The sequence below is a fragment of the Xenopus laevis genome, chromosome 9_10S (assembly GCF_017654675.1).
Source record: "Xenopus laevis strain J_2021 chromosome 9_10S, Xenopus_laevis_v10.1, whole genome shotgun sequence".
Taxonomy (NCBI): domain Eukaryota; kingdom Metazoa; phylum Chordata; class Amphibia; order Anura; family Pipidae; genus Xenopus; species Xenopus laevis.
In genome coordinates, this window is record NC_054388.1 from 39,061,333 (window position 1) to 39,130,887 (window position 69,555).

At 41.0% G+C, this 69,555-nt stretch overlaps 2 protein-coding genes, 1 long non-coding RNA gene and 1 pseudogene across 3 annotated transcripts; 3 read left to right on the forward strand and 1 right to left on the reverse strand.

Annotated features, from left to right (window-relative positions):
- The first annotated feature begins 2,496 nt into the window (after positions 1 to 2,496).
- On the forward strand, positions 2,497 to 9,066 carry LOC108702214 (proton channel OTOP2). Its single transcript, XM_041578697.1, has 6 exons — positions 2,497 to 3,217; positions 3,883 to 4,019; positions 4,941 to 4,999; positions 6,523 to 6,665; positions 7,261 to 8,105; positions 8,565 to 9,066. The coding sequence occupies exons 1-6, from the start codon at positions 2,596 to 2,598 to the stop codon at positions 8,733 to 8,735; spliced, it is 1,977 nt and encodes a 658-aa protein (XP_041434631.1). The 5' UTR covers positions 2,497 to 2,595; the 3' UTR covers positions 8,736 to 9,066.
- Positions 9,067 to 21,407: 12,341 nt separating this feature from the next.
- LOC108702215 lies at positions 21,408 to 33,383 on the forward strand (annotated as a pseudogene).
- A 2,678-nt stretch (positions 33,384 to 36,061) lies between these two features.
- Positions 36,062 to 45,603, forward strand: otop2.S (otopetrin 2 S homeolog). The gene is made up of 7 exons (XM_018238504.2): positions 36,062 to 36,167; positions 38,254 to 38,626; positions 39,853 to 39,989; positions 41,482 to 41,540; positions 43,135 to 43,268; positions 43,812 to 44,677; positions 45,433 to 45,603. The coding sequence occupies exons 2-7, from the start codon at positions 38,263 to 38,265 to the stop codon at positions 45,601 to 45,603; spliced, it is 1,731 nt and encodes a 576-aa protein (XP_018093993.1). The 5' UTR covers positions 36,062 to 36,167; positions 38,254 to 38,262.
- Positions 37,651 to 52,771, reverse strand: LOC121398975. The gene is made up of 2 exons (XR_005964668.1): positions 52,259 to 52,771; positions 37,651 to 38,556 (listed from the first exon to the last, which is right to left on the reverse strand). It is a non-coding gene; the product is annotated as an uncharacterized LOC121398975 (long non-coding RNA).
- Between the last annotated feature and the right edge of the window lie 16,784 nt (positions 52,772 to 69,555).

Consider the following 69,555-nt stretch of genomic DNA (forward strand, 5'->3'; position numbering starts at 1 on the left):
TGTGGAATACCTGACATCGTGCAGGATCGCGATGGCCTGGGTGGGCTGGACTGTGTGACGTGTGTCTGTCTCTGACTGCCCCATTTTCGCACTGGCGGCTGGCGCACCACATGGATGGAGAGGTCTCGTCAAGGCAGCACCACAACCTAACAGCCAGCCACACCGTCACCACCAGCCCAGGGCCAGGCACCAGCAGCCATTCTCCCGGGCACCACTGTGGCTGTAACTTGTGCAGCGCTCGGCTCACACAGATCTGCACAGTCAGTGCACATCTGCCACAGCCCACATTCAAGGCAGCACGGCACGCCACAACCTTGAAAAAAAAGCCAGTGACACAGTCAGTCACCACACACCCTAAGGAACACTGCAGACAGACATCCCCGCGGTTCAGGTGCGGGTAGCAGGAACATGCGGGTCGAATTGCGTGTTGTGGGTCCGGGTCCAGGAAGCAAGTATGCGGCTTGGGTGCAGGTAGCGGTTCCGTGTGGGTCAAATTGCGGGTTGCGGGTACGGGTCCCAAAAAATGGACCCGCGCAGGACTCTACCTCTTGCAGACCAAACCCTTCTGATGGATTAATGATGAAATCCTCTTCAGTCAAGGATGGAATAATCATGAAAATGAGCCATTGATTAGGCTGAACATTTAGTGATCACAGTTTCATTTCAAAATAAATATTTTTATTCTATTATTTTAATTGTGGGTAGGGACTTAATTTAAATAATTCCATATCTCACCAGGTTTCCTTCATATCAAAAAAAAGCATGCAGCTTTAGTTTTTCTCCTTGGTTGATTGCAGGTCTTGATTATTTCTATCATCTATGTCGATGACACTAAAGGCAGGGCTTTGTTTATTCTTATGATCATCCTCCTATTACCACTTGAGAAGCTGCAGAACTGGATAAAAGCTAATTAAAGATGGCCAAATGGTCAGACGCGATTCATCTTGTAGCACTGTGCACATATGGGTCCATAAGGCTGGGTTAAACATGTATATAAAGGGTATGGCAATAGGTGATGCATTTGAAGTCTCCTCCATACAGTTCTAAAGCGAATATCTCAGGAAAGCTATGAGTGATTGGCCCAGATTGAATCCAAGCCTAATTTATAACCCAAAATGTTGCAATGCAACAAAAAGAAAACACATTTTCTGTAAAATGGACCCTATATGTTATTTTAAGGAAATTAGAGATGATAAATGACTGAATGTGGAAGGTGAGGACTCTCTAACAGACCCTGGGACTGTTCAGCTTGAAGGGAAAGGCTACTGAAAGAGAGTTCCACGTTCTGAATCTTAAAAGCAATCAATAAAGCTGCCAGTTCAGACCTGTGACCTTTCAGATTCTGCAGGGGATTTATTGAACATATTTGCATTTAAATGAGACAGTTTGGACTATTTTTAATTAAAAGAGCTCCTGCTGCTCCTGTAATATTAACCCTTTATTTCCCCCACACACACACAGACACACATTGGGCGCATTCCACTGCACGGTCTGTCAATAAGAAACATAACAAGATTACAGAAAAACCCATTAAAAAGACAGAGTTAATCTGAGAGAAATTTCTTTGTGACGTCACAGTCCCAGCAGCTGAAATATAAAGCTCAGCGCTATAATGGCAAGTGCCATAAATCAACAGTTTCCAACTCCAGAGACAAGGAATGTTCCATATACAGCTCTCCTTAGGGATCAAGAACTAAAGCTTCAGCCACTGCCCTAAACCTATAACCCTTAGCTCCACATATAATCATCAACATACCATTCATTCAGGCTATCCTAAATGGGTAACGTTAGACCCATATTGGCAGCTACCAAGATGTAATAGATGCTTCCCAGGGCTTTATCATGACACAATAGGTGCATTTAATTGCCAATATGACCCTTTCAAGTTTATACAGAACTAGGCACGGACCTGGTCATTTGGCTCGTGTTGCCAGCTTTATTCTTATAATTCTGCTAAGGATACCCTGAAGAATCCGGGCCGGATTTACATAGCGGGCGCCCCTAGGCCCACTGTCGTCCGTGTCCCCTCCCCTTTATTTATGCAAATTTTCATCATTGGGACCGGAGTAATGGGGATTGGAGTACTCAGAATTTAAGAAATGATTGTATCTCCAGCGCATCCCCAGTGTTTTTGAAACAATGTGGGTGTGGTTGAGCAACATGCCGCCCCCCTAAAATCCTGCCGCCCTAGGCCCGGGCCTAGGTGGCCTTTACACAAATCCGGGCCTGCTAATGTTGTGGAACTTTTCTTTGTTTTTCTCATTTGTCACTTGAATTTCCAAAAAAAGTTTGAGACCATACCGTATTTTACAAAACACCATGGCAAAGTAGAGCTGTATTACAGTATTTCTAGAGTATTAGAACTAAACACATGTCACAATCCAAACATCCCGCCACTCATGCGTAGAGGTTGGTGGGGCCTGGGTTCAAGTGTCAATGTAGACAGTAGAAATATATAACAGCACCCGGCAATTTGATAGATGGGAGGTGAGTGCCTGTACCTATATTTTGTATATATGCACCATATATAGCTATATATACTAAACAAAGTCCATTCTTTCTGTAGCTAGGAACTGCCACTGGTAGTTAGAGAAAATGTACAACACAGAAACAGACCATGAAGACCTGAAGGTACCATATTCTCCCAGTGAAGTCTTGGAGATGCCCCAGATCAGCAAGCAAGATCTGAATGCTTCCCATGCCACCAATGATGAACGGGAAGCCCCTAATATGTCCGACAGAGACCAAGAAATGCCTAAAATTGCCTCTGAAAGCTTGGTGATGCCTCCACCATCCAAAGAATGTATGAATGTTCCTCAGGTTACAGACAAAGATTTGGACATGTCTCATCCTCCCTCTGAAGATGCAATGCCTTCTCCACCTGCTCAAGTTCTGAATCCGGAGAGTTCAGTGGCCCAGATGGACTTAAGCCTTCAGAATCAAGTGATGACCACCCCATCAGGACATTCTGAGGTTTGGAAGAAGGGAGGCCGTCTGCTGTCTGCGCTTATGGCCATTAACATTGGTCTGTTTGGCAGTGTCCTTGTGAGCAGCGGGTCACTGGAACATGTGATTGTACAGGATAAGGAAGTGTTGGCTTTCCTTGTTGTTCTTATGCTGCTTTCCGTTTTCTGGATGATTTTCCAGTTCTACTTCTCCTGCCAAAAAAATGCTGTCCTGTATAAAGATTCACATGCGGGACCAGTGTGGCTCAGAGGTAAGGGGACAATGTTCTGCTCTTCTAACTAGAGCTGTACCATTTTTATTACTAACTATAAAAGGCAGGATTGCTGCTTACAATGGGTATCAGATAGGATCTGTGTCACTGTGACAGAATGATCTGTTATAAAGATAGCTAGAACCTCAGCCATAAAGCAGGACAGGACTGCTGCTCACAATGGGTATCAGATAGGATCTATGTCACTGTGACAGAATGATCTGTTTTAAAGATAGCTAGAATCTCAGCCATAAAGCAAGACAGGACTGCTTCCACTGTGACAAATGCTGCTTTGTGAGAGAGGGGAAGAATATTTAATTTAGATTTAATGCATTGATGGCAAAGGTTTGCATGCTGCTTAGTTAAAATCTTATTGCTCAGTCAAGCCAATGAAACTTTCTGACATTTTTATGGTAATTTAGCCTTTGGAATCACAGCATTATGGTGATATTTCATTTTCAGCTTTGTAGAGGGAATAGGTGCAGATCCCGTTCAAAATCATTTAAATTATATACAAATAAGCCAATCTGCACAGATTTATATACCATCATATAATATACAGTATGTTTTATAAAACATTTACATTCTATTTATACATAGGGTCTATTTCCTAGTATACTCTGCTATATTAGTGACTGCATCATTTTGCCTCCTCATTTCCCCAGGAGGTCTGGTGTTTTTTGGTATCTGCAGTCTGGTTATGGATGTGTTCAAGATTGGATATTACATCAGTTACATTGATTGTGAGTCCCCAATTAAACTCATTCACCCCATGGTACAGAGTGCATTTATCATCATGCAGGTAAGGTTTCTCCTTTATTCTATACATTCAGTTCTCTCTCTGTCACTAACCCTGTCTTTTGCCCATTCTTCAATTGTTCACTATGTGCCATAAGGGATTATTTTTTAAAAACAGGGTACAAAGAACCAAAAACAGGTACAACCTGCCATTTTGTTGGTGCTTTTCGTCCTACCCTGAACCATGAACATTTGCAGCAGGTATCTGAGCTCCAAAACAAGGCACAGAGACCTACATCCCACCCATGAGTACAGTGCTGCCTGAGTCTGGGAAGACTGTATCCCCAGATAAATCTGTATTAATGAGGGGTAAGCAGAGGCCCATTGATGGGAATCTGTGGGTTCTGGCAAATGCCAGAGGTGCTGCTATAAGGTGCCATAGAAAATCAGTATTTAGTTGGCTGGTGGGTGCTGTTTGGGCCTCTGTGTGGGCTGACTGGGCCTCTGTGTACCTAAAATGCCAGGGTCTCTTTTAATTCTCAGTCTGGACCTGATGTCCCCCCTCCAGCCCTCTAACTTGTGCATCATTCAGACACTCAAGTTAGTGAGTGCCAGATGACAAAGATCACAGAGGAGCCCTGTACATAGAATGTCTTTAGTGCTTGCACTTGCTTCTGGGGGTCTCTGTAAACGAGTCATGAATATTTATAGCTCTGAACTGATAGCCTATCGTTTTCTTTTTTGTTTTTCTTTGTCTAAAAGAACACATGGCTTTGTCGGGAAGCTGTTTTTTGAGAAAAATGGCCCCAGGACTTATTACTTGCAGGAAATCTGTGCCTTATATATTGTCCCAAAGAAGCTCTAAGAAAAAGTTGGTGTCAGGGGATATGGGTGTAATTGAGGGATAATGTCCAGAGCACAGTAAGATGGGGCCAGTAACACTCTTAACACTAGAAGATCCTTAGTCTGTATTTCTCCTTTTCAGACTTATTTCCTCTGGGTCTCCAGCAAACACTGCGTGCAGATTCACAAAAATATTTCAAGGTTAGTTTTTTTTTTCCTTTGCTTGTTGTCCTAGGCTTTATCTAAATATGTCCATACGTGTAAAGGTTCACTTCAGACATTTAGGTCTCAGACTTTGTACAAAGGCCGTCCAATGTGGCTTTTAGCCAACCTAATTTTCTCCACATCTGAAAAAGCCCAATAAGATATCATACTGGAAATGCAATAGTTTTGTTCCTGTATCTGGATGTAATGGTTGCTGCCTTATCAGCAGGCATATGTCTAGGCGCAACCTTCCCCCTTACTGGCGGGGGAGTAACAAAAGGGGGAGCAGACCCTACAGTGCCTCGCAGTGCCATATTGGTAATATAACCCCTCAGCTCACCCTCTAATGTATCTGTCTGACAAATGCCCATTCCTACCCCCTGCATTTAAACAGATCACTGGTGCATTGGGGTAGTAGAGAAGGATCCAGTGGGAGTGTGGGCAGAGATCCCAAAGTATGCTTCTGCTTACAAGTAAAGGTTTTGGATAATGTGAGATGGGAAGTACCCTGATCATACAAAACCATGTATTTTATGAGCTATTATGTCTGTGGGCTACTGTGGTAGGAAGAAGTAGTTGGTAGTCAGAATATTGGAACCTTTATTGAACAGTAGAGGGAACAGAGGACACCATCTGCCAGGAGAAGAAAGATACAACCTGAGGACTGTCACTGATATTGTGTTTGCACCAGTGGATTTCCAATATCAGTAGTGGTGGGCCTATGTGACCTGTTTCATTTTGCAAAAAAATTGCCAAATACATTGAAGTCAATGGACATTTTTTCGTGTGACATTTTTCAAACGTGTCTTCATTCAAAACCGAGCAACATTTTTCTTGCTATACATTAGAGTCTATGGGTGTTTTTTTCGCAGCGAAACTGGGCGAAATATTTCACTCTAAAAATCCCTAAATATCACTAATAAAAATATGCTGACATGCAAATAAAAAGCTACTATCAATTGAACTGCAGCACAAAACGAGCTGAGACACTTAAATACACCACCCTATTTCCAGCCAACATCAGTTGCGAATCTTAGCTCAGTAAATGGTCACTGAGGTCCACCCCATTATTAGCAGATGAGCTCACCTGTGGATAAACGATTTTCTCTGTTATTAATAAAAACAGTATGTGTTAGACAAGAGAACACTGAAAGGCACCTCCTTCTGTTGAACCCCTACTTTATTTAATGGGACTTATTTAACATGGTCAGTCAAATAAACCTTATAGGGAAGAGCTTTTGATATGAAACATAACAAAAGTGGTGTAAAGGTGATACCTTTATTGGCTAACTAAGATGATAATCACAGCAAGCTTTCAGAACATTGCAGTTCCTTCTTCAAAGCTGATCAGTGATTATGATCTTATTTAGCCAATAAAGGTATCACCTTTACACCACTTTTGTTATGTTTCATATCAAAAGCTCTTCCCTATAACTTTCTCAACGGGCTAACACGGTGCAAAAAACTTTACCTGGAACCTCAAATAAACCTTTAAAACACAATATCTCTCTCCCCCCCAGGTATGGCCTCATGCTGATACTTATCACCAACCTCAGCATCTGGATGGCAGCTGTAACAGATGAGTCTGTCCACCAAACCAGAGACCTTGAGGATGACCATAAAATTGTCCACAGCAACCCAGCTGGGTCCCATGACCACAAAGGTACAAGTCTAAGATGGTGTTTTGGCTGATATCACCTAGTCAGAGTGATCAAAATCCCAGGTAGTTTCAGACTGGGTTCAAGTTTGTCATCTTCCAGACCATGGCTAAAACAGAGTTATATGTAACGTGTGTAGAAGACTAGAGAGTATTAAAGTGATGCTGACACTAAAAATCTACTATTCAAAATATTAATGTCCATTAAAAGTTACCTATGGGTCACGTTGATTTTCTTGGCTAGGGCTGCTTTTGTAATTGTTACTTGAAGTTCCTAAACCTGACTGTTTTGGCACCCTGACTGTCCCTTCTCAGCCTGTCAGTTAGAGATTCTAATGCTAACAGACTACTGCTGCACAAATATGGCAGCCCCCTCATAGAGGAACATGGGAATGAGATGGGCAATGTAACTGCATTGGGCAAATATTTTTATGGAAAAATTATAAATAATATGAAAATACAATGTTATGATAGATGTAAAAAAGGGGTTTATTTCTGGTGTCAGTATCTCTTTAAAGGCCATCACAAATTAGTCTTTGGTATAACTCACTAGTTCTACTGCAGTGCCACCAAACTTTAATTTCATTTGTATTCCTTGCAGAAGTGATAGGAGCACACAAACACACTTGCCAATGCAGCAACCACCTGTGCCACATCTTCCAGACAGGATATTACTACCTATACCCATTTAACATCGAGTACAGTCTGTTCGCCTCAGCTATGACATATGTTATGTGGAAGAACGTTGGCCGTGAAATGGATGACCAAGTGGCTCATCACAGTCGCCTCAGCCTTTGCTTTTGCTTTAAGAACATGTTTGCTGGGTTCCTATTCGGAGGGGCAGTCTTACTGTGCGGTGTTGTTGTCCTTGTCATCTACAAGGTCAAGATCAATTTACCGAATAAGCTCTACAGGGCACACATCTTATTCTATTCATTCAATATCGTGGCTCTTGCACTCATGTCGCTGGGTTCCTTGGCTGGATCCATTATATACAGGTTTGACAAGAGGCATATGGACGCTCATAAGAATCCTACTCGGACTCTGGACGTTACCTTGCTCCTAGGAGCAGCCTTGGGTCAGTACTGCATCTCTTACTATTCCATTGTAGCCATGGTGGCCACTTCTCCTGGGGAACTGATCAATGCCCTAAATTTGCTCTACTCTATTCTCATGATCGTGCAACTTACTCTTCAGAATACCTTCATCATAGAAGGGCTTCACAGAGAACCTTTTCAAGATGCTGCCCCACAGCCAGAGAAGGGGCTTATCTTTGCCAATGAGACTGTGGCTCCTTCCCTATCTCATAATGAAACCCCAGGATTCTCAGCACCAGCTCCTGATTTCCCAGTCAAGCCCAAACAGAGTATAGCTGAACCCCCATGGAATCTTAAGCGTAGGCTGGTTCAGGAGATATCCCTCTTTCTGCTGCTTTGTAACATCATTGTAAGTATTTGGTATTCTAGACTTCACAAATATTATATTTGCAACCAATATTTTCTGTTGTGATGTACAATGCATTGGTGGGTATGTGTTTGTGGAACATCTAGGGTTGCCACCTTCTCTGGAAAAAAATACCAGCCTTCCTATATATTCATCTTTTTTCCCTATTAATAACAATTTGATCAACCATCATTTTTACCGGCCAGGCCGGTAAAATAACGGACAGGTGGCAACCCTAGGAACATAATAAGCAAAACTGAGCAAATAGAATGTACACATGGAAACGAAGTTGAAACAACAGTGCCATCTACTGGTTATTTTGGCCGACTGACTAGACAGCTGAAAATTGAAGTTCCTCAGAAAAGGAAAAAGACTTTGAGCAAAGGCAAGGTCTATAAGTAATGTTGCCCCTTTGTGAATCACATATCTTACTTTCCCTTTCATGTTGTTTCTTCTTGGCAGCTCTGGCTAATGCCAGCATTTGGCGCTCGCCCACAACTGAAGAATAATCTGGAACTGAACTTCTATGGACTGTATGTGTGGACTATAATCACCAACATCTGCTTGCCCTTTGGCATCTTCTACCGCATGCATGCAGCCGCCAGCCTACTGGAAGTCTTTCGAATGTCATAGGCAGGACAAAGGTCTGTAACTGAGTCAGAGGGGACGGCGCCAAAGAGAAGGTGGACAAAGAAATCTCAGGGATAATTTTTCCTGGATTCTGTGCCTTAACATGTGGGGAGCATTTTTATCATTTGAGCGCCCCGACATGTCAGCTGTGTGACTGTCTTGCACCCTCATTTCACATAATCAATGAAATAATGAAACCACTTTAAGAATTTTGGACAAAATATGTTAAACCAGAAGATACAAGAGTTGTACCAAATCTCAGAATTCCCCGGGTTTCAAAATCATGCAAATAAGGTTTATATTCATGTCAGATGAAAGTATTTCTTAGACTCAGTTTCCCTTTAATCCAAGTGGTACCTCTCTCTCCATACAATTCTTGTGCAAAGGACTGGTAATGGGCCCAAATACTATTACTGATCAGGTCCAGTCCAATGATATGGAAAAAGGAGACATTTTCTACATGTTGAAAAGGCTTGTGTGGGGTATATTTTGTATTTATATAGGAGATCTAGATTGCTGTTTGTGTACAAATGTATTGAAAGGTGATTCTGCAATATTTCATATTTAAAGAAATATATTGTATACTGTATTATATTGTATTATATATGTATATAATACACAAAAGCCATGAATATCTCGTAAATTATATCCTTATAAACAGTGAGTTCCGATGTCATCAGTTATAAACAGTGAGTTCTGATGTCATTTCTGTCACATGACTCACTGAAACTTGCGTATTATAATAAATAAAGTACCCCCGGTTGCAAAATATGAGGATATTAGAAGTTACCTCGGAGTTCCATGACCTGTATAAAAACACTCGGCCTTCGGCCTCATGTTTTTATATGGTCATGAAACTCCTCGGTAACTTATAATATCCTTATATTTTACAAAAGGGGGTACTTTATTCACTATATTATATTTCTGTAGTGATGGGTACCAGGATAGGACTGCACTGCAACAGTTAAGAAACATGGGGAGATAAAAAGCAATATATACAAGAAACCATGCCAATAATAAATGGATTACTGATGTAAACCTGCCCAGTGTGCATATAATGGGACCATATATGATCCACTCTGTTGAATCATGATACCCTAGAGACAGCAAATAAAAGTCCTGGCTGGCACAAAGTTTGCTTGACATATGCATATACATCTCTGCTTTACTGACAAAAATGGACGCTCTATAGATCAGATATATAAATATAGATATCACCAGTAATGCCCTGATCTTTTGCACACAGAGATGCTGAACTAAAGCTTTAAAATGCCTGTAGCCCTTGAATACAAAAATAAGGGCATGTCGCCATCTAGTCTTCATACGTATATCTGCAACCACAGCCCAATTCACAATATCAGGAAAAGGACCCCCCCCCCCGATTTTCTTGTCCCACACTTATTTCTTGAGGTGCTGAGGTGCTGTTTGGGGCTTTGGGGGTAAGACTAGTGTCTATTGATAGAGTTCTCTGTAAAGACCACCAAGAAATCCAATTTTTATTAACAAGGGGTATAACAAGTGGATCACCTGATCACACTATTCTATAAGGCAGGGCTGGATTTAGGGTAGAGCATTTTTTCCAAGTGTCAGAGAAGAGTCCAGTGTCAGAAGAGCCCCCAGAGTTAGAGGGGTTACAAACATAGGTAAATAAAGGACATACTATATTGTGTAACAGTTCTGTAACAGATAGGTTTAGTGGTGAGGCAATGGTTGTCTAGAAACCAGCAGGACCTAGATAGCCAGTATAGGTTGCTAACACATGAATGTCTCGTTACATAATTAAGTTGGGTTGAAAAAAGACTAAATTCCATCAAGTTCAACCCCTCCAATGAAACCCAGCAGTTGAAAACTCAAAAATGAGTACCTAAGCTGTATGGAAATATTAGTTATAAAGAATAGGTTGATATTATTCTTGTCCATTAAATCATCCAAGCCATTCTTAAACACATTAACAGAATCAGCCATCATAACATCACCCGGCAGTGCATTCCACAACCTCACTGTCCTGACTGTGAAGAACCCTCTACGTTGCTTCAGATGAAAGTTCTTTTCTTCTAGTCTAAAGGGGTGGCCTCTGGTACGGTGATCCACTTTTATAGGAAAAAACATCCCCTCCCATCTGTTTATAATGCTCTCTAATGTACTTGTAAAGAGTATGTCCCCTACATGGCTACAGTCGCATTTTTATGGGGGATTTTAATCCCCATAAACACTTCAAGAACATGCTATTCCCCACCCACCCAAAACAATACAATAGTAACAGTTAGAAGTTTGTGAATTTTGTAATATTTTTGCATAAATATGACTTTCAATGTGATCTATTTTTCACCCTAAAGTTCTAAAACTAAATAATGAGAACCCAATTAAACAAATGAATCAAAAGCATTATGATTGTTCATTTATTTATTGAAAAAAATAATATGTTTCATTTTTGTGTGTGCGGCAAAAGTGTGTCTGGTGGGATCCTCCACTTAGACAGCAATAACTGTCCTGCACATTGGCCTGTAGTTGGACATTTTAGCTCATTCTGCCTTGTAGAATAGCTGCAACTCAGGGATGTGGGTGGGCTCAGCAGTATACCATCATCATACCAGGTCTCCCTGCAAAAAACCTTAGAGGGGCCCAGCACGTGGAGTAACCTACCTGCTAGTGTGTAGAGGTCGGCCTGAAGCCTGCAGGACCCGCGGACGGGTTTGGGTTGACTTCCACACAACATCCTTGGGTCGTGGCCTTCTACTGCCCCACTTCCACTTCTGTGCGCAACTTTTTATATACTCGTGCCCCGCCCCACAGGGTCCTTTTCTTTATAGTTACACTACTGAGTGGGCCTCCTCACATGCACCTTGACTATTAATGTAATGCCAGTTCCATGTATTATACCCTAGAATACATTGCAGAATAAACAAATAGTAACATAGTAAGTTAGGTTGAAAAAAGACACACGTCCTTCAAGTTCAACCTTTTTACTTTTTTGAACCTGCCTATCTGCCAGTTGATCCAGAGGAAGGCAAAAAAAAACCCATCTGAAGCCTCTCCAATTTGCCCCAAAGGGGGAAAAATTCCTTCCTGACTTCAAAATGGTAATCGAATTAGTCCCTGGATCAACTTGTACTATGAGCTTTCTCCCATAACCCTGTATTCCCTCACTTGCTAAAAAGCCATCCAACTCCTTCTTAAAGTTATCTAAAGTATCAGCCTGTACCACTGATTCAGGGAGAGAATTCCACATCTTCACAGCTCTCACTGTAAAAAAAACCCTTCCGAATATTTAGGCGGAACCTCTTTTCTTCTAATCGGAATGGGTGACCTTGTGTCAACTGGGAAGACCTACTGGTAAATGAAGCATTAGAGAGATTATTATATGATCCCCTTAAGCGCCTCTTCTCCAGCGTGAACATCACCAATTTGGTCAGTCTTTCCTCATAGCTAAGATTTTCCATACCTTTTACCAGCTTAGTTGCCCTTCTCTGTACCCTCTCTAATACAATAATGTCCTATTTGAGTGATGGAGACCAAAACTGTATGGCATATTCTAGATGGGGCCTTACCAGTGCTCTATAAAGTGGAAGAATGATTCCTTCCTCCCGTGAATCTATGCCCATTTTAATACAGCTCAAGACCTTATTACAATGTCACATATTGTATCCCAGAACACAGCAGGATGGGCTTTTTCTATGTAGAAAGAGCACACAAATGTGTTGTTGAACTACACCTCCATCCTGCCAAAAATAATAGAAATGGGATGCCAGGGTTCTTTGCAAACAAAAACAAAAACAGGCTTTATTCAATATAAAGCTCTACAGGGTTGTATAACTCACACAATGAGGCAGTATATAAATGGCAGGTACAGCACAGGTGTAGCAGACACAGACAGAATGGCACCACTGAAGGAATAGTAAGGGGAGTTGAAGTTTGCACCTTCCAGGTTGTCAGTACCTCATGTGGTCCGGATCATAGAGAAAGGCAAAAAAAAAACCCACAACCCCTACAGTAGAAGTGGACCATGGATAGAACAATAACCTAATTCCATTGTCATTACTGCGGTCCCTTCACTACAGACAAGCAGAGCCTGGGGGAGAGCTATTCCCTTCTATCCTCCTTGTTGGAGCTCAAATGCTGATTTTGCTAACTAATGCTCTCTTGCTTCTTCTAGAGAGTGCTATAACAGTTTCTATCCTGTACACTAGCTAATCTTGTTCACAGGGCCCTGTTCCCTGACTTCTCTAAAGGGGTTGTTTTTTATAGGGTCTAACACTTCTGGGGTCTTGTTGTCTCCATGCTTAAAAGACCATCCACCCAGATCAACTGCTGCAGGCAGTTCAAGAAGAAGGTCCTCCACTTGCCAAGCACTATGTTACAGTGAGGCAGGAAATGGTCAACAACCTACATGCCAATTAACTGGGTATGTAAATTAAGTAGAAATGGTTACATGGGTTTTAACCCAGCAACAAGGAAATGAGGTACTGGTAGGGAATGAAGCCATAGGGGCCATGATCATATGGGTCCCTATAATAATATGCTTGTTCCAGTTATTATACCCATGGCAGGATATATTCATTGCCAACATCATGTATAATAGCTCCATCCTGTATATAGGACATTCACTGGTGCTGGTATGGGAAGGCTTCACCTTTCTAACCCTTCATTAAATCCACATATAGGTCCTTTTGCAGTTGCTAAAATACTCTAGTGACTGAGGGTGCATTATAGTGTGAGCTGGACACAATAAGGATTATTTTCCCCTGCTCTGCCACTCTCTTGACTCTGCATGCCTCTTGATATTTTCGTGGTGGCGGTGGCAGCATCGTGCATTCATGAGGGGGCCGTTGAAATTTATTTTGCTAGGGGGGTAATGGGCAAACCCCCATAAGCCACTTTTACTGGGTGCTACTTGGTGGATTTGGAATAAATACAAGTGTTTACTCTCTGTACAAATATTTCTGGTGACAGGTGCTCCGAAGAAGATTGCAGAGCAAGAATTCCCAAGAAAATGACTGTTAATTAGTGAAATACTTGATAATGGAGCCATCTTGCAGGTGGCACTGAGTACAGCACAGCAGGAAGATGTCAGAAGTTTTTACCAGCTAGTGTGGAGTTTTATTTGATTGGATAATAGAGAGATCCTTTGTACAGCTTTGGTTAAAGGGATACTGTCATCGGAAAACATGTTTTTTTCAAAACGCATCCGTTAATAGTGCTACTCCAGCAGAACTCTGCACTGAAATCCATTTCTCAAAAGAGCAAACAGATTTTTTTATATTCAATTTTGAGATATGACATGGGGCTAGACATTTTGTCAATTTCCCAGCTGCCCCCAGTCATGTAACTGAATGTATCTCAGTGGGACATGGGTTTTTACTATTGAGTGCTGTTCTTAGGAGGGGTTGAACTTGATGGACTTTGTCTTTTTTCAACCCAATTTAACTATGTAACAGACATTTATAGTTTTGGGGGGAATGTGCAAAATTAAAGTAGTTACTGGCAGTTACACTAAAGCCCCAGCCCTTGTTTCCCATTGTGCTGATGGATTCAGGAGTTTAAAGGCAGCTTCGTTATTCATTACAAATACCCCACACTCACTCATCCAAGGTTGCCTCTCTTCCACTCGGAGGCGAAATGTCTTCTATTTACTTACAATGAATTTCATGATTATTTTATAGAACAAGAGTGAAATAAAGATAATTACAAGGTCAATTATTAATCCAATTACAATGCAGACAAAGCCATGATTACCATGCAGGGGAGAAATAGGAGATCGTATAACAGAGGATCAGAGTAGAAAAGCCTCTAACTATAAAATGTACTATAGGACTATGTCTATAGACCCATGAAGCATAGTCCTTCCAAACATCTGCAATCAATAGCCCCATGTAGCATACTTCTTCCATATATCTGTAATCAATAGCCTCATGTAGTTCTTCCATACATCTGCAATCTCTAGCCCAATGTAGTATAGACCTTCCATACATCTGCAATCTATAGCCTTGTTTAGTATAGTTCTTCCATACATCTTCAGTCTGTAGCCTGTGTAGAATAGTCCTTTCAATACATCTGCACAGAATAAGTGGTATGAATCTTGTTGTGATTGAAAGGTATATGACTGCATAAAAAGGCTGCAGTGACTCGAACAGAGGCCTATTGTTCTCAGGCCTGGCGCCGGTCACCATCTCAGAGCTAAGTATTCAACGGCAGGTTCCCTCCCTCCCCTAGCTGGGGGGCAGGTGCGAAAGGGGGGTTCAGAGGGGGTTAAAAGGAGCAGCCAGGGCAGGGGTCGGCAGATAACATTTCTTTTTCTGTGCTTTTTCCCAACTCCCAACCCCCTTGTTTAAGCTGTTTTTCAGGTGGTGTTGCTGTGGAGATGGACTTGGTTGTCGAAAGAATTCTAAGGTGAAGGTGATCAAGAACATCGGAATGGAATGCGGCACATCAGAGAAATTTCCAGAGGGTGGGACTATGCTCAGTTTAGCAGGCTGCTTCAGGCTTGCGTGGAAACCCATTGTATAGACCCCCATGGGGCACGCAGAGAAGAGAGAAACCAGGGAGGTCAGGGGATCCTGGCTCCTCCTTGGTGATACTCTTGAGGAAAAAATGGTGTGGTGCTGCATTTTTGATTGAGAGGACTGAATGGCAGTTAATAAAGCTGTGACCTCTGGTCCCTTTAAATTTTCCAAAAAATTGATGTGTCAGTCTGTTTTGTTCAATAATGTATATCATATGGCAATTCAGGGGTAAGACAGATGGCCATGGAACATTTAGGCATCATGCGGCAATTAGACTGTCGGAGAAGCACTCTAAAGCACTTCTTATACATTCCATTCACAAACCGTGTGCCATCAACCTCTACAAAGGAAAAGCAGCAAAGAGAGGATCAAGTTTTTATTAATCCCCATGGTTTAGGAATAGGATGTTTGAGGAAAAGGTGCACAAAGGTGGCCATGGATCCACTCAAGTCATCAAGTGAGGAGATCTTTGCCCAGTGTGGCTGATCAAGTAGTGAACCAGGCCAGGCTGATTTAGATTTCACCCCTGTGTTAATAATTTCTAAAATACACCATTGGTTAATTAAGAGAGATGTTGTATTAAAGGTTAATCCACTGCACACCTCAATTCCCGTGGCGGCGCACTCAAGGGTCCAAAGAATCGCTCAATTCAAAGGTTTTTCTTTGGGTAAAAAAAGTTACTTTATTAAATACATCTTGATACTAAGAACAGCGTTCGAGGTTAATCCGACACAAATCCACTGAATGGATCTCTGATATATGGTGTGTTGTTTGCTTTGATCACTGACCAGGAGGAAAAAGTGACTTTACCGTTTCCCTACATTACATTACATGCTGCTGTTTTCAGGTACACATTTTATTCTGACAGATACAAAATTTATTCTGACAGATACACATTTTATTCTGACAGATACACAATTTATTCTGACAGATACACATTTTATTCTGACAACACCAGCCGCTTAATCACATTTTCCTCCTATTTAACTGCCTAAAGAATACCTCCCTGCTTAACTTGATCCCTAGCTCCAGTTCTCTAACAGCAACTAGGAAAAAAGTGAAGCGTGTCCCACTATACCTCCCACTAATCCTACAGGGGAAAATGTTCCATGGAGATGTTCTACTGAATGTAATGCACAGATAACACCTCTTACGTACACATATGTAACCACCCTAGCTAGGTTCAGCACATTAGAATTCATTGTTGCAATAGCAGATATCTGAAAATGCATTTCTTTCTAGAAGATATGTTCTGCTATAAAAAGCTACACATCGTCATTAAATATAAGTGGGCTCATTGCTAGGCTTTTATTGCACTTGGCATCAATACACCCATTGCACTTATTTTACATGTGTTGTAGACCAGGTGTTACGTTCAATTGGAGGCCATGTTAAAGTATCCACCCACCTACATGACTCCCATCATAATATGGATGCAACTAGGGCACCAGTACAAGTAGCAGTTTTGTGTCTAGTATAGTTTACACAAAGCAAAACCTACAGTGATGCTAATGTTACCACTTGTTTTTCTTTGATCCAGTATTAACACAGGCTGTCTTGTTCAGAACATAACTTTGTTGATAGGAGGCCCTAAATGCACCAATCACTGCCCATTACTGTCCTTCTCCCTTACATCATCATCTTTCACTCTCATGTCATCACCTGACATATCTGCATTATTGGCCACTGTCCAGTCCATCAAGAAGTTAAAGGTGTCATTGTCTATAAATGCTGAGAGTAGGCCCAGGGTTCCTGGTCCCCTTGTGGACCTTGATATACAAAAAAACCACATGAGCTGTCAGCCTCTATCTGCATTACCAGCTTATTATGGTCTTCAGATGATGGTCGCCTTCATTTACTTACAGTGAGAGAGAGAGATAAGAAGAAGGTCGCTTAGGTGAAAACACCTTGTTATTTTTACTTGTAACCTAGAGGCCCTCCTAGAATTCATCTTCTTGATGGAAGATGGGCACTTTGGAACATTATGGTGATTATGGTTTTATCACCATAATAACCCACAAGTGCTGGGGAATCTCAGTGTTCATTCAGATTAATGTCACAGCTCCATTTCCCCTGTTTAGATAATTAAAACCAATATTTGCACCAGCTCAGACAATTCTGGGATAATTTCAGTAACAGATCCAATGTCAGGTCTCAGGGGGCAATGCCTGGATCAGGAAAGACTAGTATCTCTAAAGAAGGACAGGTCATTCACAATACACAAATCACTAGTGGCTTTACCTTTAGTCAACATGGCCTATGTGTGAATCCTGGAGAAAGTAACCCAGATATAAAGATCAGCACTGATATCAGCCAGCAGGGACTGAGCCAAGGTAAGAACCTATCCTCAGGGGCATCATCTTACCAGGGGCAACACAAACTCATCCACAGGTATCATTAAGAGTCAAATAAAGCCTAAAAATAAATATGTTGTATTTTATATACTGAATTTACTGTACTGAGCTGAGGCTCATCAGTCTTATAACTGTATTGATTCAGCCTTCAAAGTTGTCCACTGGAGCTTCCCATTTTAGATAATTAGACATTGCACATGTTCAGTGTGCTCTGGACTGCTGCTGAGAAGCTAAGCATGTAGTAGGTCCCTGCACAGTAAATTTCATAACAGCAAATCTAGTTAAGGAATAATGGATTTTATAGCTGTGTAGGCAAAGGGTAGGCAGTTTTTCTCCCACAAAAGCAATCAGCAAAATAAACAAGGAGGGATTGGAGGGATATGAGTACCAATTATTCCCTGTGCAGTTTATGACAACCAGGTTGAAATACCTTCACAAGCCTTGGTTCTTAGTTTAAGGCAGTATACACAGGTGTTTTGCCACTTTTTGTCCAGGGCAATACCGGCCAGGAGGGGCTGGGCGATGATGTAAGGGTAGGGGTGAGGCGTGGAGGGCGGGAAAGGAGGGTTAGAAGGAAAAGTTATAGAACTATTGTGGGGTATAGGAGTATAGAGCTGAAGAGCTGTTGTAGGAAACTAGTCTTATAGAGCTGTTTTGGGGGATACAATTACAGAGCTGTTGTGGGGGAGAGGGTTATAGAGCTATTTTGGGGGATATAGTTATAGAAATATTTTGGTAACTTGATGGGGTCTGTCTCATAGGTAAACCTTCTACCACCCAATTACAGTGCAGATTTTGTCAGAAGCTCCAAATGTGTTTTTCAGGAGCTTGTTGTCAGACTTTTTCAGTTTAAAACTGGCCATATATGATCAGATTGTATTAATCGTACAACGGATGTATTGTTCACTTTAAAGGGGTGTATCACCTTTCTGTTAACTTTTAGTATGTTATAAAATGACTAATTTGAAGTAACTCTTTAATTGGTCTTCATTATTTATTTTTTAATTACTTGCCTTCTTCTTCTGACTCAAATAGGGGTCACTGATCCCATCTAAAAAGCAAATGATCTGGGGGGCACACCATTTGGCTATGAGCACACAGGCTGAAGGCTCCGGCTGTTTGTTTTTTTTTTGCAGGTTGAGAAAAGCGGATCTGCTCCCTGTTGATTTGAATCAGATCAGCCTGTGTGTGCAGAGCAAAGTCGAGGTCAGCCCAGAGATGCCACCTTTCTCGTATTTGGGTTGACCTCAGCTTGAGCACTCAGGCTGATCAGATTCAAATCAATGGAGCAGAAACACTGAGCAGATCTACTCCCCTCAGCCTGCAAAAAGACCTGCGACCTGTTAAGGTGGCGATACACTATAAGATCTGCTCGTTTGGCAAGGTTGCCAAACGAGCGGATCTTAACTGATATGCCCACTAACGCCTGGGCATTATCGGATAAATCCAAACAATTACAATACTACGAATGGGCTCCGACGGGTCGCAGGACCGCATCAACTAGCCGATGCGGTCCTGGATCGTACAAAAGATCAAACTTGACCATCGATATCTGCCCGATTTTTGGCCTGATATCGATTGGCAGGACCCATTGGGAGCCCCCGCACATGGGAAGATAAGCTGCCCAATCGGTCTTAGGGACCGATATCGGCAGCTTTAATCTGCCCGTGCATGATCAACTTTAGACACTTCCTCTGATTCACAGTGTAACATAGAATTATCTGCCATAAAGCAAGACAGGATTGTTGGCTTCTAAAGGATTAGCAAGGAGAAGCAACGAAGAGCTAGGTGTGCAACTGAATAAACATGGCTGCATTTAGAGAGGAGATCAGCAATCAATGCAATAAAAGCAACAACATTGGAATTCCTGGTCAATACAAATGAAGCAAGCTTGGGGGGGGAGGCACAGCACTTATTCAGCATGGTGGTTCAGTGGTTAGTATTTCTGCTATGAATACCAATATTTTTTTATTAACATGTGGGAACCATAGCACCAATGTTTGCTTTTTTTTAGTGTGTGGTGGACCTGTGGGGTGGGGAAGGCGGACCTGTAGGTGGGGCTTGTGGTGGGCGCAGCCCAGGGGGCCCAGGAAATTTTTTCGTATGGGGCCCTGCGATTTCTGATGGTGGCCCTGTCTATATGTGTATGGTGGACCTCCAAATCCAACTGATATCTATCTACTTTGGTTATTGATCCGTTTGGGAATTGGATAGCTATGAACATTTCATCTATCAATGCACCATGTTGCCAGTGCATACAAATGCAGTGTGCAAAGTGCAAATCTGAACACAAATCTGTATTTTTTTTGTTTCCCATGATGCATTTTTTTCCCCTATAATTCCAACATATTTGTGGCCACACTGTCAGTAGCAATTACACCCAATGTGTCAAAACGGACACAATTCTTCTTGCTTTCTCACAAAAACCCGTTGTGTCTGGCATTTTCAGAGCAGGGGCTGCATCCATTTTGATGGGCACAAGGCTGGTGGGCCTATTGTGGGAACCTCACTACTACCACCAGGTTCAGGGTGGCAGTAGTACCAGGGTTTGTAGTTGCAATTCATTCATCAGAAGAGGCAAGAAAAACAAATTGGGAATGAATTGGAAGTGCAGGAGTGTGTTTGGAAACAAGAACATTATTGAGTCAATATACAGTACACACTCCAATGTCTGCTTTACAGCACTAGGTCAAAAATGACACCTCATGTGTTGCTGACCCCTGTCTCAATCGAACATTTGAAATATAAGCTCCACTGGCCTGAGGGGCAACTTCAGTTCCCCTCCATGTAGTGTACAATCAACAATCCAGATGAAAGGATGGCAGCTCTAATCTCAGCTCTTTGTTGTTCACATACGCCAGCATAGGAATTCTTTGTAATTATGTATGTGTAATCAGATCTCTGGTTTCAGATGCTATTAGACTAGTAAACCCAAACACCCCACAAAGTTTAGTCACTAGTGGGGTAGATACTGTCTGGTCTTAAACTGGCCATACACAGGCCGATAAAAGCTGCAGACAGACCAAGTCAGCAGCTTATTGGCCATGTGTGGGGCCAGTCGGATCATGGCCGCATCTGGTTGTTGATGCAGTCACGTGATCCGACCATACGCAGTACATACATTATGATCTGATATCGCCCCCACCTCAATGTGGGCATATCAGGGAGAGATCTTCTCAACGAGCGGATCTCTTCGTGTATTGTCACCTTGAGGGATTGTCCCTAAAACTGGTAAACGAAAGGCAAGGAAAGACATGGTTGGGTGCCAAGCAGCCTCTGGGGATAAACTATTGTAGTGTAGTGGAATTAAAAAACAGTTTAAGTTTAAAGTGGCTCTTAGTGTCCCTTATTGGGAAATGTTTCCTAACCTGCCACTCCCTCCTGTTGCTGACTTATCCATCTTTAGCTGCTGCTATTTTTGCATGTAGGTTTTACAATATACAGCATGTATAATTTGGGTATAACTCCATGGATAATTGTACAGCTGACTTGTTCTAGAAAATTAAACACCTGAAAGCTTAATCTAATTATAGAGTTATATACAAAAACTTGTTTTGCAGGATTTTTTGTCCTGAGTAAATTATAATAACCCATGATAATATTATTTGCTGAACATTTACAGAAAAAAATAACCTGTGTCATTTACTTTGACCCCCAATTGGGGGTACACCTACATACCTCCTCTTTTCCTCAACGAATACACCACTACTAAACACAGTGAAGCATGGAGACCTGCGGAAATCCTTCTAAGTTCAGGACACCCATTTAGCAGAATCTCTAACAAAGATGCCCTACCCACTAGCAGTTGATCGACTCCTACCTGCCAGAGGCTGTCATGGCATGTTCTCAATGGCAGTATAACTAGATATAAGTTAAATCTCAACATCTCAAGGACAGTATTAAAAAGTTTGATTTCAATCATGGAGACTGAGCAGGACAACCCCAACAACCCATCAGCAACTGTCACCCATTCTGAGAGCAAGGAAACCCAAGAAAAATGGAAGAAAGGAGACCAGCTATTGTCTGGACTAGAAGGCTCCAACGTATTGTTGTTCAGCAGCACCTTAGTAGCCTGTGTCTTTACGAAGGATGTGGAAATCTGGGAAACTGATTTGCTAATATTTCTGTGCATTGTGTTGATTATGTGCACGGCATAGATGATCTTTCAGATGTATTTCTCCTGGAAGCACAAAAAATGCCATTCTGTATAAAGATGGCCTTGCAGGCCCAATCTGGATGAAAGGTTAGTAGTCCAGGAGGGTTAGAGATATGGAGTACTGAATGATAAAAATATTTAGGGTCCCATAGCCACATTTTATAGGGTACCCCTGTACTGAAAACCTAAGGTCTCTTAAGGCACGTACACAACTGTGTATCAGTAAAGTCCTAAATGGACCCTCTACTTATAACCCCCCAGAGAATGCATGAAGTTTGCTGTCTGATAATGAGAAATCAGATAAAGAACATGACTGCTCAGATATTAGTAGATAAAGAAGCTAGCATCCACAGATGTATTCGTACTCAGTCCTATAAAGGATAGCTCTCTCACTTAAATGCAGTGCACCTTGTATGTGTATTATGATTCTATTAAGCCCCCATAAGCGCAGTCTTAGCATGAAATTCTAACATTCACCTGATAGTCTCTTAACATGAAGATCTGTCAATATTCAATGTAATATACTGGTATTTACTGCATAAGCGTTGTTAGCTGAGAGTACAAGTTTTGTCTGCTGACTGCCATTAGAGGGCACTCAGAGACTGTCCAACTCAGGCCCTGGGATAATCCACCCTGGTGACAAATACCTCTCCTTCAGCTGAATACACAATAATTGTGTATGCATGGGCAGGCTATGAGCAAATATAGGGGTTGTACTGCTGAAGTTACCTTTAGGGTATTTCAGTACCATTCACCATGTCTATCAAGTTCACCCATATGCCCAAGTAAATCTTAAATGAAAGAATTAGCAATCATTTTAATATAACTCTGTTGGCCCATCCTGCTGCTGCAGCAGTTAATTGTATTTCCTACATGTACTTCTTAGTCCTTCTTTATCAATGATTTATCTATTCTAGTCTTAACTTATTCAAGTTTTTTTCCCCTTCCTGGCACAGGTTAGGAATGTGTTTTTTGTCCTTTCCCCGGAGGCATTGTTCTCTTTGGCACGGGAACCCTCATTATGACTATCCTCAGGATTGGCCATGCTGTGGAATATCTCGACTGTGAAACCCCCATGAAAAACATTTACCCTGTTATACAGGCAGTGTTTGTTATAACACAGGTGAGCCCCAAGCCCTTTGTCTTTTTTTCCCAGTTCCTAATATCAAGGTGGCAAGTTCTTCTGCTAATGGTTATTAACTATTATTGTCTGGATAAAATGTGTTGGTCCCCCTACAATGCAAAAAGTGACAACAGGCTAATAACTCCAAAACCAGTCTGAAACACAAGGGGTCCACAAGCCACAATAATTGGAAACCGTGTTCTAAAATCCAACCCTTATGTACAGTTTTACTCCCTTTGCTTTCACACAACCCACTTCAATTGACAATGTTTTCCCTTACAGACATAAGTTTCCTTTGGGTCTCCTGCAAACACTGTGTCCAGATCTACATGAATGCCACCCAGTAAGGAACTACAGTCTCAAGAAGGGGTCCTGCATAGGGAATGTCCATATAAGCTATAGTTTAACATTGCCTCAGTACAGACTTTGCCAACCAAGATGCAGGGTAAAAAGGATTAGACTATTATTATACTAATTATTCAGTTTTGTGCTAATGTAACATTGTAAGTTAGGTTGAAAAAAAAATACACATCCATCAAGTTCAACCTTTTAATTCTATATATAACCTGCCTAACTGCCAGTTGATCCAGAGGAAGGCAAAAAAAAACAACCCCATTTGAAGCCTCTCCAATTTTCCTCACAGGGGGAAAAATTCCTTCCTGATTCCACAATGACAATGGAACTAGTCTCTGGATCAACTTGTACTATGAGCTATCTCCCATAACCCTGTATTTCCCTCACTTGCTAAAAAGCCATCCAACCCCTTCTTAAAGCTATCTAATGTATCAGCCTGTACAACTGATTCAGGGAGAGAATTCCACATCTTCACAGCTCTCACTGTAAAAATCCCCTTCTCAATATTTAGGCAGAACCTCTTTTCTTCTAAACTGAATGGGTGACCTCATGTCAGCTGGAAAGACCTACTGGTAAATAAATCATTAGAGAGATTATTATATGATCCCCTTATATAATTATACATAGTTATCATATCACCCCTTAAGCGCCTCTTCTCCAGGGTGAACAATATGCTGAAGCCAATGATTATTTCCCCAGTGACTGTGTATGTATAGAAAGTGTACCTATGATAAGATATGTAATTATCAATATATTGTGCTCCCATAAACCACATCACCCCCAATGCATCAAGTGAACTAGCCCCCTAATCTGTGCCAAACAACAAAGCTGGGAATGGTTTAGTGCTGTTGTACCTGAAAATTAAAGGGATACTGTCATGGAAAAACATGTTTTTTCAAAAACACATCAGTTAATAGTGCTGCTCCTGCACTGAAATCCAATTCTCAAAAGAGCAAACAGATTATTTTTATATTCAATTTTGAAATCTGACATGGGGCGAGACATTTTATCAGTTTCCCAGCTGCCCCAGTCATGTAACCTGTTGGATGGAATTACTTTCTGGCAGGCTGCTATTTCTCCTACTTAATGTAACTGAATCAGTCTCAGTGGGACTTGGCTTTTACCATTAATTGCTGTTCTTAGATCTTCCAGGGAGCTGTTATCTTGTGTTAGGAAACTGCTAACTCGTTACCTTCCCATTGTTCTGTTGTTAGGCTGCTGGTGGGGGGAGAGAGGGGGTGATATCACTCCAATTTGCAGTACAGCAGTAGAGTGATTGAAGTTTATCAGAGCACATGACTGGAGGCAGCTGGGAAATTGACAATATGTCTAGCCCCATGTCAGATTTCAAAATTGAATATAACAAAATCTGTTTGCTGTTTTGAAAAATAGATTCAGTGCAGAATTCTGCTGGAGCAGCACTATATTTTTTTTTTTGAAAATATTTTATTTGATTTTCATGTTAAACAAATGATAACAGTATGACAGCAAATTTTATGCAGATGAAAGACAAGTTATAATCGATACAATGGCATAAAATTATTAGAGCAGCACTATTAACTGATGTGTTTTGAAAAAAACATGTTTTCTCATGACAGTATCCCTTTAAAGTAATGTTGCCAAACATGATGGCTGCCAACCCTGCTATGCACAGGACCAGTTTATTTGAGGGCAGTAGGGGTGATTCAGTTGGACAGCAGGCAGCAGAGGCTAGGCATTGGGGTAAAAGTTATGACTTCATGGTGGGGGGTTAGTGCACCTTTAAATCCTTCTTGAGACCTGGGCCATAACAATTTTAAGGTTCAAGGCAGTGATATGAGATTTTGTTATGTTGTTCTTTTTTTTTGTAGTCATGTTTTATGTGAGGTAATTATTCACTATTGTTTTGATACTGTTTAAGCCTTATAACTGGAACTTTATAGGTCTGTACCCTGCAGGAGACGCTCTGAAGCCCCGTGCAATGTCACTCTGCCCCATGCTGTTTATACAATGTCACTATCAAGCCTTGCCAGAAAGCACTTCAATTTAAATGGCTGCGTTGCATTGCATACGGGGTGCCTTCCATGACTTAACACGGCCACTAGATCTGCATTTTGATTTAACTAATGGAAATATTTAGGGTTCAATATGTATATATTTGTCTATGCTTTGTTTGTCTAAGCTTCTGTGCAATTGTTAGTAGTTCAGCTTAGAGTTTTGGCCTTGTCTGTGCAACAATAGTCTCTCTTACCACATCCTCCCTTATATACTCCTTTAAGCATCCAACTGTGTTATATAAGAATATAAGACACTATGGGGCAGATTTATCAAGGGTTGAATTTCGAGGGTTAAAAAACCCTTGAATTCGACCCTCAAAGTAAAATCCTTCGAATTCGAATATCGAATTTGAAGGATTTTTTCGCAAAAGGTTTGATCGAATAAAAATCGTTCGATCGGAACAAAAATCGATTCCAACGATTTTAAGCAATCGATCGAATGATTTTTATTCGATAAAAAAAAAACATAGAAAAGTGCTCTGGAAGGTCCCCATAGGCTAACATTGCACTTCGTAGCTTTAATGTGGCGAAGTATGAAGTCGAAGTTTTTTTTAAAGAGACAGTACTTTGACTTTCGAATGGTCGAATAGTCAAACGATTTTTACTTCGAATCGTTCGAATCATTCGATTCGATCGAATTCGATCGAATTTGACCAATTCGATGGTCGAAGTACCCAAAAAAATACTTTGAAATCCGAATATTTTTGCATTCAAACTATTCACTCGAGCTTAGTAAATCTGCCCCTAGATGTTCAGAAATCCAGCTATCAGTGTCCATTCTCCATAGCCTCTACCATAACATACCCTAACTCTGTATCAAAACCCTGTGTAAAAGAGGGTGAATTGTAATAATTGTTGACAATTGCTTGAGATGTGATATGATGAATGTTTTCTGTGTATGGCATTATTGAATGAAGATTTGAAATGTAGGTGTATTATAGAGTTAGTGGTAATTTGGTAGAACCATAGAGTTTGGGTGTAATTTTCCCCTTTGCCACTAGAGAGAAATAGAGAGACAGGTGGTGAAGGGTATAAAAGGAAGGGTTCCGCCCACGGTGTGGTCTTCAGTTCCGGTAGGTGTAGATAGACAGGTCTTTAAGTATGGCACTAGGTGCCTTAGGCAGATAGGGCTAGTTAGTAAGGGTACTAACACGAGGAGCGAGTGGCTTAGTAACTGTCCTTCAGCCACAGTCAGGAAGCAAGCGTGAGAATAGGGACAGTGTGGACAACCCAGGCCAAGGTGACGGAAAATGCCTACCCCGAAAGGTCAGAGAGGACACTGACGGGGTGTTAAGCTGGCTGAAGCAGGGAGGTGGCACAAGTAAAAGCCCTAGCTGGGGCAAAGTAGAGGGTTGTAGAACGTACAACAGACTGCTTGGTGCAGTTTAAAGGCCTTTGCTGGGTTCTCAAGTCCAGATAGCTGTGGGGTACATTGGATCATCTGTACATCTGTGGAAGGAACTGATTGACCAACTGGTGTCGTGAGTAATATATGACAACTGTTAATAAAAACATTTTTTATTTTAGAAAAAACTAGTGTACTGTGACTTTAATACTCAGAAGGGGCCCTTACATTCAGTTCTGCCAAACATTTAATAGATGTCCTTTAAATATTGCAGGAATTATCTGCGCATCCTATTAGTCCCATATTCTGTCATAAGTAAACATTGTCTTATTACACAATGGGGTCAGAGAGCAGGTTCTTGCTACAGACCAATGTTAGCTCATTCTCTTCCTGGCATTGCAATACATTCCTAACAGATAATCCCTGGTCTTGGCTTCCTAGTTAAAGAAGATGTGAGCCCTGTTCCCTCTCATTATTCCTTTTCCATGCCACCACCACATTCACTTATGATTTTTTTCGAACAAGTCTAGACCTCATTAAATGATTCCTCTGATATGATTTTATTGCTAAGAGTTACTGTATTTAAAGTACAAGGCACTATCTTTGTCTCATTGTGACTTTACTTCTGCTTCCAGATGCTTTTTGATGGTTCTGCTGTCCATAAATCTTACCCTGTGAGTGATAGCAGCGACAGAAGAATCTCTGTATCACACCATTGAAATCCAGCGATATCTACAGTGGAATGCTACCCTGAACAATAGCAATGAGTCAGAAGGTACATTAACCTTTTCCCACAAGATATACCATTGCTAAAAGCCAGACCACCCCCCCATGATAGCAGCAAGACCATTCCTTAGAGCAGTGATCCCCAACCAGTGGCTTGTGAGCAACATGTTGCTCTCTGACCCCTTGGATAATGCTCCCAGTGGCCTGAACACAGGTGTTTCTTTTTAAATTTCTTACTTAAAGGAAAGCTTTACTTAAAGCATAAAAATCATGTGTACTGCCTAACAGAGCCTCCTGTAGGCTGCACGTCCACATAGGGGCTACCAGTAGTCAATCAAATACAATATTTTGCACCCCTATGAATTTTTTGCATGATTATGTTGTTTTTACATTTAAGTGTGGCTCACAGATAAAAAAAAGATTGGGGACATCTGCCTTAGAATAATGAGAAATCGTCAGCCAACGATTGAGACCCGGTGTCGTGAGTTGGCAAGAAACAAAAGATCAGTTAGTTAAATTGGCCTTTAGTCATGTTGCCCTACGATCAATTGCGACAATGATGTTTAACAAAGGGCAGAGTATTCCTTCAGCAAGGTTCAACCTTTAATAGGAAGCATAACATTTTTCCTTCTTTACCTATAGATTTTTGTTAGGTTAACTGCAACATCATAGAGCTGAAATAAAATAACCCAAAACCAGACCAAACTAAACCAGAAAAAAAGCACCTGAAGCGATCTCTGTTTGGGATCATAAAGCAAAAGAAATTCTCCATTTCTAAAGGGCAACTCGATCAATTCTTGGATTAACAATGTACAAATTAGATTATCTAGTGGTTCCCAAACTGTGGGCCTGATATCTGGGGAGAAAGCTGACAATGTTGTATCAGCTGTCTTACATATTTTTAACTACTGTGTACTGTAGGCTTGTTGTTCTCTAAGCTGTGCTTGACCAAAGGCCTGCCTTCATTGAGGGCATCAGCATCAAAATACAACCAATGCTCTAAAAATATCTCTATATATAGTTCTATAATAATCCAGGAGAGAAAGTAATCACTTACAGCTCATAGCTTACTCTAGGTCTACCCCCCCGCCCCTCCCCCCCCCAGTTTGTGATCCTATGGTTAAAATAATGTAGGTCCCCATACCTAAACCTGTTAATTTCCCCTTTTATAGTTTTATAACTGGGTGCCCAAAACTGTGCTATGTATTCAAAATAAACCTTCGTTGATTGATTTGGTTTAGGTACATGGAACACTCAGGTTATGACTTATTTTTCTCCGCAGAGACAATGGTTGACCCAGATGATAATGATGAATACAGTTATAGCTGCGAGTCTGTCTGCAAGTTCTTACCCACTGAGTATTATTACATGTACCCTTTCAACTTTGAATACAATCTCTTTGCTGCAGCCATGTTATATATTATGTGGAAAAATGTGTGCCGTCAATTTGATGACAGGGGTTCACAACACTTTGGGTTGGGTCCTGGAGTGCGTAAACATATCCCCCTTTTTGACTGGGCACTGGTGTGTCAGTTCTAGTCACTGGCCTAGTGATGTTAATATTATACGAAGTGGGCAGAGAAATCGCTGCAAAGCGATGGCTGTCCTTAACTACTTTTCATATTTTCCATGTGATTTGCTTGGGACTTATGTGTACGGCCAACCTGGTGGGCATCATCATCTTTAAGTTGTACAAAAGGAGTATGGACAATTAGAAGAACCCCAGCCACACCCTGAATATGGTTCTGCAGCTAGGCGCCATGCTGGCTTAGTATGGGATCTTATATTAATCTATCATAGCCGTGATTGCCACCTCACCATTTAGGGTCTGGCCACAAGGGCAGATTCAGAGAGATAAGTCGCAAGGCGACAAATCTCCTCTTCTTTGCGGTGATTAATCTCCCCGATCTGCCTTCCGCTGGCTAAAATGAAAATCGCCTGGGGGCAGGCACTTGGAGTCGCCCGTAATTACCTCACGAGGAAACTTCAGGCAACTTCGGAAAATGAAGCGCTCCGAGTGCCTGCCCCCAGGCAATTTTAATTTTAGCCGGCGGAAGGCAGGGGAAGGCAGATAGGGGAGATTAGTCACCACGAAGAAGAGGAGATTTGTCGCCTGGTGACAAATCTCCCTGAATCTGCAGTGTGGCCAAACTCTAAGTGGCCAGACCCTTATGGTTCTGAACTGTCTCACTCTTGTCTATTCACTTTTAATTTATCCAACACTCCCTTCAGAATGTTTTCATCATCGAGGGCCTATACCGTCTCCCACCCATCCATGGACATAGACAACCGGAGATCAGCAAATTGTACCCCGAAGCAATCCAGGAAGGCACTACTGAGGAGATGGAGGACCCACACTCCATTACTTCTGTTCCTCAACCTCAAGACCATCCCCAAGTTCCAAGAATGTCCAGAAGAGCCACCCTAGCAGCTCAGCTCAAGACACATCTAAAAAAGAGAAAAATAATGAAGGATATTTACCTCTTTCTCTTCCTCAGTAACATCATTGTAAGTTATGGGCCATCTTAACCATATGATTTCTCTAATTTAGAAGTGATAATATTATAACATAATTGTATAAGCTGATATGCACCTTAAGAGGGAATGCAATCAAGCTGTGTGCTATTATGAACTTGGTTAATAGATGTCCGAAACATCACTGATGCCCAGAACAGAGCAGCACTTTTGATGTATTATGGCTGGTTTGTTGCAACTTCAGGTTGGTACCCTTTAGGCATGCCCAATTAGACTTTCGGGCCAATGGCTGTCAGAATAAGTGTAGTAAGGACATACAAGGTAGCAAGAACTGAGGAACAGACAGGTAAGGCATTACTGATGGTGGTTAAATGCAGCATACAGGCAAGAGTCTTACCAAAGGAGTCCAAGAGCAGGCAAGACATACAGAAAAAAGATGGGCAAAATATTTAGGAACTGTGGATAAGGCAGGCAAAACACAGAGCAACAAGAATCCAGGAACAGTATCGCATTCTACTTTGTGTTACAGCAAGAGGAATGGACTATCATAGAATTTCTCAAAAAAGAGGATTACAAACAATTTCTGGGACACAGGGAGATTTATGCTTCATTATTTGGGACTGATGGACAATGGAGAAATTATTAATATTATTCATAGACCAATAGCTATACAGAGACGAGCAGCACCAGGGTCGGACTGGGGGGCCCGGGCACCCACCGGGACTACTGTCCAGGGCCCCCTCCGACCCACCCCCCTACCGTGAAGCGCTGAGAGCGTTTGAAAGGCACTGTTCAGCGTTCCTGCTTGAATGGCACTGCCCTCATGGCAGATAGCGCTGCACGGCACCTAAAGAAAACTTTTTTTTGATCAAACTGATTGGGAGAGGGGTCTGGCCCGGCAGGGGCCCATTAAGGGTCGGGGCCCACCGGGTTTTTTCCCAGTTTTCCGCCGGGCCAGTCCGACACTGAGCAGCACTGACTCCTCTGCTTTTGCGACATAAAATATTAAATTCAAGGTACCAGATAGTCTGTACCTGAGGGGCAAACATCTTGTGTTTCATACATTGCCCCAGTGAATTCCATACAACTATATTCTCTCACCATATCTGTCTGCATCAAGTTGTTTATGGTAGCTCCGACTCCCTCCCATTCAGTAATGAAAAGGATTTTTATTAGATATCTGTCACAATTAGAATGAAAAATCTTTTTTTTAATCTGCACTAAAGTCACAGCAACAGAATGCCTGACATTGTCTTTATGTCTACCATACTGATGTCCTGTTTTGGTGGGAGATACCCATTACTATATACTTCAGTATTGGTTTCACTATTGGCTTCTCAGAACAAATTTCAAAAATGTTTTTAAAGTTTTATAAACTTTAATAATTCTGCTTCCCCTTTATCCCAGATTATAAGAACATCATCGATGTACTATTTCCATAGCAACAGGCCCAGTCCCATCGGTTCTAAAATGAATTTTTCCCAGAAACCCGTGAATAAATTAGCATAACTGGGAGCGAACTGTGTATCCATGGCAGTGCCACAGACTTGCAGATAGTAGCCCCCATTGTACCAAAAAAAGTTATGATTTAAAATAAATTCTATTCCCATTAAAATAAACTCCTTGGTCTAAAGTTGTATCTTGTGTTAGGTAATATTCCACTGCTTTGATACCCAATTGGTGTTCAATACAGGTGTAAAGTGACTTGACATCTAGGGTGGCCAGAATCCAACCCGGATCCCACTTCAATTCTTTAAGGATTTTTAAAATCAGTGTTGAATCTTTTAAATATGACGGTATTGTGCTTACATAGGGTTGTAATTTTGTGTCTATATAATGAGAGAGATTACTAGTTGGAGAGTTAATCCCAGAAATTATCAGTCATCCAGGGGTCATTGTTGGGTTTTTGTGTATCTTTGGTAAATTTAAAATAAGGGGACTTTCGGAAATTCTATCAATATGTATTTTTTTTCTGTTGTATTTATAACATTTTCTCTTTCAGCTTTTATAATGATTTTTTTCAACTTACTTTGTTTGGAGCCATACTAATTAAGATTACTACACTATATTAATTTTTCAGTTTTTTTCCCCTCAAAAAACTTTTTGGAGGAATACAGCAATTCACTTTTGAAATTCATTTTTTGGAGGCAGAAGAGAGAGGCAGATTGCTGGACTGGGAACACTCTTGGTTTTGGAAGTCGCACTGTTTAAAAATTGGCTTCTCAGAAGTCAGCTCAAGGGATTTGTCGCTATAACTTCAACTTGAAAAGCCGTGCACAAAGTCCTTGTGTGTGATATGAGTTAAGATAGTTAAACATGGTTATAAAAGGAAACGAAAGGCCAAAGACTCACCAGTAGAAATATTGGGCTTGGGTGCCTAGCCCTAAACCTATAGCCAAAGGGAGTGGATTAGACCATTTCAGGAAACATGCAGCACAAACCGCGTAAGGCTTTTTAAAGGTCATTTAAAAGAAATAAAATGTACTTTTTACTTTATTGTGGCCCGCCACATTGGATTTATTGTGTGCCTGCTCATGTTCTCTGAAATGGTCTAGGACGGTCATACATGGTTGACTGGGCATGAGCTCTTCCAGATTGACTTATGGTTCAAATGGACTGAGAGGATATGAGGGGCCACACACAGTATCAACCACCTGCCTGTGGTTCCAGTCATAGATTACATTTTCAGACCTGCCCTGTTCCTGAACCAACCATCACTTTTGATGGAATAAATTAAAACTATTAAACTCAGGTCTGGAATTATTCTGTGGCCATGGCAATTCTGTAAAGGCAAATAACAAGGTAGCAAAAGAAGAAAGGGGGACATAGAAAGGGAGCATGTTAACAGTAAATGAGAAGCAGAATAGTGCAACGTGAGAAATGTAGGAGAGACGGTACAGGGTGATAGTGAATACGAAAAAGATACAGGAACAACAAAATTAAAGAAACATAGAACATGCATGTGAATCTGAGATAAGAAAAGGGTCCACACCAGACCTCACACCAACAACGTATTTTAGAAACACCAACAGTTTATACCAATCAATACAAACAGATTTTAAAAACTACTATTAATTAACCCAGAAAAACTTTTCTTCAATGAACAACAAAAAGAGGAATCACAGAGGGTTCCTTTGTTTGTTGGAGTGAAACCTTCTGCAATGAGGCCTAGACCTGTTTACAAACCATGACATCACAGGGTAGACATTGACCCCCTGCTTAAGCAGAGGTTAAATGTCAGATTGAGGAGCTAATGAGTGCACTGCATTGATGTTCAAAATCAATGTAATGAGTCATAGTCTGCAGGGAGGAATAGACACTGGCAGGATAACAATTTCTCTCTCTTGGTGCCACTTTGAAGGAACAAGTTGTTTCTCATGTCTACATCTTGTATATTTTATCCCGCAGTTCTGGATCATGTCTGCTTTTGGAGCCCGAATCATGTTTGACACTGGGATGGAAGTGGGGTTTTATGGATTCACTATCTGGGCAGTGATCACAAACATCTGCCTGCCTTTTGGAATCTTCTACAGAATGCATGCAGCAGCCAGCCTGCTGGAGTTATACAGCATGTCCAAATAGTGGGTCAGAACCCAAGCCCTATAAACTGATCTTCTGAAAGACTTTGCGCCAAGACTTCTAAATGGTACGTCCCAGAGGATAAGATTTAGGAAAAGTATGGACAGATGTAACATCGCTGTGGGTGGAATAAAGAGCAGAAGGAACTGAACTGAAATTAGGGCAAATGGTGTCAAGGAAAAGGTGTCCTTTCCTTTGTCCATGGTTACTACTGCACTTTGTCCATGTTTACTACTGGCAAAATCCTTGAGGAGGAGGCAAAATGAAGATCTTCAAGGAAGAATAAGACTATGGGAAGAAGGTGAGGTGTCCACCAAACAATAAGGAATACATCCCAGCACTACTTTCCTTTTCTCCATTGTCCATCAGTCCTAATATCATGTCCTACTAACAGTAAATGATATATCAGTGTTTTGCTAGTGTACCCTCTTAAGTCATGGGGGCACATTCACTAAGGGGCGAATTTTCTCCACCGAAGGATCCGCGACACTGAAAATTTGGTACCTCTACACTAATTCACTAAGATGTGAAGTTGCTTCTCGGCAGCTAAACGTTGCGAAGTTTCACTAGCGTTAATTCATCAGCACAAGCATTTCATAACGAACTTTTGCTAGCGTTCATTTCTGTGTAGAGAAACTTTGTTAGTACAGTTACGCTTAGGTCATTTTGAATAGGGCAAGTACATATAGGTTATATATATGTCTTTATTAGAGATGTTGGTGCAAATGCTTGAAGTGGCCACTTGTTATTACAAATGTCCAAGGAAGCAAAATAAAGACAAAAGAGATCCTCTAATGCCTTAGACATGAGCCCACCCTAAAACAAATGTGTCATGCCCCTCAAATGGTTGTAAAAAAATGTTAACACAAAAATCTTTAATAGTTAGGACTTTTGAAGGCAATCCCACTTTAAAATATGAAAAAATGGCAGCGTTTTTTTTTAACTTTCCGGTATACAGGATATACTGTCACTGACATAAGATTGAGGAAGATGTAACTTCATCTTTTCAGTTTGCCAGGTCTAAGGTGGCTAAGGAACTCTGGTGAAAGAGGTAACGTTCTGTAAAATTTGCGCTTTATTGAATTTGCGGAGTAACGATCGTTCGATATTTGGAAACGTTATTGTTACCTTTATATTTGAATATGGTACAGTATGGGACCTGTTACCCAGAATGCTCAGGACCTGGGGTTTTCTGGATAAGGGATCTTTCTGTAATTTGGATTACCATACCATAAATCTGCTAAAAAAAATCAAAAGAAGCAGGATTGTATTTGTTTCCAATAAGGATTAATTATATCTTAGTTGGGATCAAGTGCAAGGTACCGTTTTATTACTACAGAGAAGAAGGAAATCCTTTTTTTTTAAATTAGAATTAATTCCTTAAAATGGAGTCAATTGGAGATGGCCTTCCCATAATTTGAAGCTTTCTGGATCACGTGTTTCCAGATAACAGACCACATAACTATACCTGTAGTATGTTTCTTGTAACTTCTGTCACTTTAATACGGAGCAGCAGTCCTGGTCTGCTTTATGGCTGAGATTCTAGCTATGTTTATAACAGAGCATTCTGTCACAGTGGCACTGATCCTATTTGATCCTCATCCTGCCCTGCTTTATGGCTCCTATCTTAAAGCTGCTGTTTACAATAGTGTTCAATGTAGGTTTTTTTTGCATATAATTTTCGAATAATAGTATTACTTCAAAGCATGTTACTGGAACTAGCAAGTTTCTCAGTAAAATGCAATCATACAGTAATTCTCTTTGCTGGGCTGAAGTTTCTGTAACTTTTCATAGTGAGACCTTAAGCCACAGAAAGATTTTAAACTATTTGCATTGACTGGGCACCCCCTGTTTCACATGATACCAGGCCCTTTTCAACAACACTAGTGCACACATTATAAAAAAAAGATACTTTCGGGGTCCAAAGTAGATGATAAGGAAGCCGACCGGAGAACAAAATAAAAGATTTTGGAATGGAGGAAAAATTTAATGTATGGGTCATAAAGTTGGTTGGTGTTTAAACCTGATAACACAAAGAGTAACTTATTTATTCAGTGTCACCCTACCACCCCCCACCAACCCATTGGGCAAATTTCCCCTGGTATCTTAAGAACCCTAAATCACAGATGATACTGTATTGTCTTAGTTAGAAGAGTTTATATGGCTGTGCTATCATGAAGCATAAATCAATCCCTGTAGGACAGTATAAATGTGGCGTACTAAAGAAAGAGGAAGCTCTTCCCTGGCTTACAGTGCCTGGAGCAGAACATTGCATCCTTCTACAATATCCTGAGAACAGAGAACAGAGAAGACCAAACCTTTGAAGATCTCACAGATAGTGGCTGCAAACCTGGAGATGTAGCAGTCATCTTGCAACCAAGAACAAGAAATGCCATCATCTACAGATCAAACCAGATACTAGAGACACTAACACAGTTCCCGATTTCTTTTTACTCATATACCTCTATCCACAACCTGAAAGGAGAACCAAGGAGACCTCAGTCTAAAATTACAAAGGCTGAGATTAGAAACTCATATAAGGGACTGCAGAGACTTTCAAAGATGTTAAACTTCTGATCTTTGGAATAACCAAAGGGTTCCAGTCTAGGCCACACAAACCTGTATTATTGTATATACTCAGCCTGAACCACAAAAAAGCCTCTTAGATATATAAATCGGTTAACAGGAACCAAACTAACATTAGCCATTGATTGGAGAGGAAACGTCTCAGAAAAGCACTATCCAAATCCATACAGTTATCTCTATAAAACTAAGGCTTGAAGACAGGTAAGGCAAAAATTGCATCATCTATAAATAATGTCTAACGGGTTGGAATAAATAAATTGCTGCGCTTTAGGGACATTAGATGGCACAGCCTGGCAGCTCCCTGCGGCTTAGTCTTTAAGGGGTAATATAATAAAAGTTGCCAAGGTCTGTTAAAAAGCAAGCAGCAGATTGAATCTCATGGGCTTGTGAATCCAGTGCAAATGTTACACCAGTAGTGTGTCACCAGAGTTACATAATCTGTGTTGGTCTGCCAGACAATAAAAAGAAAGTCATCTGCAGACTCTGTATAGCTAATAATCCACATTGTGCCACGAGAATAGAATGAAAATATCAAAATAATCAGGAGTTATCTACTCCCACACCTTATTATACTCATACACTGCATTACAGTCAGAATTATTAGTAGATTGGTCATATAGCGCACAAAACATCTTACTACATCATGTTGTAGAAGGTGTAAATACTACATGGATTTTAAAGGGGTGGTTCACCTTAAGGTTAACTTTCAGTATGTTATGGGCAATTCTAAGAAACATTTCAACTAGTCTTCATTATATATATAGTTGTAGTTTTTTTTTAATTATCTGCCTTCTTCCTCTGACTCTTTTCAGTTTTCAAATGGGAGTCAATTGCCCTATCTATAAACAAATGCTCTGTAAGGCTACAAATGTATTGTCACGGCTACTTATTACTCATCTTTATTCATCTTTGTATTCCGGCCCTCTGCTAATCATATTCCAGTATCTTGGATCCTAGCAACCAGATTTCTGAAATTTCAAACTGGAGAGTTGCTGAATAAAAACCTAAATAACTAAAAAAAAAAAAAAAAATATTAAAAAAATATCTGTCATTTGTCTCAGAATATCTCTCTTTCCATCATAATAAATGTTAACTCAAAGGTGAACAGCCTCTTTAAGTGCTGTTCTAAAATAGAGGATTAGGAATAGTTTTTTTCATCTTAATATGTATGAGAAAATGTTGACACATTCTTGTCTGTGACATTGTTATTGTAGCCTCTAGTTCTTCACATGCATACAGGATCCACCAAGAAGGATCCAGAATTCTTCCTCATTTCCTGAAAGGAACACAGTTTGGGGTTTAAGGCTTGTTATCTATGTTAATGGTATGATTAGTCTTTCTAAAAGTAAAATGTAACCCACTTTTGTGCATGTGGCATATATTTTGAACAAAGCATTCATTAGGAAGTTTGTAAAAAAAAAAAAAGCTTTAACAGCTTATACTTCCCCTTTTAAAAAAATCAGCTCACATAATTCTTGTATCACCAAAAAAATGAGTATGTTGGATGTTGCAGGTCAGCAACAACTCAAGGGACACAGAATGAAGACCTGTCATTTTAGATATACTGTATCTATGTATGTATATTTTTATTTACATATGTATTATGTGACCACATATTATTAAGGATCACTATATATAGGGAATAGATACAAGAACATACAAGAAACAGACAGGAAGAAGGAAGTAGGTGGCTGTTTCTTTAATGATTTGATGCTGTTTCATTATGGCACACATACTGTAGCAATTTTTGGACAAGAATAACCTTTGTCAAGTGGAACAATATAAATAATGAAGTGTGTACACCTTCCTCTACAAAGTCCAGAAGATGCTATAGCTACTGTCACCCACAGGTGGGAAGTGTCCATGATCATAGTTTTGTTGTTGTGGTTTCATAGTGCAAAAATTCATATCAAGCCATTGATGTAGACATAAAGATCTTGCATTGTGCAACTATAAAATGATCATACAGCAAATAATATTAAATGTTGGGTCTTAGGTCATGTGACCCTTCAAATACCAAATGATGAGTGAATTGTGTACACGTTCCCAAACATGATCTTACATTTGCACACCATGAAATAGCCATTTTACCCTTCATTCCACTGTTAAGAAAGGAGTGCACACAGAGTAGGGATATGAGAGGTTAACCACAATAAACCCTAAAAAATAGAAAATGCTAGGCACACATGAGGTTACATTCTCAGTTGAATAAGAGCAGAAATATAAAATAGTAAACTGGTTATTGTTTTGCTCACTGACAATTTCTTGGAATCAAATCTTTCTGCAGTGGTTGAACATGGAAGATCTCTCGCCTGCTGAAACCTCTACAGCTGTTAAAGTCTCTCCACCAGATCCCATCTTTGAGAAGATTAGCTTAGGAGAGCTGTCTGCAGTTTCAGCCAAGCCAGTGGAGATATGGAAGAAAGGAGGCCGCCTCCTCTCTGGGCTGCTGGGAATAAATATAGTTCTGCTGGGGTGCGCTCTGGTTAGCAGTGGTGCTTTTACCGATGTTTCAGTGGCAGAAAGGGAGGTGCTATCCTTCCTCAGTGTCCTCATGGGGGTCTGTAGTATCTGGATGGTCTCATACCTCCTGTGGACATCAAGGCACAAAAATAACCTCAAACTGAAAGATTCACATGCTGGGCCTATCTGGCTGAGAGGTGAGAAGGGAAAAACTATTTCCTCTCATTTTGGTTCTTACATTCTTGCCTGTCATCGGGGGCTTCCATTGTCATATTCTTTCTGTACTGAAAAATGACAGTTATGCCCTACAATTCTGTCTGTCATCTGGAATCTAAATGTAATACTCTTTCTTCTGGAGGCTGCATGGTGTCTGTGCCCTAAATAGATTCTACCTATAGGACTGCCTAGTTTATCCAGACCAAGGTGAAAACCTCCATCTGTATCCATCAGCTATTTGTCTTATAATAGACAAAGAAATTCTTTCAAATTTAAAAATGTCTTTCAAAACACTACTTCCACATTTTAAGAGATATAGGATCAGTTATCTGGAAACCTGTTATCCAGAAAGCTCCAAATTACGGAAAGGCCGTCTCCCATAGACTTCCTTTTATCCAAATAATCCAAATTTTTAAAAGCACTTTCCTTTTTCTCTGTAATAATAAAACAGTACCTTGTACTTGATCCCAACTAAGATAAAATTAATACTTATTGGAAACAAAACCAACCTGTTGGGTTTATTTAATGTTAATTTTCTTGTAGACTTAAGCTATAAAGATCCAAATTACGGAAAGATCTGTTATCCAGAAAGAACCAGGTCCCGCACATTCTGGATAACAGAAGTTGTGAGTGTTTCAAAAATTTTACCTTAAAAGGAAGCTTTTCATCTTCTAATCTTAAAGAAAGTGGCTGATTCTGTTAATGCCTTTAAGAGTGGCTTGGATGATTTCTTGGACAGACATAATATCAAAGGCTATTGTGATACTAAACTCTATAGTTAGTATAGAGATAGGTATATATCATTTTTGTGAAATTATGGAGGGGTGTATGTATGGATGCTGGGTTTTCATTTGGAGGGGTTGAACTTGATGGACTGTCTTTTTTCAACCTGATTTAACTATGTAATTATGTAACTAACTATGTTACATCCTTCAGTCCTCAGTCCTCTTGGTCCTTACTTTGACTTTTCTTCTCTAAAGGTTACAGGGTCCTGAGTATATTCTGTTGGCTGCAAATATATTTTAGCTTTCCTTTCTAGGCTATATGGCCTTAAGCACTGGATCTGTCTATTTACTGAATATACCCTGAGCCTCTCATTTCTTGTCTTGAGACTATCAACAGAAATGCAATTACTCCTCTTCTTCTTGTACTTGATAAGTGCAATAGTGTTCCTCCATGATATTGTTTATTGTTCTGTGTATGGCAGGAGGTCTGGTGCTCTTTGGAGTGTGCACACTGGTTCTGGACGTTATGAAGATTGGCAAATCAATCACTCTGATACATTGTGAATCACCAGTCAAAATTGTCCACCCTGTTATACAGGCTGTGTTTGTGGTAATACAGGTAAGGATGGAAACCCATAGTTTAGGCTTTTTGTGCAATGCCCTGCAATGAAAAGCTGCCAAGCAGTAGTGCACTTTAACTCCCCACCTCCCACACTGGGGGGGTCATAATGCAACATGAAATGTGTCCTTTATTGGGCCCCCTTTTAACGAGTGGACACTGAGGAATTAAACCTCAAGAAAATTCCACTAGGACAAATAAACCACACATGTGCAACAAATAGAATGTTACAGGAAAATAAAGAAAGGCAAAAAAGCAATAACAATATGAAAATTATCAATATCACCCCTGCCATGAGGAACCTGTGTGTTAAGTCCAACCCTGGCACAGTTTTACCAGGGCACAAGTCCCACACTCCACTCCAGGTGAACAAAGTCAGTCACAGTTCAGTCCCTTCCCCAAAGAGCTCTTAAACCTTCCCAGCATTACCTACCCCAAAGTAACTCTCTCTTTGGACAAGGCAGTAGCTCCCACATAGCAGGCACATGATCAAAACCTGTCCTCACACAGGGGACCACACACAGGATCTTCAGGCTTCCTAGCTGAGCACACGAAGCCTCTTTCTTTATCTTCAGTTCGAGCTCCCAACACTTATCCAAAAAGTGCACCGCACCAAAGCCTCTTTCACAGGAATCCATTAACAGACAGCTACTTTAAATTTCTCTGCTGCCTCGAAGTCTAGACCATTTCCTCCAGTTAGGGCTCCACATAATTTCTCAGGGTCATGGTATCCCCGAGCCCAACAAGGGACTCACCACCCTTGGGGCCCTTTCATGCACCAGCTGCATTCCCTCCCTCCTGGAGTGGAAGGAAAGGGAGGCAGAGCACATGGAACCTACACATCTCCTGGCCAAATCTGGAACTGCCAGGGCACACTTCACTGGGGAAAAGTAATCACTCCCCCTCCCATATCCAATTTAGGCTGTAAATTTTCATATGATAAACCATGAGATAACTTTTTTTCACTGAACTGAATACAAATTCAGTTCCAGTTTTTTTTCAATAGACTTTAATAGAGCATTCATGTGATAAACCTTTACGTTTTTCGGAATTGAATTGAATTGCATCACAAATTGAATCTCACAAGATAAACCTTTTACTCAGTGAATTGAAAATGGTCCAATGAGTCACTTACGGTAAACATTAATTACAATGTAAGGCATACAGATGCAGTTTCTCATGACTTAATTTCTTCTGTTATATTTTGGAGTATGGGTCAGCCTACATTCTTCCTCACCCTGTTCTTCCAACCTGTCTGTCCAATAGTTATTTCCCTGTTTGTAGCTATTTTTATAGGTTCTCTTAATAACTGCACCCGCCAGTTCCATCCTAGAAGTCTTTTAAATGTCCTTGCCAACCCCCTCCTTCTTCAAGTACTGTGAATACTATATGTCCCCATAATGCACTTCAATATCACCATTCACCCTTGTGATATGCGACCATCCCATTTTTCCTATGTCTTATGCCAATACATCTTGATTTTTTTTCACAGACCTATTTTCTTTGGGTCTGCTGTAAGGACTGTGCACAGTTACACATGAACCTCACCAGGTATGGTTAATATAAAAAGATGTTCACTTAAATGTAAAATAACAAATAGTAGCCAACTTGGGGGCAAATTCACTAAAGTGCAAAGCGCCTAACGCTAGCGCAAATTCACCAGCGTGACGTCATTTCATTACTTCGCCGATTTACTAATGGGTGCTGGCGTAAATTCGCTAGCGAAGTGTACCTACTCTAGCGCTACTTCGCACCCTTACACCAGGCGAAGTTGCACTATGACGATTACCTCTTGCGCCAGACTTGCCTTCGCCACCTCAGACCAGGCGAAGTGCAATAGAGTAGATAGGGATTGCTTCAAAAAAAGTTGAAATTTTTTCTAAGTCCCAAAAAATGCTGGCATCTTTTCCTTTTTTAAGGGTGATAGGCTGAAAAAAATTGTACATTTTTTTGGAGTACCCTCCTTCCCCCCTACATTTCCTAACATTTGGCACTTGAACTATACAGTGGCCACATGTATAGGGCAATATAACAACTCTATTTTATTTTATGAAGCTTTCCCAGGCTTGTGTAGTGTAATGTATTTGCTGCTACAAATACGTCCATTGAACTTTTACTTGCTGCCGTATGCAAATTAGGCATCGCTAGTGTAACTGCGCTTTCCTTGACGAATTAACGCTAGCGCAACTTCGCTACCTTTCGCCTCCCTGAGCGCAACTTCAGATTTTAGTGAATTAGCGGCGCCCTTGTGAAACTTCGCCTGGCAAAGTGTGGCGAAGCCTGCCCTAGCACAACTCCGCAGGTTAGTGAATTTGCCCCATAGTGTTAATTTACTTACCTGCTGCAATATATTGGGCTGGTGCATTGAGGTACCTATGCAATAAAAACACAAATAATCATAAGACCTTAAAGCTTGTGCTGTGTTTCATTTTTATTCATTGTGCAGAATACTCTATATTCAGGGGATTTACCATATAGAAAGGAGGTCCTGCAACAACAGGGAGCTCATTGGGGCACTGACTGAGAAGCAGTTTCAACATATGTTTTTTAAGAATATTTATTCCAAAATTAAGGCGGGCCCTTAAGGTGGCCATACACGGGCAGATAAAGCTGCCGATATCGGTCGTTTGGACCAATTTGACAGCTTATCTGCCCCTGTATGGGGGCTTCCGACGGGTCGATATCTGGCCATGATATCGATCAGGAAGGTTGGATTTTTAACCGACCGACCCGTCGGAGCCCCTTGGCGCATCGTATACAGCCGAACGTTCGAATTGCCCCCGATATAGCCATGCTGTTTAGTGGCATATCGGGGAAAGATCCGCTCGTTTGGCGATGTCGCCAAACGAGTGGATCTTTGAGTCTATGGCCACCTTTATAATGATTTTGCTTGATTTTGGATTGAGTGACTTGTTTTGTCTTTATGGTTATTGTTGAGTTCTGGTCAAAATCAAGTCAAAGCACAATTTTGCTTGCAATAAGCAAGTCTATTAGGGTCTCTTCTTATGACAATAAAATCTATAATTTATCAGCTTGACAGGTTTAGAAAGTGCCTGCCAAACCATTTTCACATCCCACTGTTAAACAAAATCACAATGTTCTAAGCATGGCATTGGCCAAGATAACCATGACTCTGTATTTTCAGATGTGGCCTCATGATAACACTCAGCACTAACCTGGCAGTATGGATGGCGGCTGTAACAGATGAGTCTTTGCATCAGACACATGAGTTAAATATGGGTGTGAACTATACATTCAATGCCACTGCTGGGGTAAGAGGTAAGTGTTCTGCTGAACATGTTCTTTCACACCTCCAAAGAAGCAGATCCAAATTTTAAATCTTAATATGTATAAACTAGAGTGGAAAAGACGGGGGGGGGGCTAGAAAGGAATGGTTAACAGATCACAACATGTTAATTTTTTATAGTTTGTATTTGTCCAAAAGAGTCAGATGTAAAATTATTTTAACTCACTTTTATCTCCAACAAATAAGTGTCCACAGCCATCTTTTTGATATGTCCCATAGCCCACCTATTGTGTTATATTCATTTACAAGAATCCTTAAATTAGAGTGACCTAAAAGCCAGTGGTGTAGTCTGGTGTCACTGTTAACCCAAACAGACCTCTAAAGAGAACTCTCCATAGCATGGAGAACCTTGTAGATGAAAATACTTCTCATTCTTAAGCAAGAGAACTACTACAGTCTTCCCATCTGTCATGCCCCAACCATGATATAAAGTTTCTAAACAGCAATTGATGCACTGGGATGTGAAAATGGGTGTTCCAGAAGTAACATTAGTGATATGTTTTTTGTTTCCATAGCAGCAGGTGGAGGATCACATGGATGTGATTGTGAAACCCACATGTGTAAAACCTTTCAGAATGGCTATTATTATCTGTACCCCTTTAATATCGAATACAGCCTCTTTGCTTCAGCCATGTCCTACGTAATGTGGAAGAATGTGGGTCGAGTGATGAGCGAGGACCACCACCACACTAGCCACAAGTTCAAAACTCGAAATCTGTTTATGGGACTTATTTGCGGTATCGGGGTCCTTGTTGCCGGTCTTGGAGTCTTCATTGTTTATAAGATCGAGGTGGACACAGAAGACAGCAAATCACAAGCAATTACCATGTTTTACATTTTTAATATCACAGCCCTTAGCCTAATGTCCATTGGTTCACTCGCTGGAACTATCATCTATCGGTTTGACAAAAGGGACATGGACAACCACAAGAACCCCACTAGGACTCTTGATGTGGTCCTGCTTCTTGGGGCTGCCCTTGGGCAATATTGTATTTCCTATTTCTCCATAGTGGCTATGGTGGCCTTGCAACCTGGAGAACAGTTGCACACTCTGATCTTGGTAAATTCTTTACTCTTGATTGTGCAACACACCCTACAGAACACCTTCATTATTGAGGGGTTGCACCGGCAGCCCCGCACAAATAACCACCACGCTACAGAACTACAGGAAAAAGGTCATTCCCCCCATGTCTATATCAATCCAGCAGCCACCATCTCCCACAGCAACCACTCCCCTTCCAGTGATAGAAAACACGAATCTGACCTAGAGACAAAGCAACATGGGACTCCCACCAGCTTCCCAGAATATAACTCTAAAGCTGACTGGAGAAGGAAAATTCTGAAGGAGATCTCTTTGTTCCTCCTCGTTTCTAACATCATAGTAAGTAAACCTTCAAAAGTGACAACGAACAACTCTAATTTTCCACTTGTTTCAATCTGGTAAAACTGTAAGGATTAGCGATGGGCGAATTTGTCCTGTTTTGCTTTGCTAAAAGATATACCATAAAACGGCGAAAAATTTGCGAAACGAGTTGAAGTCATTAGGCATCAAAATAATTTTGACGTGTGTCAATTTCGACACCCTCGACAATTTTTATACGCGCGCCTATTTTGTCCAAATGCATTAACGTCAATGGGAGTCCAAATAATTTTTATGCATGACAATTTTTATGCGCGTGACTATTCTGACAGAAGCCCAAATATTTCGCCATCAAATTTTTGCCGCAAATTTATTCACTGATGATGAAACTATGAAATTCGCCAGGAACTCGCGCCTGGCAAATTTAATCGCCCATCACTAGTAAGGATCTCAGAAATTAGACAGGTTGTGAGCCAGTAAATATACAAATAGAAAACTTGTTATAAAGTGAGAAAAAAGGGCTGCCATGATGTTAGCTCATGTGTATAGCTAAAATATTTTACCATTAGCAATGAGGTGTAAAAATCCTGAACACGTCTGATAATGACAAATGGGATGGAGGGCATCACAACCAGAATATAAAGATGGGAGGCCTGTATATGTTTGGGTATTGATTTGGGGATTGCAGGCATCTTGAACTTTGAACCATTCTTAAACCTATGAGTACTTCCTTGTGCCAGGAAATATTATAGTTTCTTCCTTTTTTTTCTTCTCAGTTTTGGATTATGCCCGCTTTTGGTGCCAGACCCCAGTTTGACAACCGCTTGGAACTTCATTTCTATGGGTACAGCATGTGGGTGGCGATTGTCAACATTGGTCTTCCCTTTGGGATCTTCTACAGGATGCACTCTGTTGCCAGCCTCGTGGAAGTCTATATTATGACTTAACCAACCTTGTGGAATGCCATCGTAATGAGCCTCAAAATTTGAATCCATATGACTGAGCTCACCCCTTTTTTTGTGCCAAACACAGCACCTACCTTTTCTCAGACACTGATCCCTCTCAGTTATTAATGGACAAATCACAACTACTTTGTACATTCTTGTGCAAGGTTAAGGGAACAAATGAAAGCACAGTACAGCACTCTGCATTTACTGAAAGGGATACTACCATAATATTTACTGCTCAATCCTTTTATTTTTTGTACACAAGCTATAAAGGCATACTATTGTTTTCTACTGTATTTGATGTTCATATTTCATATTTTTATATAATTTAAATGTAATTTGTTCTGTCTTTAATCTTTTCCACTTACCTATTTAAATAAATACTAAATGCAAAGAAACTTTCTGAGTATATTCATAAAATTTCCTTTAAAATAGATTCCTTGCACAATCCCTTATAAGCACCCGTGATGATAAGGTTAAAGGGATACTGTCATGGGAAAAAGTGTTTTTTTTCAAAATGCATCAGTTAATAGTGCTGCTCTAGCAGAATTCTGCACTGAAATCCATTTCTCAAAAGAGCAAACAGATTTTTTTATATTCAATTTTGAAATCTGACATGGGGCTAGACATATTGTCAAATTCCCAGCTGCCCCAAGTCATGTGACTTGTACTCTGATAAACTTCAATCACTCTTTACTGCTGTACTGCAAGTTGGAGTGATATCACCCCCTCCCTCCCCCCCCAGCAGCCTAACAACAGAACAATGGGAAGGTAACCAGATAGCATCTCCCTAACACAAGATAACAGCTGCCTGGTAGATCTAACAGCACTAAATAGTAAAAGCCAAGTACATGAAGCAGGAGAAATAACAGCCTGCCAGAAAGTAATTCTGGCCTTAGTGAACAAATACAACAAAAGGTGGAGGGAGGGGTTTGTATACTGGTAGATCTCTGACTCGCAAGAACTAAGCATGGAGTAGCTTTATTTTAATTAGACATTTTGATCTCAGTACAAAAAGATCTGCATGTTGGGGATAAAGCATGGCAAAATGTAAATTGCATTCTGCACACTCCTTTGGGCAGCATGAACCTATGCTTTCAAGCTAAATTAAATACTGATATGGTTATTGTAATTCACAATTAATATTAGATAAATGTAGAATTGTAAAGAAGCATTTAAAATGCATGAAAAGAGTTAATTCTGTGTGATGCCTATGACATGTGCAGGGAGAAGTGACAGTAACTGTGGGTTAATGTGCCGGTGCCATATACAGTTAGTAAATTGCAACACTGGGCAATCTGGTTCTTTTGATTGTAAGTAAGAACACTTCTTGGGTTCTTGGGAGTGCCTCTCATTTGTTACGCCATAAAGAAACAAAAAGTGGAGTGGGTTGGCACAGGAAGGGCGTGAATTTGTTCAGCAAATATTGCTGATTGTGTTCTTACCAGAAGCAGTATATAATAAAGCGGTGCCATCATCTCTTATACACTCTTATTTACAGATCATCAATAAAGAGAGAAAGGTCTAGAGAAAACACAAATCTTTGTTTAAACATCCAGCAAACTGGTTCTTCTTAATATGTGCCCTGATATTTACAGGAGTATTTGGGAACAATAAACACTGACAAAATTATTCCTAATAAAGCAAACCATTCTCGTGTTTAAAGCAGCCATCATTTCTATAATGTATAAAAATACTGAAATTTCCTAAATGCGCTTTTTTTTATATGTTTCAGAAAGGATAGATTTTGGTTGCTAAAAATAACAGGCAGAAGGCCAGTACATGATATTCTACAGTCAGCAACTAATATTGTATAGAGAATGTTATAGTATACTGAGGCAAAGGATAAACAAAAAGCAGTGAAGCATTTAGTCCAAGTCAAAATGTAAATGCAGCTTGGCTATTAAAAGGATTAATTATGATTGTCATAGGGGTAGGGAAATAAGCAAAGTGAACTATAACAAAAGAAACGTTTTCAGAACATAGAATTCTATCTACACTAGTCCTCTGCTATAACTACACTATCACACAGCAATTTTCTTATGGGGAGGCACATTTATCAAGGGTCAAATTTCGAATTAATGTGAGTTTTTTTCACTCACATGAATTCGATTTTACTCGAAATTCGAATATTTGACTATTTATTAATAAAACCGAATATCGTGCGAATTTTACCGACTTGAAAACTCGAATCGAATTCGACCAAACTCTATTTCTCTGAAACAAACTTGAATGTCAGGAAGGCTACAAACAACTCCAAACTGGTCACTGCACCTCTCCCATTGACTTATACAGTAATTCAGCAGGTTTTAGGTGGCGAACAGTTGAATTCGAATTCTTAAAGGGCCAGAGTATGATAAATCTCGGAAATCAAATTCAAATTGAGTTTGGATAATTCCCTAGTCAACTTTGACAGTTTTGACCAATTTTAACTATAATAAATATGCCCCTAGGCTAATGTACAGTTACCTAGTATAATTAAACAATGAGGGGCCAATTCACTAACTTCGAGTGAAGGATGGGCTACTTTGACCATCGAATGGGCTACTTCGACCTTCGACTTCGAATCGAAGGATTCGAAGTAAAAATCGTTTGACTATTCGACCATTCGATAGTCGAAGTACTGTCTCTTCGACCCCCTAGTTCGCCATCTAAAAGCTACCGAAGTCAATGTTAGCCTATGGGGAAGGATATTCCTTCGATCGTTGGATTAAAATCCTTCGAATCGTTCGATCGAAGGATTTTATCGTTCGATCGAAGGAATTATCCTTCGATCGTTCGATCGAACTATCTGCGCTATATCCTTCGACTTTGATATTCGAAGTCGAAGGATTTTAATTCCTAGTCGAATATCGAGGGTTAATTAACCCTCGATATTTGACGCTTAGTGAATCGGCCCCTGAGTATTACATTTGTATATGGAATATCTCTCTTTATTATTGAATAAGAGTCCCCACCAAAAAGGAGACAGTTACCCAAGTTGGGGGCAGATTCCCTAAAGGGTGAAGTGACTAACGCTAGCGAAAATTCACCTGTGTGGCGTCATTTCGTAACTACGCCGATTCCCTAACGGCACAGGCCTCACTTCGCTAGCGAAGGAGATAGACACTAGAGTTGCTTTGCACTCTAACGCCTGGCTAATTTTCGCTCTGGCAAAGTGACGTAACTCCGCAAATTCACTAAGATTTTTTTGTTGAAAAATGTTCTAAGTCCCAAAAAACGCTGGCGTCTTTGCTTTTTTTCTGAGTGATAGGCTGCAAAAGACTGTACATTTTTTTTTGGGTAACCGGGTTCCCCCTACATTTCCTAACATATGGCACATAAACTATACACTGGGCACATGTGTAGGGCAATATAACAATTTTATTTTATTAAGGTTCCCTGGACTTGTGTAGTGTAATGTATTTGCAGCAACATATACCTCCATTCAACTTTCACTTCCCGTTGTATGCAATTTAGCTAACACTAGGGCAACTTCACTTTGCTTGCCGAAGTAACACCAGAGCAAATTCGCCAGCATTCGGCGCCCTGCACGCAACTTCTCATTTTAGGAAATTAGTGTTGTCCTGGCGAATTAATGCCTGGTGAAGTGTTGCGATGGCTGTGAAGCTATCGCTGGCGAATTTGCCCCTTGGAATTATTGAACAGAAAACATGAATATTACCAACCCCTTGGATGTTGCTTCCAGTGGCCTCAGATCAGGTGCTTATTTTTGAATTCTTGGCTTAGAGGCAAGTTTTGGTTGCATAAAAACCAGGTGTATTGCCAAACAGAGCCTCTTGTCAAACACAGCCGTTATTTGGCACCCACAGGAACTATATATTAGAATGTGGCTCTTGGGTAAAAAAAAGTTGGGGACCCCTGGTATAACATATAGGCATTATACAAGGTGAATGGGTGGCAATGTGTGTTTTTTGGGGAGGTGGGAGCCTGGGAGTTGTGTTTTCATGCAAAAACTATTTTTAATAAGTTCTCCCTTAAGTAAAAAGTCATGTATGACCATGACAAGTTCCTTCTGTCATTAAGGGTTTAATAGGTAGTATTGTGAAGATGGTGCTTAATTAGATCACTCCCTGATATCATTCAAAGAATCTTGGCCAGGGATACATGCAGAAATTGTAGCAAGGACACTGCTGCCATGAGGCAAGTTGAGAAACTCGCAGGTTATCAGGGGTGGCATGAAAAGCTCCTGGTAACTTAAAGAGAAAAATTTCCTATTTTTAAATCAGAATTTCTGCTAGTGAAGACCCCTGAAAGGCTCCTGGATTGTAGAAAGGAGGAGGACAGCACTCACCAAAATTGTAATGTTGTGATAGCTTTTCTTTTTTCATTGTATGTTTGTGTTCATTTCACATAATCCTGAACTTCTAAGAAGGTTGGTTAATACAGAAGAGGCCACAAGGGCATTTAATACTATAAAGACTATTAATACTATAAAATAAGTGTTACATTTTTTTAAAGGATTTTACCAAAAGTATGTGGATGTATGTAGAATTCCTGAGGGAAATGAGCCTCACCGAGGGGTTCTGTGACCGTATAAAGGCACATGACTGCAGGTTGACTTATACAGGGAACTCTGAGTATCACTCATGTATCATAAGGGATAATGTACCCCCTACTGTAAATTATAAGGATATTAGAAGCCACTGAGGAGTTCTGTGGCCATATAAAGGCACAAGGCTGCAGGCTGAGTTATACAGGGAACTCTGAGTGTCACTCGTGTATTATAAGGGATAATGTACCCCCTACTGTAAGTTATATAGATATTAGAAGTCACTAAAGAGTCGTGAGACCATATAAAGGCACAAGGCTGCAGGCTGAGTTATACAGGGAACTCTGAGTATCACTTATGTATTATAAGGGATAATGTACCCCCTACTGTAAATTACAAGGATATTAGAAGTCACTAAGGGGTTCTGTGACCATATAAAGGCACAAGGCTGCAGGCTGAGTTATACAGGAAACTAGTAACATGTGGAAGAGGAAGATAATAAAAAGGGTGAAGGATACAATGATAAAATGGAGTGCTGCTTTCCCAATACCATACGGTCTCTGACCAAACTGGCTCAGTGGACTTGGTACTTGGTCTCTGTCTACCGGGCAATAGTTATGGACACTTTTCTAGGAGCTGGTAGATATGGTAGACCCGCAGAACAAATTTTGACATTTGTATATTTACATCCCACTCCACATTGCTGTGTAAAGTTGCCATCTGTCCGGTTTACACCCAGATAGCCTGGTTTTCAGAAAGGCTGTCCAGATTTCCAAAAGATAAAATTCAGAGAGGACTTTGAATTGAATACCCACGTCATAGCCCTGCCCCCCTGGTGTCATAGACCTTCTCTCAAAAGGCCTCCCATCTAACCCTTCACATTATCTAGCGGCCCCCCTGCCTGAACTCCTAAGCGAATAAAGGTGGCAACCCTATTGCTGGGGCACCTGGGGCGTGTGCATAAAAGTGAAGCAACTGGTGTAGAGGGACATTACACTCATGTGGGCTATGTGCCCACGCCAGAAAAATCACTGGAGTTCTACTGACTTCTCTCTTGAGCACAATTCATTTCTAAGAACAACATGACATTAAGGTGACTGTGAATGTAATTGCTGGAAGTGTGTAAATCAGGAAGGAACATTATAATCCTACATATAAATAAAACACTATAAATCAGAGGATTCTACTGATACTGTTAGTATGAAGGTTATCAGAGTTTTAAAGATAGAACAGGTTATGAAAATAGCTCAGAGGCTGCCAATCAGCTAGTCAGAATCTCCCCTACACCAGGAATCCCACACCCTCTTTTATGTGCAAACACATAAATATAGACACAAAGCTTGTGAGTTATTGCTGTAATTACATATATAGATAGATATTTAGAGGGATTTACAATGCATGTCAAAGAGGAACCAGGGAAAATACTGGAGTTTTAACACGACTGCCCCCTTCCCCAGCTTTGTACATGGATGGGCATGGTTGTCTCAATCAAGTTTGGGATCTAAGGTGAAAACAAAGCCTGGGAAAAAAAGTGCACTATGACTTGTTGCATTCTTTAGCCATAATTACCCAAAATTGGCAGTTATCACTGCAGAAATGCATTATGAGCACATGTACAAGAAAACTGCAAAAAAAATGGACAATAAACACATCAACTGCAAACATGCCAGTAAGGTCACTGCAGAAAATAATTATATATAAGGAGGAGTTACCTGGCATTTATATTGTTATAATACACAAAAGCCATGAATATCCTGTAAATTATATCCTTATAAATGGTGAGTTCTGATGTCATCAGTTATAAACGGTGAGTTCTGATGTCATTTCTGTCACATGACTCATTGAAACTTGTGTATTATAATAAATAAAGTACCCCCAGTTGCAAAATATGAGGATATTAGAAGTTACCTCGGAGTTCCATGACCAATATAAAAACACTCGGCCTTCGGCCTCGTGTTTTTATATGGTCATGAAACTCCTCGGTAACTTATAATATCCTTATATTTTACAAGAGGGGGTACTTTATTCACTATATATTAAACAACTATTTCTTAGGTCACAATAAATATCTGAATGAAAAGCATGAAACATGAGCTGTTTGTTGACACTGTCTTAAGATCTACTGATCACCAGCTAAAGTTCAACTGGTAGCTCCCAATTTACCTTTTGGGCACCCCTGGTATAGTCATTCATCCAGAAGGGACTGACAAGAGCTCTGCTTCCTGAGATGTCTGGAGGCTTTGCAACATCGGCATTGTTCAAGGACTGAACTGCACCACCCATGCACTATAACAACGCCTACTTCCCCCAAACACCACGATAAAAGGCAGAATAGCCCAGGTTTAGCCTTTTAACTTGGAGTATCGAGAATTTAGTCATATTAGTGTGCACAGGTGTCCACGGATGGCTCCGCCGCAATCCAACGTGCTAGGCAAAAATGCAGGCATCACGTCGGATCAGTGCCGGGCCAAGCCGAACAGGCACCCTAGGCCGGCCACCACGCTCCGCTCCGTGCTCATGTGCGCGTGCTTCCCTCTGTGAGCACACCTGGAGGGCAGGGGAGATTGCCAGAGGGGAGGGGAGGGGAGAGGGAGAGGGAGGGGGAAAAATGGAGGGGAGAGTTCCGGAAGGGAGGGGAAAAAATGGCCGGCCACTGCACTCCCCTCCGTGCTCACGTGTTCGCGGTCATCTCCGTGCACACACATGCGCAGATCGACGGAGTGGAGGGCAGGGGAGATTGCCAGAGGGGAGGGGAGAGGGAGGGGAGAGCTCTGGAAGGGAGAGGGGGGAGATCGCTGGAGGGGAGGGGAAAAAGCCGGAGGGGAGAGGGATGTGAAGAAGGTGGAGGGGAGAGCGCTGGAGGGTTATTGAGAGGGAGGGGAAAGCAGCAAACCTGGACTAGGGGTAGGCAGAAGATAAGTACCTGCCCAGCACCCCCCTTTTGTTGCGCCCTAGGTAGGTGCCTCTTCTGCCTACCCCTAGTTCCGGCCCTGCATCGGATAAGTAATTCTATAGTCTGATTGTGGCGCAGGAAGATGCAAATACCCGTGTAGTGCCCTTTAATCATGGAAAGCAGTGTAAATGCCATGGACATATATTTTTGGGGTAAGCCACCGTCACAAAGAATTGTTATATTTAAAGCAATACTAAATACAGCAAAACAATGACTAGCAGGAATCAAATGAGCAGTCAGTCTGTAACTGAGCTTTCCATTTTGCAGTGTCATGCATTGTGCAGTACAGGTGCCTGACCTGTGAGTAATACAAAAGAAGTATATTTACTTCTAGACTGGGGAAAATCAAATGTTTTCTTTATGTATACAGAAGGAAATGGAATGCAGAATTCAATGGCTTTGAACTTTTTTGCCCTGCTTTTTTTATCATGAGTATCAGAACTATAATGCCTATTTGCTAATCATTGCCCATTATATGTTGTACAATAAGAAATGCACAGTTAAATCCTAGTAATCAATAGAAAGGAGCTATAATATCCCTATTTGTCTTTAAAAAAAGGACACTAATGTATAACCTTTTACAGGATAATGATTGTATCATTGAACCTGCGGGGGGGGGGGGACCAGATAAGGGGCCATGGAAGGTGACATGTGATCCCAGCAACTCCTTCCAACAAGAGCATTATGAAATATATTGAGACATAAAAGCAAACAATTAATGTGTGTTGTTTCTATAGGCAAGGAATGGATGTCACGGGCAATGGCACTCAGTACATTTTGTCTCCTGCGCTGGAGAACATTATGCACACGGCGACAAAATACGAGAAAAGCTTTGATCTCAGTGGTAAAACAATTATTTGCCTTGTTGTTCTGTCTCTTTCCAGAATTCAATTTAAAAAACTCAATGACCCCTGTAACCAAACTTTGTGATTGGTATTGTTACTTTTTGTTGCTTTATTTTTTTATATAGGCCCCCTATCCATCTAACATTCTGCCTTCCAACCCATTGCTTGGTTGATAGGGTCAATGGGAATATAGCAATCAGAAAGCCATTGAAATGCCAAACTGGAGAACTGCAGAACAAAAAGTGAAATCATTCAAATACCCACAAAAAAAGAGATGGTCTTAAATTAAGAGTACAACACACTAAGAGCTTATTTTAAAGGGATCCTGTCATCGGGAAACATGTTTTTTTCAAAACACATCAGTTAATAGTGCTACTCCAGCAGAATTCTACACTGAAATCCATTTCTCAAAAGAGCAAAAAGATTTTTTATATTCAATTTTGAAATCTGACATGGGGCTAGACATTTTTTCAATTTCCCAGCTGCCCCCAGTCATGTGACTTGTGCCTGCACTTTAGGAGAGAAATGCTTTCTGGCAGGCTGCTGTTCTTCCTTCTCAATGTAACTGAATGTGTCTCAGTGGGACATGGGTTTTTACTATTGAGTGTTGTTCTTAGATCTACCAGGCAGCTGTTATCTTGTATTAGGGAGCTGCTATCTGGTTACCTTCCCATTGTTATTTTGTTTGGCTGCTGGGGGGAAAAGGGAGGGGGTGATATCACTCCAACTTGCAGTACAGCAGTAAAGAGTGATTGAAGTTTATCAGAGCACAAGTCACATGACTTGGGGCAGCTGGGAAAATTGACAATATGTCTAGCCCCATGTCAGATTTCAAAATTGAATATAACAAAATTTGTTTGCTCTTTTGAGAAATGGATTTCAGTGCAGAATTCTGCTAGAGCAGCACTATTAACTGATTAATTTTGAAAAAAATTTTTTTCCCATGACAGTATCCCTTTAATGTAAACTACCCCTTTAAAGATGTAAGAGTTTTTAAGATTTGAGAGGTATGTTGACAATCTCAAGCTGGAAAAAAAGAGAAAATGCACAGGTTATATAGCAGATAAGCGATAAACTCTGTAGAATAGTATGGTGTTTTACCGGGCTTATCTGTTATGTGCTATATAACCTGTGCCTTTTCTCCTTTTCCAGCTTGAATGGCTGTCCCCATGGCTGCATAGCAGCTTGTTTATATACACTATAGCAGTCTTTCTGAAGCAAACACATAACTTTTACCAGTGTGGAGCAACAGTACATTATATTGTCATTCCTTTAAAGCACTTTGAATTTTTTTGCTGTTACTGTTCCTTTAAGTCCAAATCAGCAGTAGGCAATAGTAGCAGAAACAGGGTAGATGTTGTTAACCCTTAATGACATTAAGGTACAGTAGAGAAATGGAAGGTACCATGTTGGTAAAATAACAGTGGGGGGGGGAGAAATGAAATGGAGGGGTTTATGGTTAAAATACAGTATAACAGGTGAGGTGTGGCAGCAATAACTGGCAGTTGCAAATGGATATGGAAAATATCGTGGTCTTAAAGCAAACGTGGGCCCAAATAACTCAATGGACAAGAATATACAAGACGTTGGCCCTAACATAGATGCAGAAGACATAGCAGATATAGGGACCCTGAGATAGCAATGTGTAATATACTGCAGTTGCAGGATTAATGCAGCAATAAAATAAGTCAGATAACTTTAAAAGGAGATTACATGGCAGCTAATGAGCTATATGTATCCCAGACACACAAGCTGTATTTCATGAATGTTTATGAAAAATGTCTTAAGCTGCAATAGATGCAAAGATATAGTCGTACAAAACCAAGATTTTCAGACCGCGTGTGGATCGTCCTGACATTTTTCGTACCATGGCAATTGGTCGTTAAGTTGAAGAGGTTAGAAGAATTATCTCGGCTACAGATAAGATCTCTGCATGTATTGCCTATCTGACGATATCAATGGGTGACTGTCACTACTATTTGATGATCATGACCAGAGGCCGGCCACGCCAGCTGGGCACCCTAGGCAACCCAGCCCGCTCCCACTTCCCCCATTGCGCGCTCACGCATGCGCAGTGATGCGGTGCATTTCCGAACTTGAAGAGGGCGGTCACGCATGCAGAGGGCATTCAAACATGACGTGGTTTGCGCATACTCGGTGACGCCGAGCGGCGTTCGTTTGCGATCAATGCTAGGTAAGTTTGGTCTAGGGGTAGGCAGAAGAGGTAGCTGCCCAGCGCCCCCCAATCGTTGTGCCCTAGGCAGCTGCCTCCTCTGCCTAACCCTAGTTCCGGCCCTGATCATGACTGTTGGATGATTGCTGTCAATTAGTGGCCAGAAAATCGTCGATTTGCCAGATTTTTCTGACTGGTTAGTTGTAGATCTACACAAATGAACAAGTGTTCATCACACAAAGAATAAATTCTGCACATCTATGGCAAGCTTCATCCCCAAAGTAAAGACTGGTCATAAGATGATTTTGGCATGGGGCCCAATAACTTACAGTTACACCATTGTTATGCCAATGCATTGCTTGTAGGGTTGCCAAGTGGGACAGACGTCCCGGACCCTGTATATTTCAAGTTTAAAGGGGGCCCAGCTGTGCTGCAGTTCCCAGATTAGCCAATCCCACCTTGAACTGGGTAAATAGATAGGCTGTACAAAATAAAAATGTTTCTAATATAGTCAGTTAACCAAAAATGTAATATACAAAAGCTGGAGTGACTGGATGTGTAACAGAACAGAACAGAACACTACTTCCTGCTTTGCAGCTCTTTAAATCTGAGATAGTCAGCGACTTTAAGGGGGGGGGCACATGGGACATATCTGTTCAGTGAGTTTGCAATTGATCCTCAGCATTCCGCTCAGTGGAAAAGCAGGAAGTAGCGTTCTGGCTATAATGTTATACATCCAGTCAGTTTATAGATTCCATTTTTGGCTAACTAACTATATTCGAATCATTTTTTATTTTGCACAGCCTATTTACCCAGTTTTTATTTTCATACTAAACAATTCCTTTAAAGTAGGACATAGCTGAAAAACCAGACGAAGAAAGCCAAATCCGGTGAGGGGAGCCAAAGCCACTAAAGCCACAAAATAACTAGAAGAAGCTGCCATAGCTAAGGAGAACGAAGAAGACCACCCACCAAACTTTAAAGGTAAGTTCCACTGAACAATAGAATATGGAGAAGCCGCACACCACACACTCCCAAAGGTTCTTATCCTGGTGCCCAGTGATAGAGGAATCGGCAGCCTCACAACAAGGGTAAGAAGAATTTCACCGGCACACAGGAATTGTAGTAGCAGGGCAAGCCCTTGCAATTTTATTATGCAGTAGTGCAACGTTTCGGGGTCACGCCCCTTTGTCATGCTTGACAAAGGGGCGTGACCCCGAAACGTTGCACTACTGCATAATAAAATTGCAAGGGCTTGCCCTGCTACTACAATTCCTGTGTGCCGGTGAAATTCAAGTTCCAATGAACACCAATAGTCTTTTCTTGTAGGGTAGGGTAGGCTTTGCCACCAATGTTTTTTTTTTTTTACTTTTATGGGGGGGGGCGACCTGACCACCAATTGTTTTTTAACTTGTAGGGGGGGACTCTGGCCACTAACATTTTTTTTTACTTAAAGGAGGGGGACTGGCCACCAATGTTTTAGTTGTTTTTTTATACTTGTAAGGCCACCAATGTTTTTTTTAACCTTGTAGAGAAGACCCTGGCCACCAATGGGTTTTAGCACTCATGTATGGGTGACTTTTTTTTACTGTGGTGTGGAGGTCCATGGGTTTGGGGTGGGCCTTTCCAAGAAAATGTTGTTATATGGGGCCCTGTGCTTTCTGATTGTGGCCCAGAGTGCTTGTCTGCTTTATCCATTGCTGCCATTGCTGCTGCTTTGTAAGGATTTGCCCAAGTCCCAAGTTATCACTACAGGGGATCAGTGGGGGTTACTTGATCTTTTTGGATCCCATTGGACCAGGCTTTTTATGAGGGAAGAGCAGCCCCATGGCATATAATGTCCATTTGATGTGTTTTAATTCTGTTCTTTAATGTATTATTGTATTAATGTACTGCATATGACTGCTCTACAGCACCTTGTTTCATTTTAATAGGCACACACAGGACAAGACATATTATAGCAGTCTAATCCTCCCAGACATATAAAAATGGGACCAGACATAAATGGTTTTACAACTGTTGTCCCTAATTGAACTAGTGCTGCGCTCTAAAGGAAAAACCCATTAAATTGTCTCTGTGACAAACTATCTCTGGGCATATTTTATGTACCGGCATGTATAATTGCACATGTGGCACTCTACAGATCGATTTGTTGTGCAAGAAAGCTTTGTATGTAAGGTGTGAGGAACCCCCCATGGACTTCAAACAAATGTAGTAAATTTACCTATTATTGTGTATTTTACAAATTTTTGCTGGGAAGGTTCTAACCTTTAGTATGATATAGATGAGCCTATTTTAAGCCTATTTTGTTTTTTAACTTGTAGGGGGAACCCTGGCCACTAATGGGTTTTATTAACTTATAGGGAGGAGCCTGGCCACCAGTGACATTTTTTTTTTAACTTTTATGGGGGCCCCTGACCACTGAATTTTGACTGAATTTTTTTTTATCTTGTAGGGAGGAACCTTGGCCACTAATAGGATTTTTAATTTGTGTGGAGCAGGGGTGGCCACCAGTGAAGTATTTTTTTAACTTTTATGGGGGCCCTGACCACCAATTGTTTGTTTTTTTTAACTTGTAGGGGGAACCCTGGCCCCCAATGGGTATTTAACATTCATGTTTTAGTGCTCATGTTTGTATGAATTTTATACTGTGGTATGGGGGTCTGGGCATGGGCTGTGGCAATGGGCGGAAGCCTAGGGGGCCCAGAAAATTTTGTTGTACAGGGCCCCATGATTTATGATGGGTTGCAACCAGACAGCTTCCAAATCTGACAGCTACACAATGAAAAAAAGTAAATAAGTTTGTCTTCAATGTAATGCAAACTACACCTTTAGTGAGTTCAGAACTCTCTCTTACAATATAGTTTTAACATCAACACCACATAAGACAGGACCCCCCTGTTAGATAGGAGAGAGCCTTGCAGAACTGGACAGTCCAATTTGAAGACCTCAAAAGGAGTAGGACTTTCAAAAGACATGGGAAGAAGCAAAAAAAAAAAAGATCTGGTCAGGGTAGATCAAGGACATGGTGAAGCTTACATTTTAAGTATTATTGTATGTGTACAGGCCCCACTGCACAAGAAGGCAGGGACAACCATGGTACAGATATTCCTTTCCATTGGCAGAAACCCCTTCTATTCTCTGGTAATCCCCTCTGAATGTATAGTGTTTATAATCATTAGACAGTACTTGGTGTGACCTGAGGTTATGGGCACTTGATACTATTGTTTGGATAAGCATTGGTTTTTTCCTGAGCCATGGGCCAACGAAAATGAATCCGTCTCATCAAGATATTCTACATAGTCAAGGGACCCCGCTGAAGTCGCCAACATCTCTGCTTCACATATACAGTTAAGCATACGTCAACTGTACCATGTCATCTAAAGTTAGTACTATCATTGTTGTGGCTCGTCTCTTTCCCACTTCTGACAGAGTGTCGGGAGGGGGAGAGGATGAGCTTGTTTCATTATCTTTCTCTCTTCTCTGTTTTCCTCTGTTTGAAAATACCTGACGACACTGCTTGATTGTAAAACCTTTTTCTTTTCTTGGAAAATCAATAAAAAACTATTGAAAAAAAAAAAAAAAAGAAGGCAGGGACAAGCAGTGAGCTAATAACCTATGGATCCTAGAAGGGTTGACCCTATTAATTAAGTATTATGGACCCCATAATTTCGAAAGGCTATCCTACCAGTTGGCTTTGCATATTAGAGATAAATTAATGCACCTAAACAGTTAAATGTTTCTGCCTGTGGGTAAAAGATCTTTTCTCTTTATTAGCTTAAATTATTTTAGATACCTTTAGTAGATTACTAAAGGTAGGAGAGAAAAAATAAATAAATAAATACAAAATAAAAAAGTATGCAGGTTTACACATGCAGATAAAAATAATGCATATAAAATTAAGTAAAAAATAAAAGTATAAGAATAGTAGAAGGATCAGACATGTGGGGGTAAAGCCCCGGAGAGTATGGAGTTTAATATCTCTCTGTGGCCTAGGCAACTGCAAATCCCCCAAAAAAGTGGTTATTCCACTTTAGCCACTGGTAACAACAGGCAGCTTCCGGGAAAGAAGGTATTTTTTCCCCTTTTTGTATTTTTTTCCTTCCTTCCTTTTTTCCCTTTTACCGAGGTGTATTATTTATGCGATTTGTTTGAAGGGTGTAATGATTGTTCCATGGGGTCAACATTTCGTATAGATAAACAAATGTTAAATCAGAAATATAAATGTTATGTGTTCCAATAGTATAAATAAGGTATTGAATATGGAATGTAAGGTCCTCTCCTTTAATGTAAATGGTATAAATGAACCAGTTAAGGGATCAAGGGTAATCCATGAATGTAAAAAACATAAAGCAAAAATTGTGATGTTACAAGAAACCCATTTTAGACAAAATCATCAACCAGCGCTGAACTGGAAGGATTATACACAAATATATATGAGTAATAATCCGCATAAGAAGGCTACAGGGGTCATAACTTTGATCTGTAGAGATCTGCCCTTTAAACTGTTATATTTCAGATACGGAAGGACGGTATGTGATAGTAAAGGGCAAATTAGCTAATCAGATTTGCACGGTGGCAAGCGTTTATGGTCCAAATAAAAAGCAAGCCATATTTTTACAACAGTTTGTACAGGTCTTAGGAAGATTTGGGGAAAGTTTAATTATAATGGGAGGAGATCTAAATATTATGATGAACCCACTAATAGACTCTTCCTCCAGCTAAAGAAATATTTCTTATGAAAGTCTTAAGGGAGTAAGTCTTAAAGTCTTAAGGGAGTAAAGAAAGCCTTTATGGAATTATACCTAGTAGATATATGGAGGGTAACCAACCCCAAATAGAAAGATTATACACATTATTCCAAAACACATCAGGTATACTCTAGAATTGATTATATTTTGGTGTCGCAACAATGGGTACATCACTTTCAGCAAGCCTATATTGAGGTATCTACAATTTCAGACCATTCCCCGGTGATAGTAAGCTATAGTATACCAAATTTAATTAATTTTTATTGCATAAGGAAAATAATAGCGAAAGGATACAGAAATGGATTACTGAAATAGTAGAAAATAATAGTGATTCGAATGTCTCACCAGCCACAATGTGGGAGACGCTTAAATGTGTCTTGAGAGGTCAGTTGATTGCCTTAGGGTCGAATCTGAAAAAGAAGAAAGAAGAGGAAATAAATGGGATCATAAAGGAGATAGCACAATTAGAACAAGTCCATAAAGAAACATAAGCCCAAAAAACATTAATATCCTTAGAAAATAAAAGAGTTCGATTAAAGACACTCCTTAATCATAAAGTTCAGAAGGCATATCTAAGATCAAAGTATAATTATTATGAGCTGGGACATAAATGCAACAAAGATTTCGCCAGGACTTTAAAAAATTGACAACCTCGGAATCATATAACGACCATAAAAAATTCGAACAAAAATATACAATATGATACTAAAGGAATTGCAGAAGCATTTCACGAATATTATCAATCTTTATATAAATTAGAGAAGGATAACTCCATCCCTAAAAATTTAGAGATAGTTGAGAAATTTATTAAGGAGGCAAAGTTAAATCAAATAAATAGCGATCAGGCCCAGGAATTAGAGGCACCTTTTACAGTCATAGAAATCGAAGAGGGAATAGAATCCCTTTCCCCCGGGAAAAGTCCAGGGCCAGATGGGTATATAGCTTTATTTTATAAAACTTTTAAGGCCGATCTTACTCCACTGCTATTATCTTATTATAATTATATTTCGGATAAAGGGGGTTTCCATATACTGTACAAGCCCAGGAAGCTCATATCACTATTATACACAAACAGGACAAAGACCCACAACAGTGCTCGAGCTATAGACTGATCTCATTAATAAATATAGATATAAAACTATATGCTAAAATTTTAGGAAATAGGATAAAACAGTTCCTACCCTACCTTATTCACCCAGATCAAGCCGGGTTTGTATCGAAGAGAGAGGCAAAAGACAACTTAGCAAAAACTATATCTATAATAAGGCAAGCTCAAAGAACAAAAATACCGACGCTTATACTTACCACAGATGCTGAGAAGGCATTTGATAGAATTTCCTGGGTTTTCCTGGGGAAAACCTTGGACGGCTTTGGTCTAGGAAAAAAAATAAGGCAGAGGATATTTGCATTATACGATAGACCATCAGCCAGAATCTAAATTAATGCTACGTTATTGCCAAGGGTTCAGATATTTAATGGAACGAGGCAAGGTTGCCCTTTATCCCCAATCCTGTTTATACTAGTAATGAAAGTCTTACTTTCTCACGTAAGAAATAATATGGATATCTCGGGATTGGAGATAAAGGGCAAGGAATATAAATGCGTGGTGTTTGCAGATGATTTGATGTTGTTCATTACAAAACCACAGCTGACCCTGCCTAACTTAGTGAGGCTCTTGAATAAATTTGGGGAACTATCCAATTTTAAAATAAATTACTCAAAGTCCGAGATATTAAACATCAATGTTTCTAAAGACATAGCAGATTTGATAAAAAAGAACTTCTTATTTAAATGGAGCAACTCCACAGATAAATACCTGGGAGTTAAAATACAAGCAGATGTGGATAAAGTCTATCAGGACAATTATATACCGCTCTTGGTAACCTTACAAAAGACAATAGACAATTGGAGAAAATTAAGGATATCCTGGTTTGGGAGAGTCCAAGCCATAAAAATGATGGTTATGCTTATGGCATTATATATACTTCAAGTGTTACCTATAGAAGTGCCCCAAGCTTTTTTTAATTCATTTAAATCAATGTAAACTAGATATATTTGGAATGGGAAACGCCCTAGGTTAAAATATAAAATGTTAACTAGGTTAAAAGAAAAAGGGGGCTTGGGATTACCAGACCCTCAATTATATTATATAGCAATACACCTGGGGAGGATTTTGGATTGGACCACTAGAAAGGAAAAGAAAGAGTGGGCTCTCTTATAACAACAGTGGTATCAATACCCGATAGAAAATGCACTTTTTGTCATAAAAATAAAATAGCTTTACACTTTACTAACCCCCCATATGTGCTCCAACCCTTGATGTGTAACTTGAATTTACAACCAAGTATGGAAAGAGGGTCTTACTCAAGGTGGGAGAAATGGGGAGATAGAAATACAAAATTACGAGATTTGGTGAGGGGGAATAAGATGATACCCCTTAACGAGATACAGACGAGATGGGGAAATCACCCCAGAGATATATGGGGGATACAACCAGGTGAATCACTATATACAATCGTTGGGACATCAAAATTGGGAAAGAATCCCGACACAATGGGAACAATTAATACAGGAAGACTCAGTAATAATGAAACCATTTTTGAAACTCTATAGGATGATTTTAAACAGTGAACAACTTAAAATCCCTACCTTCTGTTCGCAATGGGAAAAGGAATTGGGTATTAGTCTCTCAGAGCAAGGGTGGGCAGAGATATTCAAATATGGGCATAAGATGTCGAGGGCCTCTAAAACAAAAGAGATAATATACAAACTGGTAACGAGATGGCATTACACACCAGGTGTAGGTGTTAAAAAAGATGTATCCGCATTACTCTAATGTTTGCTGGAGATGCAACGAAAGTGAGGGAACTCACATACACATCTGGATAGAATACCCAGCTGTGAAGGAGTTTTGGGACCAGGTGTTAGATACTATTAACAAAGTAACAGCATGCAAAATAAGCAGGGGTGAGCAGGCTCTAATTTTATTAAATATCGAGGGAGATAATCTGACAATGTTGAAGGATCCACTGACCTTTCATCTGCTCCAGTCAGCAAAGGCTCTTATCTCCAAGCAGTGGAAATCGAAGGAGGCCCCTACTTACATTAAGTGGTTGGGGGCAGTAGAAGAAATTAGACAATTAGAAGAGTTAACACACTTATATCAAAACAAGAGTGTATCGTATTGGAAGATCTGGTCCCCTTGGCTTAAATTCTTAGAGTCATTGGCTCAAGGGGGTAACTAATAAGGTCGATAATGAGGGGTTGAAAAGCCGAGGAAAATTTTGGAGCAGATGAGAGGTTAAGATAGAGTAATCAACATAGCGAATGTATACATGTAATAATAATGGATGTTAAGAGAATATTATGAAGCCAATGTTGGCTTATGCTTTTCTTTTTTTTCTTCATATACACCTCTTCTCCCCTTCCCCTATCCCTTTTTGTTTTCTGTATTTGTTTTTTTGTTTTTTGTTTTTCCCTAAGAGTTGAAAACTTGTTTTCTTTTTGAAAAAATAAAGAATTTAAAAAAAAAAAAAGATCTGCTCTAGATAGAACACTGGGCATGTCTGAGATTGTTTATTAGCTGGAAGATAAAGTGGCGCCTCAGTAACAATAAACAAGGCAGGTTATGCTGAGATCAAATGTCAGCAAAATAAAATCAGTTATTTGGCAGTAAATTAAAATTTTTTGGGGCAGTGGCTAACAAGAGGCTTTGATCACCCTGATTTTTCTTGAAAAATTGCAGCGACTGAACAATAAAGGAGCCCACACACATACAGTATGCATAAATATAAAGAGAAGGAATATTCTGGGTGCACAATGAACTATACCCTCATACTGTACTGTCTAAGGCAACATGTTGCTCCAAATCAATGGATATTGTTCTCAGTGGCCTCAAAGCAGATGCTTATTTTTCATTTCCAGGTTTGGAGACAAGTTTTGGTTGCATAAAAACCCCAGTGTACTGCCAAACAGAGCCTGTAGGCTGCCAGTCCACATAGGGGCTAACAATAGTCAATCACAGCCCATAATTGGTACCCCAGGAACTTTTTTCATGCTTGTGTAGCACACCCTTGAGTGTACTTTTGCTGTGTATTAAGGCGATGTGTGACCAGGCTAAAACTGCTTGTAGTGTGCCCAGACCCCCAGTGTACCCGTGCAACTCCCTGCAACTCCCGGTACCTGGTGTGGATAAATGCAGCAGGATATTCAGCCAGACAGTTTCTTTGCAGTAAACTATAACTGGTTTATTTACAGAGAACAGTGACAGGGTAGTAGTTCACAAGCACTTTGATGTTCACAGCAATCATAGAATAGCTTCAAAGCAATATTCCCTCCAGGGGGTACAAGGTACAGCAGACGGGCTAATATTCAATATATATCAAAGTCACAGCAATTGGGGAATAGTTACCACTCTCACTGGGCACTATCCCTCTGGTGAAGCACTAAGGCATGGGTTTTTCAGCCTGGGGTCTTGTATCTTGGCACCGGACTTGGTCCTCACCTCACTCACTGTATTCAGCCTGGGGTCTTGGGTCTTGGTACCCTATCTGGTCCTCAACTCACCCACTGTAGTCCCTGCTCTAGTGGTTCAAATAACACGGGGTCCTAAACCCACTATTTCTCCTCGTTGGAGCCACATCTGCTAAACAGATACCCTGTGCTGACTCTCACTCCTAGAGTGACTATTACTGTATTCACTATCACTAACTCACACTTAACTAACTTCACCGGCAGACCTGGACCTGTAGTACCTTTCAGTTAGGCAAAGTCCCAGAACATACCCAGACCGCATGGTGCGAAACTCCTTTATATTGACAAACAGTGCCATCCAGTGGACAATCTCTGTGAACTTATTTGGACCCAGCAAGGGACATAGCTGCCTGAGTTAACTATAGGACCCTTAGGTGTCCAAATACTAAAGGGGAACTGCCTGAGTAATTTAACCCAAATCTCAGGGTCCCTACACTTGTGTTGCTCTCCAACTTTTTTTTACAAATGAATGTGGTTCACTGGCAAATAAAGGTTAGGGATCCCTGGTCTAAGGGAAACAATATGGGTTGAGGGGAGGAGGTGGGCACAGCTCCTGAGCAGTTTGGATTAGTATGAAATCACAGGTCAGCCTAAGGCCACATACATATGAAGGATTCGGCAGTAACCTGCTTTCAACAGGGTATTCTGTTGTAATAGATGCTTAATTGTGCACTTAAGTGGTGAGTAAGGAGAGAAGAGAGACTGCCAAACAACTGTAGGGCAAAGGTGCCACTGAGTCAGAGTAGCAAGAAAGAAATACTGAGATACTGGAATTAAGTGGGTGAAGCTGGGGGAGTGGAGTGATGGCTTGCACTTGCCTAAGGTGTCCCTGGCACTCTTGTATACACACTAATATGCAAGCATTATATTGCTGACCAACATATATTCAAATAAGGCCTCTAGCCACCCTGACAAATTCCTCAGTACAAACGCAGTGACGCATTCTGTGTAAACACCTGCTCACAATTGCTTCGGCACAATCTCAGAAATTTGCACTCTGCCCAAACTGTAACCCTCGTTATCACAGGAGCTGTAATCTACAAACACAATCATAAACTGATTAATTGCTGTTACTACATTGCTTACTCCTTAAATCGTCAGGAAACAACAATGCCCTGAAGAATCATATTTACTTGTGCAATACAGACTCCCATTGAAGAAAAAAATAACTTATATAACTTTACTTAATGAGAACGGAATCCCTAGACCAAATTCTTCTTTATTAGTTTCAATACATTGGGCTGATGTACAGCTTCCTATTTACAGCAGAAATTTATATCGCCTTGATTGTCTTTCATGTTCCTAAGGTGCATGTGAAATAGTGATGTGCTGGCCGGCCCGCATGTCGTGATTTCTGGGTTCAGGTTGAGCTCTTCCTAATTGTGGCCATAAATGTACCAATTCCAATCTTTCTTCGAAAAGATCTTTCCAAGAAATATCGTTTGTTTCAATACACACGTGAAGAGCTGAATCATCAGATGTACAAGTAGAAATAATAGAATTCTGGGGGGCGTGGTCTGCATGGCTGGCTGAACGGACGTGTGTTCTAGAGCTCCGCGCCTTTTATCCTGCAAGATCCTAAGGAAATCTTTGGGGAGTCCCCAAAACTTCTATCTGGGGTACCCCACATACAGCACCCATGATGGGAGGCAACAGAACCCAAAAAGCGCGCTCTGAGGCTGCTGCGAAGTTGGAGCAATATGCACGGAATGCTCCTCAAGATGGCGGAGCCTCCCCGCCTCGTGAGGAAGGAGCCACGGCGCCAGTAACAGTGCTCCAGGACCAGTCAGTACAACTCCTGCTAAACGCAATCACTGACTGTAGAGCGGCCTTATCCTCCAAAATCGAAGAGGTTAAAACAGACCTGTCTCTCCTGAGAGCTGACCTTCACACGCTGCGGGAAAGAACAACCGATGCTGAGCAGCGGATCTCCAGATTGGAGGATATATGTAATCCTCTGACGCAGCAAATACAAGACCTTAGGGCCCAAAACATCGGGCTCAGCTCCAAACTGGATGATTATGAGAACCGGCAGCGCAGAAACAACGTCCGGGTGATCGGTCTCCCAGAGAAAGTGGAGGGGGAAGACCCTGCGCGATTTATGGAGCAATGGCTCCGGGAGCAACTTCCAGGGGCCGCCCTCTCCCCTCAGTTTGTTGTGGAGCGTGCTCACCGGGTGCCTGCTAGGCCGCTGCCCCCTGGGGCCCCGCCGAGGCCTTTCCTCTTCAAGCTCCTGAACTACAGAGATCGTGACGAGGTCTTGCGAGCCGCTCGCCAACAACCCCAGCTAACCTATCAGAACACCCGGATTCACCTATTCCCGGATTACTCTGCGGACCTCCAGAAAGTGCGTGCAGCATTTATTGGTGTCAAACGCAGGCTGCGGGAAGCAAACCTCACATACGCAATGTTATACCCGGCCAAATTGCGAGTACAAGCTGATGGCAAAGCGCAATTCTTTACAACGCCACAGGCGGCATCGGAGTGGCTGGACACTCGGGGCCTTCGTAATCTGCAGGTGGAGGACCGCCATTAGGGAGATGTGAGTACGTTATCTTGTCCAACCCAGACCGGTGCCCCCTAAGGTCATAGCCCTACAGCTGGCGGGCGCCCCTCCCCCCAATCTACCGTTATATGTGCTGGCCTCTGTTTCTATTGCTTACGCCCACGTCTCAGCCGAGGCTATGGAGCTGGGAATAATGTATTAGCCAGGACTGGGGTGGCGGAGTATTGGGTGGTGGCCTGATCTTCTCCCACACACGGCCTATCCATCCTACTTTTTTCTCTGAATTTAGAGGACTATGCGTATGTGGGACTGCCAGCTTCACTATCTTTTGCGGGATGGGCCAAAGTTTGGAACTCTGGATTCTAACATGGGCCTATGAGTGCACACGTGAGGGCGGGGGGCGCTGTTTTGGCCCTCGTGGGTTGTGACCGAGCCCGTACTGCAGCCTGGCCCCCGAGGCCCGCAATTGCCTTAGGACTTTTGCAGACCCCAGGAACTTAACCGGACGGTCTCCAGGGGAGGGTGTGCTGAATGTTATGTTTTGTTGTTGCTGTTGCTCCTACTGTTAATATGCTACTGGTTGCTTCAATTGCTGTTTGGGTGGTGGGCTGGGTACCCCGTATATTACTGCGATAGGCACCAGGAACCTCAGACACCCGGGTGGGCTGGAGGTTTCGCTAAGACCCCCTCACACAGTTTTTCGCCTCCCTGCTGCTGGGTTGCCTCGTATGTAGTGCCGAAGGGGCTGCTCTCTTAACCCAAAGATGACCTATCAAACTAGCGGAGGCTGGTTGGAGCCAACTGACCACTTCCTGTAACCAAGTTAGGTGCTCAAGTTATGGGATCAGAGACCTGCCAAGTTGCCCGGCAGGTAGGGAAGTTCGACGGGAATGTAAGTAGTTTTTGTTCATGTTACCCCCCTATCCCATCCCCATCCCCACTAACAGGTACATGGCCTCCTTTCGGTACATTTCTCATCAGCATCACTGATTCCACTACAGTTTGCAATGGAGTCACTTAGTATTATGTCTTGGAATGTCAGGGGTTTAAATACGAGGTTTAAACGTGCCCTGGTATTTGATTACGTGAGGAAGCACTCACCCCATATCTTAATGATGCAGGAGACGCACTTGGTAGGACAGCGGTTGCTGGCCCTTAAAAGGCCTTGGGTAGCGCATATGTATAACTCCACCTTTTCCACGCATGCTCGAGGCACCTCTATCCTAATCAGGAAAAATCTACCTGCTGAGTTACTTCATCTTACGACGGACCAGTATGGTAGATTTGTTGTACTGTCCCTACTCATAGCAAACAAGCCTATTAACCTAATTAGTTTATATGCCCCTCCGCCTTTGGCATCCTCGCTGTTAGACCTGGTGATTACTACCCTGGCCAGACACCCAATAGCGCCCGTATGTATTATAGGGGATTTTAATGCAACAATGGCGGCGGATAGGGACAGGCTCAACACCACCTCACCGCATAGTCCCAAGCTGTCGCAGTGGGCAGAGGCCATGCAACTAACTGATGTATGGCGTTGGAAAAACCCTGAAGAGAGAGTGTTCTCATGCTATTCTGCCACGCACAACACCATGTCCAGAATAGACCTGGCCCTTGCTTCCAGCGACTTACTGCCATATGTGCGAACAGCGCAATATTTACCCCGTGGTGTCTCTGATCACGCTCCCCTGTTAGTCAC

Bases quoted from the DNA above. Each gene is read 5' to 3' on its own strand.
- LOC108702214 (XM_041578697.1), top strand. From the start codon at position 2,596: ATGTACAACACAGAAACAGACCATGAAGACCTGAAGGTACCATATTCT. The intron at 3,218-3,882 runs GTAAGGGGACAA...TCATTTCCCCAG, and splicing joins GGGACCAGTGTGGCTCAGAG to GAGGTCTGGTGTTTTTTGGT. The intron at 5,000-6,522 runs GTTAGTTTTTTT...TCTCCCCCCCAG, and splicing joins ATTCACAAAAATATTTCAAG to GTATGGCCTCATGCTGATAC.
- otop2.S (XM_018238504.2), top strand. From the start codon at position 38,263: ATGGAAGATCTCTCGCCTGCTGAAACCTCTACAGCTGTTAAAGTCTCT. The intron at 38,627-39,852 runs GTGAGAAGGGAA...TGTGTATGGCAG, and splicing joins TGGGCCTATCTGGCTGAGAG to GAGGTCTGGTGCTCTTTGGA. The intron at 43,269-43,811 runs GTAAGTGTTCTG...TTGTTTCCATAG, and splicing joins TGCCACTGCTGGGGTAAGAG to CAGCAGGTGGAGGATCACAT.